We start from the raw sequence: 63,279 nt of genomic DNA, 5'->3' as shown, positions 1-63,279 counted from the left end.
CAAAGTAGTCTGGCAAAGGTACAGGACAGCAGGCATGCTTAAGGTCAGGCAGAGGTCAGTAATCCAGAGTAGTGGGGCAAAGGTAGAGGACAGCACGCAGGGTCAGGACGGGCAGACAGGCAAAACCGGGAAAACAGGAACAATCGAGAGGACAGAAGCAGAGGGAAAAACCGCTGGTAGGCTTGACGAAACAAGATGAACTGGCAACAGACAAACAGAGAACACAGGTATAAATACACATGGGATAATGGGGAAGATTGGTGACACCTGGAGGGGGTGGAGACAATCACAAAAACAGGTGAAACCGATCAGGCGTGACAGACACAAACTGAAGAAAAAAAAGCACCCTAAGGAAAAGCAAAGCAAAAAATATGTGTTTTGACTGACTTGCCTAGTTAAATAAAGGTAAAAATTGCCTGTGAATAAAATTTGCAGCTAGATTCTCACTCTGTTCATTGACTCAAACAATACCTCAGTGTTATTTTGATTTAGCTGGAGGAAGTTGTGAGCCATCCAAGTATTACATTTATTTATTCTTTATTTAACTAGGCAAGTCAGTTAAGAAGAAATTATTATTTGCAATGACGGCCTAGGAACAGTGGGTTAACTGCCTTGTTCAGGGGAAGAACGACAGATTTTTACCTTGTCAGCTCAGGGATTCGATCTAGCAACCTTTCGGTTACTAGCCGAACACTCTTATCATTAGGCTACCTGCCACCCCTCAACAATACAGTCTAATAATTTATCTGTGGAGCTAAATCCTCCAAAATCTATACAGTATGTAAAGTATGCTAGCTAGCTGGTTAGTTATAAATAGCTTTTTAAATATCATTTTCAAAATATATTTATTTACTTGAAAATGTTCTCCCACTGCTTCCATTTTCTTGGTCCTTCGAAAAATGAAATATTGCGCAATTTTCCCTATGCTTCAGGGGATAGCAAAATGCAGTGAGCCATGTGGGTGATTGGAGGATACAGGGCAACAAAGTTCCACCAGACTGACGCTGGTCTTCCAACATGGTGCCTGGTGTGGTTGCTAGTCTATTTGTGATGCAACTGCGACCCCTCTATAACTATGCTATACACTCAGATGTGTGAGATTATGGGCATTTTGCCTTAGTCTTTTTGCTGTCTAAGGAAATGTATTGGTTTTCAAATAAATGATTTCTTTCAACTATTTTTCTTCACTTTTTTCATTATTTTGTAAATAATATCTGGATTCAGTGTGCTCATGACTAGCACTGTAAAATTAATGGCACCTATTTTTGTACCTGATCCTCCGACTCTAGCTGAACTGTTACTGCTCCACACCAAGTAAAAAGGCTGCCGGGTCCTCTATCTTAACAACCTCTTCATCTAATCACCTGAATCTTCACAGAGCACTTGGCTGATTTTATACTAGCCACGCTGTATTCTGTGTTGTTGCTCCCATATTGATGCAGTAAGCTATTTGAGGAGCAGGTGTTAGGAGGAAGACATATTTGAAAGAGATTTGTGCTGACATACCTGGCCATCCATGCAAGGGAGAGCTGACTAGGACTGGCAATATACACCCATGCACGCACACACGCACACAGGAAAAGCAAGAGAGGGAAACAAACAGAGAGAGAGGGGGGGTGGGGGAGTGGAAAGAGAGAGGGGGTGGAGAGAGAGAAAGAGATGAGATGAGAAACAAAGCACACACACACTTACTTAGAAATCAGTTTATCAGCTGTGTACCCAATAGGAACCTACAAATGGAGTCCTCTCCTTGCCATTGTCCTGAGTAAATATCTACTCTCCTGGGACAAAGAATGGGATGTTTGCCCGTCCAGAAAAATGAGCAGTTTCAACAACAATAACACCCCCCGGTCATATTAGGGCCCAGGAACCAAAGTGTTTGCACTTCAAATGTTCTGCCCTACTGCTTTAATCTGTTTCTCATTTCGACTTCAATTCTATCCAATCTGCAGCAAGTTAGGCTTTCATCAGTGGAAGACGTGACTCCCCACTGGGCGAAAACTGGTTGAATCAACATTGTTATACGTCATTTCAAACCCCAGAAAATCAATGTAATGACGTTGAATCAATGTGGAAAACTGATTGAATTTGCAAAAAGTCATCAACATAAGGGAATTTCATCTTTTAACCAAAATGACATGGTGACAATTTTTTGTTGATTTCACGTTGTTAGTTGTCAACTCAACCAAATGTAAAAACTGATGTCTGTGCCCAGTGGGTCAGTTCTGCTCCCCTCTCTTTACTGTACTGAGAGACTCTCTGTAGTAGTCTTAGGTGGGTCCTCCTTTTGAGACTTATCCCTTCAAAGTGTTATCTAGCTCAGAGTTTTGGTCCTACATGAGTTTACATACAAAGATGGTCTATCATTTATTTTACACGCATAACATAATACCATAGTGCTTGTTTCATATAACATCTGTCTAACAATATTTGCTCAAATTGAATTATTGCTAGTACAATCTGGAACAGTTATAATATCCAGATGTTTACACTTTATTACCCTGCATTTTTGATGTGATATTTTTGTGATATTATTTTATCTCAACTGCACATGGCAGGATCAATCATTTTCCCTGACTGCAGTTATCATAATGTGGGGATGAAAAAGCCACAGTCATGTTTCATTTCCCTCCTGTCACACAGTGAGTGACTCAGATGCTATACAGAGTTGAGGCCATCCATTGATTTATCTGGAAAACTCTGCAGTCATTGGGTGGCAGTGGTGTGGGTATGGGAGTGTGTGTGTTTCAGGTGGGAGCAGGGTTGCTGCCCGCACACACATAGAAACACACACACACACAATCAGTGAGGTTCTCCCATGACTTTCTGTCACAGCAGCCCTGCCTGTCACCATGGCAACCCCCAAAGCTAATGTCGTCTGACTGGAGAATAGACATAGGGCCCGAGGAGACATTTGCTTTGACATACACGGATGCATGCACACACATACACGCACGCACGCACGCACACACACACACACGCAAAGACACACACACGGAAAGACACATGCGCATGCACGCACACGCGCACGCACGCACGCACGCACACGTGCAAACCAAGAGAGACGCACACAGAAACACACTAACGTTCACATATTCCTAAAGGAGCACACTGTTTCTGAATAAAAACAGCCACTACTTGCACTTGTAACAGTGCTGGCTTTAATCCAGACAAAGTCTATTAAAATGTTCTGTAGTGAAATTGTGCTCTGGGCTCCAAAAACTCCAAAAACAAAAACAAAAAACTCCAAAAAGTATATTGTAGCGACCCTAACCCAACACCTAGTGACCTCACAAAGATCTCTTGGTGTAATTTCTAAGGTGTTGGATTAACAGTCACTGGACCTGGGTTTGAGTCCCGGCAGGGGCTATACCCCAAATTTGTTACACTATTAAAACATGTCGCTAGAATAACACACTTCATTCAAATTCACCGCCAAAATATGGAACCTGGTTTCTAAAAACAAAAAAAACGACGCAATAGGACCCTGGCCATTTCTGAGGACATAGCTGGAGATTTCCAGTCCTGTCTATTGTCAATCATAGCTTCGGCATACAGAGACAGTATGGAAGAAAAGAGACATAGCCAGATGCTACACCACATCACTGGTACTACATGTACACTGAGTGTAGAAAACATTAAGAACACTTTCCTAATATTGAGTTGCACCCTCCCCTTTTGCCGTCAGAACAGCCTCAATTCGTCGGGGCATGGACTCTACAAGGTGTTGAAAGTGTTCCATAGGGATGCTGTCCCGTGTTGACTCCAATGCTTCCCACAGTTGCGTCAAGTTGGCTGGATATCCTTTGGGTGGTGGACTGTTTAGCATGAAAAACAGAGCAGCATTGCAGTTCTTGACACAAACCTGGCACCTACTACCATACCCCATTCAAAGGCACTTAAATATTTTGTCTTGCCCATTCACCCTCTGAATGGCATACATACACAATCCATGTCTCAACTGTTTTCAAGCTTCCTCTTTTTTAAACCTGTCTCCTCCCCTTCATCTACCCTGATTGAAGTGGATTTAACAGGTTACATCAATAAGGGATCATAGCTTTCAGCTAGATTCACCTGGTCAGTCTATGTCATGGAAAGAGCATGTTTTGTACACTCAGTGTATATCCCCAGAACACCATGTACTTCACTCGCCCCCCCCCTACTCTGCTGAAGTGTTTGTTTGAGGTTTCAGAATGAAAGCAACCTATTTCAGTAAGAGATTTTTATTTTAGAATGAATGTTTATCAAGAAAAACAAAGGATATGGGAGAGTGCTGTTTCATCTTCCAATGTCTAATGCTGTTGGGCAAATACTGCAGTTTTGAGAGCCATGGGCTATAGCTGTGCAGCTATAAATATTTTCCCTTGGTGACATTTTGCATTTGAAGGGAACATAAACAGGTTTGTATTGATCTGGACAGATAGAGAGAGGGAGAGACTATTGATTTTTGCTTGGGACAACGCTCTCTTCTTCACTGGTTAGCCGTCAGTATCCAATGTGCTTCTGGTCAAATTAATAAATAGAATAATGAGTTTAAAAAATAGGAAATTAATAAATCTAAAAGGATAAGAAATAAACAGATCTGGGAATGATCAGGAATAAACAGCCTTGGACAGCATAAAACACATTTTGTTGTTTAAGTGTTTAAGTGAAACTGAAGAAAATGGACACGTTGATGAATTGAATTCCTTCCCAGCTGTAACAGGGCGTGGAAATGATGCAGTGCGGGACATGGAGGTTTCAGAGCCAATCAAATGGAGAGGAGAGATAAATAATGTCCACACATCCTGAGGAGGGAGTCTTAACTGAGAAAGGAAATATCAGGGCATGTTCAATCATGAAGGCCATTGTATGCAAAAGCATGTATTCTCTGAAAAACCTCTGTGTGTTTGTTTGTTTGTGTGTGTGTGTGCACGTGCGTTTGCATGCGTGTGTGTGCGTGAGTGGATGTAAGCGTGCATGTTTCAAAAGTGAGTCACGCTGAGCTATCACTATAAAATGAGCTCATAAAGGAGACATTTCGATCTCTGGTCACGTTACTTTCACATCATGTAAATGATTCCCCACTGGGTGAAGATGTGTTCCTTAATAAACAGAATTATTGTCTAAACTACTACGAGCATCACAATTTTCTTGTTTTTGAACATTAAAGTTAACTGCATGATTGATTAATTTCTAATCTAATTTTTGATTGGAGTCGTCCTTGATGTCTCCGGTGTGGGAGTTTATCCTTTGAAATGTAATGAGGCCCCTGGACGAAAAAGAAAGTGTGTTTTGTTTCTTGATGATGAAATAACCGCACAAATCCCTCCTGTTGGCCTGGCTCCAAACTGAATTATCAGATTTTCTGAGGCATAGGGTTGAATTTATGGGGCAAACTGTGATTTCACCAAAGTTTTCACCAAAAACTTTTAAATGAATGATGTATACTGTACATTGATTCTTGAAGAATATAACTTATAAATGCCTCATGAACAACTCCCTCATAAAATATAAGTGTGTATAACTCCGTTGTTTGTAAACAATGTAACTGTAAACAAACACAGTATAGCTTAAAAGAAATAGTTAAAACTATCAGGCCAATTGCAACCATTATGGGCATAACGTATTACAGCAAGTTCATCTCTTGTTAAGCTGTCAATACGGGCTATGACCAGCCACACAGCTGATGTCAGTTGCAACCATTAGGCCTATTGGCCACCATATTACCATTCCCACCAAAGCCTAGAAAGTGTTCATTTAAAACCTGCTAATTGAGCAGACTAAGAACAGATGTACAGTATCTATTTGATAGTCATTCTGTAAAACTAAAATAAAGTATTTCCTCGTTTACCACTAAAATCTACTGTGGCAATTTACCCTACACTTTGTATTAATTGAAAACTCATGTTGTTTAGCCTATAAATACTGTAGGTCTAATACATTTAATTCAAATTGCACAAAAATTGTATTCTATGTTGACATCAAACATTTTATGATTATTACAAGCATACAAGTATTTACATTAATTTATTACAGGCCTTTGATGATTTTCGATGTTCCTAACGTTCGTTATTTAATTGGTAGCGGAAATAGAGAACCTAGACGCAGAACCTAGAATCAGTTGTCTGGTATCAGAAGCCATAACAATGAGAGATCAGTTCATCTACTCGTAAATTGTTATGTGTTTTTCATTGGAATCAAGACTATTTTAGCAAGCAGGTGCATGTCATTTCCCATTACTATTGTTTTATGAAAACCAGCGCTAATACACTGCAGTTCAAGTTGTTTGTTGCAATTTGCCAATCATCTTGATGCTGATCAAATGGTTAATGGATACATGTACAGTATGTATATGCAACATAGATTAAATACTCAAATATTAGATTCAAGTTTAGCAAAATCACACCATTTCTCCAGTTAGTATTAATTGGGACAATCAGTATTCAAAAGAGTATTTGGGCACCCACTCTTGCTCTGATGCAAATTATCCATTAATAGTCACCAAAGTTTCGGAAGCTGCCTTCCTCGGGGTGTCATTACCAACCCATAAGAAATGCATTAACATTAGGAAATTAAAAACAAGACATTTCAAATTCATATGTTTAGAATTCCAAAGCTGATTTGCATTCTCTCTCAAGGTGAGCATGTAGGCCTGAGTACCATTGCCATGGCAGCAGATGGGTCATTACCATACATCAGTAGCTCACCTTCACCACACATCCCTGATGACCTTACACTGCCTTTAACACCTTTACATACCTTTCACACTCATACACACAGCGAATGTTTACTCACACCGAATAACACAATCAGTGTGTCGATGCGTTTCTGAGTGTAAGTGTGTCTCTATCTGTGTCTCTATCTGTGTGTGTGTGTGTGTGTGTGTGTGTGTGTGTGTGTGTGTGTGTGTGTGTGTGTGTGTGTGTGTGTGTGTGTGTGTGTGTGTGTGTGTGTGTGTGTGTGTGTGTGTGTTTGTGCGTGTGTGTGGTGTGCGGACGCATACACATACAGTGCATTCGGGAGGTTTTCAGACCCCTTGACTTTTTCCACATTTTGTTACGTTTCAGCCTTATTCTAAAATGGATTCAATTGTTTTTTCCCCTCATCAATCTACACACAATACCCCATAATGACAAAGCAAAAACGGGTTTTTAGAAAATGTTGCTAATTTATTATAATAAAAACGGAAATATTACATGTATGTAAGTATTTAGACCCTTTACTCAGTACTTTGTTGAAGCACCTTTGGCAGCAATTACAGCCTCGAGTCTTCTTGGGTATAACTCTACAAGCTTCGGGTTCCATTTATAAAAAAAATATTTTAAAAATTGAATAAGGCTGTAAAGTAACAAAATGTGAAAAAGTCCAAGTGTCTTAATACTTTCTGAATGCACTGTTGGTGCATGCATGTGTGAGTGCATGCATGTGTGAGTGCATGCATGTGTGGGTGCATGCTTGCATGTGACAGAGAGCGAGAGACAAGACTATGCAACCACATTTCGAATTAGCCTCATTGTAAGGGTATACTGGAAAAATTGGTTTTCGTTTACCTTTCTCACGGTGTTAATAAAATATATGCAAATATGCAAATGTTTATGAAAGAGGCAAGGAAGTGGAAACAAATAATATTTACTATATTTTAAAGTGACCTAATCATTTTTCCACTGTGACACTTAAATATTTTGTGTAAAACACAGTTTGCTTACTTTTTTCTGGATTATAACGACCTTTGCTTGATTATGTAAATGCGGGTTTGACACTGCTACAAAGAGCTTCATTCGGGATAACAAATGAAATTAGGTAATATCATTAATACCACTACAGCAGGAGGAAGAGAATGTGCTCTTAAACATAATTAACTTCAATTTTCAGCCATTCAACATCCGCATCCCCAGAGAAATTCCTTCACCACAGATAAATACACAACTTGTCTGGTGTTCACGCTCCACACGGCCCCAAAAAAACAAATCTTTCTATTTCCGCTGTAAAATATCTTCTTGACAAATCTTCACATAATATTTCTTCTAGAGGTATTTACTACTCTATAACCTAATATCAAGTCGTTAGGTTGTTTCTAATAAATTTGTCATACCCAGCCAGATGATGAGGTTTTGCCTCATCAACTGCAAAATCAATGACACGCTTTCTCCTTCCTCCATCTGTTTCCAAGCATATCAAATTGATATTATCTTCCACCAACATTTTATCAGAATGTTTTCAGTGGTGCTTTTCATAATACCTAATCCTATGAAACAAGGTAACTCCCATAACCCTGGCAGACTTACTCCGCGGTCCTGTTTACTAAGGATCTAAACACATCCAAAATATACAGGAGTCTTTCCAACACACAGCAGCAGTATCCTAGCCTCACTGTGATATTGTTGTATGTTTGGGTACTTGGAAACATAGAATTTCCACTCAGCCAAACTACAACAAGTTTAATATAACCTACAGTAAGCTTAGAACATTTGTTTTAGTCATATTAGTGATAATTTGATCACTGATTTGAGAAGATTCAACAAGTACAGTACAAACATTGGGATGAAAGGGATTTATTGACACATTTTCTATATCAAAATACAAGAAAAGTCTTTGAAATAATAAAAACTTTGCTCCGCAGATCATGAGGATCTCAACTTCCACATATTTCCTTTGTAATTCTCAGAAAAAAAGCAAAACAGTTGATCAATAAAGAGGCCTACATCATCCAGAGATTCAGAAACAGTAGAAGTCAACGTCCTGCAAGAGAGAACAAATGTAACAATGATCAAAACTACAACAATAAGTAATACTTCAGGATCTGTTGATTACCTGTGAGAATGTAGCTACTGAGCGAGAATGAATGGAGACAAACAACATGTTGTGGTAGCTATAGTGTTGAATGCGTGGAGGTTGAGGTAATACTCACGGCCGTAGGGATCGCCACAGTATCAGTATCCTTCTTAAACTTGGTAGTCTCCTTCACCAGGTTGCTGGGGAAGTAGCCGAGGATGCCCATCTGGTCCACATAACGCTCACTGTAAACCTGCCAGAGAGAGGAACATGGTGCTAGATAGATGTGCTCAAGTGTTTCACCATGACAGAAACATTCATATCTAGGGGGCATGTTTAGAAAGAGCAGAATAGATGCATTTTTGCGATCGAGTCATATATCTGTGAGTTTCTGCCCAAATCTCACACATTCCACAACTCGAAATGATTGAACAATGTGACAGGCACAGCAAAATGCACCTCAAAAGTTATGAACCTCACGACCAACAAGATGGAGCATAGAATCACCTGATTTGATTGGTACATTGATCACATGGAATAATTTCCCTACGGTCTTTACATTTCAACATGAATTGACAAAAACGGTTTGGATGAACCATTTTATAAAAACATATTGTGAACAGTGATGAAAATGTTTCTGTAACTCTGGAAACAAACCCGTCATCACAGAACATACACTTCCAGACCAGAAGACTCCAGTGCCCTCCTCTGGTGTGAGTTTGGAGTACACATAGATCATCTGGTCCTTCCTGATGTTGATGAATCTGCAGTCAGGAGCGGTGAAGTCATCCAGAGCCACGGCCATAGAGAGAGCATCTGAGAGGGAACAACAACACAATCAACATGAAAGCAAATTACAGAGAGTATATAAAATAAGAAAAAACATTGACTGTGCACTCTTTTTGTCAATTCACATATAAAGCCAGTATTGACTGGATTGATTGATGGGTGCATGGTATTGTCACACCCCTCAAAAAATGCAGAATGTCTGAATAGAGAACTCAAATCCATACTCTCCAAAAATGGTCTTCAGATCGGTAAGGTGCATAAAATCTACTGTACTCACATGAGCATTCCTCATCTGCACAGATTTTGCTGTTTGCCAGTTTGTCCATAAGAACAGCATTGGTGGTGGTCTGGCACAGAAATCCCAAAGAGAGGAGCAGGAGAGCGAAATGCAGTGGATGGTTCATCCTGAAGACGGTGAGAAAGTGAATGTACTGTATGTGTGTGAGTGAGTGCGAAATAACTCACTACTGTAAACTTCCACACACTTCTTCTCCTATGTCTGGATGGGCAGAACCCTTTCATCACAGGAATTCAGACCAATCAGAGTTGACTGGCTCCACATTCCACATTCCTAAAAGAAAAAGAAAAAAAGTGGCTGCAAGTTTTATGGGAAAAACAAAAGCCCTGCAGTGAGCTCTTATCAAAAACAGACATGGATATTTGTATGTGTTTGGCAACATGCAGCTGCCATAAACAGGTATATCTTTAGTGCTTTATAGAACATTTGAGATTTGAGTATGATTCAACCACATCCACTTGATTTCTCCAGAGTTCCATAAGAAACAGATAATATCTGTGAATTCTCCTTCTCCGCATTCTGTTCCTCCTCTAAATCCGGGGGTGTTAAATAACACCTAATCTGAGATGCACCTAATCTGAGATGCAGTGCTTTAGACCGCTGCGCCACTAGGGAGCCCCCTAGTGGCGCAGCAGTCTAAGGCACTGTATCTCAGTGCTAGAGGCATCACTACAGACCCTGGTTTGATTCCAGGCTGGGTGTCCCATAGGGTGGTGCACAATGGGCCCAGCATTGTTAGGGTTTGGCCGGTGTAGGCTGTCATTATAAATAAGACTTTGTTCTTAACTTACTTGCCTGGTTAAATCAAAAATGTAATTCAGGACATTACTGCGTTTAGGGAATATATTCTTTCTGCCCTTCATTTCCACTAGTTCCATTCAGGCTAACAGGTTTGTTGTTTTGCAGACTACACCTCGGTGATATCCTAGCAGGAGCCTACAAAAGATGGGCCCTGTCTTCAGGTTTTACCTATATGGCAGCTGGAAATGGTGTCAGTAAAACTGGATTGATCATGCGTTCTAAAAACTGGTAAATTCTTAAATACCAGCATACAACTGGGGAAAATGAACTTGAACGCACCTTTAACGAGTAATTACTAGTGGGAAACTTGTCCATCATCTCTGAACTCTGATGTCACATACTAAGGAAATTACCTTGATTACCAGTTAAATGCAACAACAAAACATTATTTATAAAGACAATCTATTCATGTGGATTATTACCTCTTAATTTGTTAATGAGCATAATAGCTGTACTTTTAGTTTATGGTTGACGCAGCTTGTTTGCCGTTAGCCAATCGTAGATCTCTATGAGTTTAAAGCACGTGAATGCACACAACTTGTTAACAATATTGTTTTCAGAGCCTCTCACTTGTTTTGAGCAAAAGCACTAGGTTCAATCTATATAGTCGAAGATCTGCGTTATAGTGCGATTGAAATGTAAAGGTTATTTCCATTAGAGCCAACATATGCAGCGTTTACCGTGATTGCAGTCTCTGCCAATGCAGGAACATCGCCTTTCAAATTCAATCACGCTATTGCGTGGATCTTCCGCGATACGGATTGAATCTAGGCCTAAATTTTATCTGCAGTTATGTCACAGATGTGACTTATTGTCACAACTTCCGGCGAAGTTGGTGCCTCTCCTTGTTCGGGCGGCATTCGGCGGTCGTCGTCACCGGCTTTCTAGCTGCCACCGATCTACGTTTCACTTCCATTTGTTTTGTCTTGATTGTACTGTCATGACGTTGGCCTGGGGGGTAGGTTTATGACAGGCATAAATATCCCCCCCCCCTTTTTTCCTCTCTCTACCCTACTGAGGTTACATTTGCAAAACCCTTGGCTAACATAGAGATTCTGGGAACATCAGAAGGTGGGGGGAAATTAACTAAATTCTGGTAATCCGAACAATTGAACATATGCGGTGGTACTTAATGAATATGATGTCAGTTTAGTTGTCATCTGAGACATTCTCATCAATGATAAGATGACATAAACTCTACAGTGGAAAGTCTACACATCAGAGTTATGGGATTCACATGGAATTGTTGTTCAATTGAAATGTCTGAATATGAAATTATTTGTGATGGGATGAAATGTGATTTTAGCTTCTAAAATGTGAGATTTGGGTTTTCATAAGATAGGGCTCTGCTCAATCAGTGGCCCGCTCCTGTGAAGGGACATGGGCTATAAAACTTTTATAGGACGACGGTCCTATGTCAGAATGGTTCAGATAATAACTACAGAACGAAGCCAACATCAGCGTGAGCTTTGGTTGCGAATGGTATGAACTTTGAACTCTTATTCACTACAGAAGTGATACCTCCTAGCCGTTGAGTTAGCAACAGCAGATGCAAACGAGGGTTAGGAAGGAACAGACATAGTATTCTGTCTATCACACAACGACGTTACTACAACGTATCCAATTGACCACCAGAGACATTCTTCAAAGGACTCGGTTGGGCAACACGGCCTTCCATCTACCACCAACCTACCGAAGCGCAGCTCAGAGTAAATATTTATTAGAGGTCTGCGCGAGGAGGTGCAGATGGAACTGGCCTGTCGTGACAATAACCTCACCCTGGACTCACTCATTGCGTTGGCCATCCATCTGGATAACCTTCAACCGGGAGCATCGGCATTCTCATCGCTTCTCTCTCTCCGGCGAGCACTCGGGATCAGAGCCTCTTCTCCTCTTCTTTTCCGGTTCAAAGTCTCGACTGTCAGCCATTAGGATCTGGAACCATCATACACATCACTCAACCATTCACCCTCACGATGGAGTCCAATCACCAGGAGAACATCCCCTTCATCACCAGTGCACCAGTTCACAAAATCATCCTCGGCCTCACTTGTCTCCAACGCCATGGACCTACCATCTCATGGTCGAGGATGAGAATCAGACTGGTCACCTGAAGGACCTGCTTTCCTGTCCCCTGTGGTTCCACGTCAGTTGAGAGTCCTGTGGTTGCCCTTCAGCCCAACATCCCAGGGGAATACCAGGACCTAAGGGAGGTATTCTCCAAGACCCGCGTTACCTGTCTCCCTTCTCATCGCCCCTGGGACTGTGTCATCGACCTGTTTTCCGGTGCTACACCTTATCGCAGATGCATCTACCCTCTGTCTGTGGCTGAGACCCAGGCCATGGAGGATTATATTCAAGAGGCCCTCCAATAGGGTTTAATCCGCACATCCATGTCCCTGCGCCGGCTGGTTTCTTCTTCATGGCCAAGAAGGAGGGAGGATTATGCCCTTGTATCAATTATCGAGGACTCAATGACATCACCACAAAGTATCAGTACCCTCTTGTGCCACCGAGCAGCACAAGTTCTTCACCAAACTAGACCTGAGGAGTGCCTACAATCTCATCTGCATCCAGGAGGGGAATGAGTGGAAGACGGCGTTCAGCCAAAGGTTATGTCCTTTGGCTTAGCCAATGCTCCGTCAGTTTTTCAGGAATTAATCAACAAGGTGTTCAGGGACATGCACGGACATCAGGTGATTGTATACATCGATTACATCCTGATCTTCTCGACCTACCTGGATGATCACATCACCCCCGTTCGAGCAGTCCTGGAATGCCTCTTGGCCAATCACCTGTTTGTCAAGGCGGAGAAGTGCCAATTCCATCAGAGGGCTGTATGCTTCTTGGGTTACCAAATCAGCCCACAGGGAATGAAGATACAGGACAAGAAGGTAGATGCGATGAGGTCATGGCCAGTCCCAACCACCATCAATGGGTTACAAGGGTTTTTGGGGTTTGACAACTTCACCCGCCTCTTCATCGGGAACTTCAGTGCCGTCGCCGCCACACTCACCTCCCTCCTCAAGGGTGGGCCTCGTAGGTTGGTGTGGTCTCCAGCAGCCGACGAGGCCTTTTGTATCCTCCCACCTCCGCAGAGAGGAATTACGACATCTGCGATTGGGAGCTCCTGGTGGTGAAGTTGGCATTGGAGGAGTGGAGACACTGGCTGGAGGGTGCTAAGGAACCATTTGTCATCCTCACTGACCATCGGAACCTAGAGTACATACGGACAGCAAGGAGACTGAATCCGTGCCAAGCCAGGTGGGCACTTCTCTTCACCAAATTCGACTTCATGCTGACCTATCGCCCAGGTTCTAAGAACATCAAGGCCGTTGCCCTGCCCCGTATCTATGATTCGGGAGAGGTTCATGTCCATAGGGAACCCATAATCCCATCCTCCTGAGTCATAGGTCCAGTGGTTTGGGACGTAGATGTGGACATCCGCCAGGCTCTAGAGAGGGAGCTCACACCCAGGAATTGTCCTCACGAGCGCATCTAGGTTCCGACAGGGATAAGGGATTGGCTGCTGACCTGGGCACACACATCTACGTTCCGACAGGGATAAGGGATCGGCTGCTGACCTGGGCACACACATCTACGTTCCGACAGGGATAAGGGATTGGCTGCTGACCTGGGCACACACATCTACGTTCCGACAGGGATAAGGGATTGGCTGCTGACCTGGGCACACACATCTACGTTCCGACAGGGATAAGGGATTGGCTACTGACCTGGGCACACACAGCTGTCGTCAATGGACATCCAGGTATTTCTCGCACCATCCACTCCATCGCTGAGAAGTACAGGTGGCCCACCTTGGTGCAGGATGTCACTCGGTATGTCAACTCCTTTTCCATATGTGCTCAAACCAAGTCCCCCCGGAATGCTCCATCAGGGAAGCTCCTGCCGCTTCCCGTGCCTCAGCAACCTTGGTCACATCTATCCATTGACTTTGTAACCGATCTTCCTCCCCTCTGATGGTTTCACCACCATTCTGGTGGTAGTGGATAGATTTTCCAAGTCATGTCGCTTAATCCCTCTTCCTGGTCTCCTCATTAGCTCAGGTCGCTGAGGCACTCTTCCAGCAGGTCATCCGGCATTATGGCCTTCCGGATGACATTATTTCTGACCGAAGCCCCCCAATTCACATTACGAGTATGGAGGGCCTTCATGGAGAAGCTCGGGGTCACGGTCAGCCTCACTTCTGGATATCGGCCTCAGTCCATCGGGCAGGTGGAGAGGATGAACCAGGAGCTGGGTAGGTTCCTGAGAAGTCATTGTCAGGACCGGCAGGGTGAGTGGGCACGATTCCTTCCCTGGGCAGAGTACGCCCAGAACTCCCTACGTCACTCCTCCACTGGGTTGACCCCCTTCGAATGTGTTTTGGGTTTCCAGCCGGCCCTGGCCCCATGGACCCCGTGCCAGACCGCGGCTCCTGCGGTAGATGAGTGGTTCCGGCACATGGAGGGGGTGTGATGCGAAGCACACGTGAGACTCCAGCATGCCGTCCATTGTCAGAAGGAACAGGCAGACTGCCACCACAGGCAGACTGCCACCTGTGTTCCATCGTGGGGACCACATTTGGCTGTCTACCAGGAACCTCCCACTCTGTCTGCCCTGCATGAATCTGAGCCCCCAGTTTGTGGGGCCGTTCAACGTTCTCCGGAGGGTCAATAAGGAGACATACAGGTTACAAATACCCAGTCACTATTGTATCATACCCTCTTTTCATGTGTCCCTTTTCGGGCCGGTGGTCCCTCGTCCCCTAGTTGATAGTGTCCCCTTCAACACACCTCCACCCCCCTTGGACGTGGAGGGGGGCCCGGCGTACGCTGTCAGATCCCTACTGGACATTTTTTTAAAGCATTTTTAAGCATTCTAGTACAGTTAAATAGTTAACACACACACATGGACGCAGCGGTCTAAGGCAGCGGGGTGCATGGACACTGCATCTCAGTGCAAGAGGCGTCATTACAGTCCCTGGTTCGAATCCAGGCTTTATCACATCCAGCCGTGATTGGGAGTCCCATAGGACGGCGCACAATTGGACCAGAGTCGTCCAGGGTGTGGTCGGGGTAGGCCGTCATTGTAAATAAGAATTTGTTCTTATCTGACTTGCCTAGTTAAATAAAGGTTACACACACACACTGACCAAAAGTTATTTTGTTGGATTTACATGTGTCCCCATTACCTGTAAAACATCATCAAAACCTATTTATTTCACTTACTTGCTGTGCTGTTTCGTTGTTCATTTGTTCAGTGTTTCATTCTCAACCAGGATCTATATGGAACGCAATTTGGGTCTCTGCATGTAAAAAAAGCATGTGTCAAATAACACTATTTGACGTGTCAAATAAGCTTTTTGACCAATCAGGACCTGAATATGACTGCATGTTACATAATAATTTTATGCGATCATTCGTTTTTTAAGTAGTTATTATACATTGATTACGCTATCACTCGTATTTCATATGTCACAATGATTCATCGATACGTATGCTATGATGCTGTTAAAGTTGTCTCGCGCACCTACAGTGCTGGTCATAAAGAAAAGCTAGATAGGTTTTTTTTAAACATTTTATTTAACCTTTATTTACATAGGAAAGTCAGTTAAGAAAAAATTCTTATTTACAATGACGTCCTACCCCGGCCAAACGCGGACGACCCTGGGCCAATTGTGCACCGCCCTATGGGACTCACAATCACGGCCGGATGTGATGCAGCCTAGCTCATGGATGCAAACAATGTTCTTCCCCAAAATAGAAAAATGACATAATCTGTTTCAGTAGCTATAGTTAGCTAGCTAACTAAATTGCTAGGTGTGATCATCTAAAATAACCCTAATTTATAAGACACTTCTAATTTGATTAATGGTGGTCAGGCCCCATCTATGTGAAGCTAGCCACAATAAGGAACAGCCACATAGTGGACTTCGTGGTTAGCCTTCAAAATAAAATGATGTCGTTGACAGTGATGCAAACGCATGCAAATAGTAGAATTATGCCACAATTAAAAAGATCATGCTAAACGAGGTTGGAATGTTGTTATATATAATCATTTGTTAATTTTGCTAAAATCTGCTGAAATCACACTGGATCTATTGTAGCGACCCACACAGACAGCTGTGTGTTATGTGTTAGGCTATTAGTGGGTTGTGTTGTACTTACCAGTGTTTGCGGGGTCCGACATGCCAATCAACCTGCTATCTGCCAATCACGGGAATGCCTGCAATGTTCTGATGCCGTGCTTCCTGGTGGTTGGTGGAGTTGAGTTGGGCAGGAGGATGGCGCATTGAAAGGTTTAGCCTTTGTTCTCTCTCTTATGTCTGGTCTTCACAAGAGAAGGTCACAGTTGGCCTGTGGGTTATCTTTCATTTATTTGGCGTGGGCTACGGCCAAACAGTAGCCTGTGTAAAGTTGGGTTAATAAACCGTCAATTCGTAAACTCAATCCTCTGTCTGGACAATTGTTCCTTTATGATCTAGTCAGGTCATTACAGTATTATACTTTAGAATAGCATTGGTGGCATACTTATTTCACTGTACAGCCCTACCTATGTTTGTGGATCAATGACATGGGGTATCAGTCTACTCAGTGACACCCAGAGAACATTAGCATTGTAGCTCTTATTGTGGGACACATTTATTGTCAACCTATGTGTATTGAACATTCCTGAGGAAAAACAATACTGAGTGGATGTTTTGGAGTCTGATAACTCTGAGGAGGGCATTGGGAAAAAATATCTTGGGTATTGAGTAGACTGTTACCCCATTTAATTGATCCCCAATCCTTAGGTAAATCTGTACAGTGCAATATGAATGTCAATACACACAATAGGCTGACTGGGGAGGTGATGTCCCGCAATAAGGGCTAAAACTAATATTTAAAGTAAACTCTTCACAGTTGTGTTCTGTGGGTGTCACCGAGTAGACTGATACCCCATTTCCTTGGTTCACATCCCAACCTTGTTAACATTATCTAGTCTAAATATGGCATGATTCCACGAACTGTAACCTTTTGCATCACTTTCAAATAGGTACTTTTATTTTGAAGGCAAACCACAAATTCCACTATTGTGCCTAATCCTTATTGTGGCTAGCTTCACAATACTGTCAGGTCGAGCCTCACTAGCCAGGTGAAGCAAGCTGGCTGCTTATAACGTCAGCTTTGGGCAACAGGGTTAAGTAGCTGGCTAGCTATTTATTTTCATGAACTGAAGTTCAATTTCAATGGGCGAACAACAAGTGGCTACCTAAGCTAATATTTACTCACAAGGATTCCTAAATCATTGCTAAGAATAGTGAAAATGACTGAAGTTTCTTCTGGTCATTGTTTTCAGGCTGGTTGTATTGGTGATAGCTAGGTACCAAGCAAAAGCTAGCTAGCTACCCAAGAAGTTGCGTTTGAACAAATCATGCTTTATTACCAACGCGGTATTGTAAACACATCGTTCGTGGCCGGTGTTTGCAGACTTTTTGTACAGCTTTTGACAGTGCTACTGATAGTAGTGGTGGCGCTTGGCTTGCACGTGCAAATTCAGAACACACAACCTTCTAGAATGGACATGCCAAATTAAAAGCGTATTTAATGTGTAAAATAGTGTTATTGTCAAATAGCGTTATTTGACGTCTACCTTTTTTGACACGCAAAGACCCACATGACATTCCATAGTATTGTAACGACCCTGGGTTTTCTGCTGCTCGAGCATGCTTTTGCGGCACAGTCGATAGCGCGCTGGATTTTACGTGGAGTCATTATGTCATGTACCTACACTATATAGGTGTGCACGTCAGCTTTGACATTGTTTTCTCACATCGGCGTTAAATTTAGACAATGGCCAATACAGATGTTGGACTTTTTAGCTAATATTGGCCGATTCCGTTATGTTCACGGATATATCCTGCATCCCTAGGAAACAGCCTGAGTCAACTATCTTAATATATTCACCATATTTGTTGTAGTCAAAGATGATCTATTATATTGCTCAGCTCAGTCATGACTAGCAAACTTTGCAGGTGTTTATCATTAATAAACAACGCCATGCTAGTGGGTGGTACCATTAAAATAAAACCCAACCCTGAAATGAAACGTAGCCTAAAAATAATGTACACATAATTTCATACGAAAAGACACGTCATTGGCACGAATTTGTCACTTCAAGCCCAAATATATCAGTACAATAGCGGCGTGCAACACGGCATCTCGGAACACACAAATTGTTGGTCCTTTTGCAGTAGACAAACACTCCAGGTTCCACTTCTATCAGCTAAAAACAAGAAGAAGCGGCTCCGATGGGCATGCGATCACCAACACAGGACAATTGCGGAGTGGAAAAACATTGCCTGGTGCTACGAATCCTGGTTCCTGTTGCATCATGCTGATGTACTTCTGCAGCTCTCTGTTTATTATTTATGCACTGTCACTTTACCCCTACCTGCATGTACATATTGCCTCAATTACCTCAACAAACCCGTACCCCGGTACATTGACTTGGTGCCACTTGTATATAGCCTTGTTGTTGTGCTAATATTTTTCCTTTAGTTGAGTTAGCAAACATGTCTTACCATCGTTTAAGAACAAATTCTTATTTACAATGACAGCCTACCCCAGATGACACAGGGCCAATTGTTCACCACCCTATGGGACTCACAACCACAACCAGATGAGATACAGGCTGGATTTGAACCAGGGACACCTCTGGCACGGAGATGCAGTGCCTTAGATCGCTGCGCCACTTTTGAGCCCTTAACAAACTTTGTATTGTTGGTTATGGGCTCAAAAATCATTAATAAACAACGCCATTCACGGTAAGATCTATGTGACAAATATTTGTATTTTATTTTAGATGGGTGTACCTTGTAAACTGGACACTGAGTGCATATTTACCGTTTGTATGGGGGTTGGATACAAGGCTTATTTCAAAATTACAAAGGAAAATTTAGAAACAATGTCAACACTGTCATGTTGCACTGAACCTTGCTGTTGGAAAACCAAATCGTGTGCAACTTTTGGCTGTCACAGATGCACCTCCCCAAAAGCCAATATAATTGTTTGTGTATGACCACATGGTGGTACTATTGAACAGTATACATGTTCATACAAGTTGATCCCAGTAGTAACAATGTAACCTCATAAAGTTTAGGCCTATTGGTTAGGTTAAAATACATATCTTAACTTGTATTAACTCAACATTTCTAACAAATGGTATTGCTACACAATCAGTTGGAAAGTTATTTAAAAGATTACTTAATCTTCAAATAAAGGTCATATGAATACACCTCTAAGTAGCTAATTTTGGCCGTGTCAAAACCGTGATGTAGCCTACCATGGGTAAATTGTGATTGACTGAATGATCTAAAAATAATATTGAGTCATTATTTGTGATGCAAGTTGATTTGTAGATCAATCGTTCGGAAGTCACTTGCACTGTGGGCTGCAATGTCGAACAAGCCCAAATATTTTGTATTGATGAAATGTACTGACGTAGCAAGCTACTTTAAATATTAATAATATAGGTCTGACGTAGATCCGCTGTCAACTCAAAACGAGTCAATGACGCGGAGTTGTTATTGTCCACTTTGTAGTGGGGGCATGAACCCTAACCAGCTGGCAGTTGAGTTGTTCTCGCTTTTTTTAAAAACATTTTTTGAAACTCCCCCATTAAAAATACGCTTGAATGTCTCGGTTTTAGGACGTTTTCTATTTAAAATCGTACATAGCTAGCGTACACACGGTTCCGAAGTAATGGATTCGCGGGTATCAGAGCTTTTTGGTTCAGGTTCCGGGCAGAAGTCTGGTTGCCAAGGAGTTGGATCTAACGTTAGTTCGGGGAATGGCTTCGGAGTGAGTTCTAAAAAGTGTTTGAAGAATGCCAAAAAAGCTAAGAGTCGGTCATCCCGAAACTCCAAACCAAGCAATAACCCCCCATATCTTCCCCCGGCTAATCTACCCCCAGAGGTAAGCAGATATGCTTCCGTAGCCTGCAATTGGGTGGTACAGTAGCTAGCTAACGTTAGCTAGCTGACTAACGAGAAATGGCTTGCAAGATTATTACCCGCCAATTCTTTTCTAAAAACTCTTACAATTTGTTTGTGCATACCATACTTGTATGCATGCATATTGTCCAAAAACATGTTTGTAACCATCTTCTGTTGGAAGTTCTTGTGAACTGACTGCCCGTTTGAAGCAAGTGTCTGCAAGCAGAAAGTAATTTTTACACTATTTGCTAGCTTCCTGGCTTCAGATGCAGTGACACGTAGCAGGTAGCTATATCTAGCTAGTTATGTTAGCTGACTGTACAAAATACATTGTAGCAGCGTTGGTTGTTTATTGAACTGAATAGTTGCAGTAAAACTACTATAGCCAAGTTAGCCAGATCGTTCCGTTTTAATCATTTGTATAATTGTGTCCAATGGTTTGTTGACTAACGTTACTAGCTAGCTAGCCCAAAGAAATCTGGAACAGCTGTGTTTGTAAATAGCAAAGGGACGGCGTGCCTCGCCTGCTGCGTGTAGAGGACTGAAGCAAAGGCAGACGCCACTGAAATCCTCTGCAGAGCTGATTAATTGCTTTCTCCCCCAGATAGATTTCGATAGAATAGAGCCTCCTCACATAAAAATTATCTATAGTTTATTACTTAGTCTTTTAGCTTTCTTTCCCATGGACTTGAACTTGGGCTGCTGATTGTGTGTATATATGCATCTCTCTCTCTCACTCACTCACTCACTCACTGAGAGCAAAAAAATAAACTTCCCTTTTCAGGACCCTGTCTTTCAAATACAATTAGTCAAAATCCATAACTTAACAGATCTTTATTGTAAAGGGTTTAAACACGGTTTCCCATGCATGTTCATTGAACCATAAACAATTAATGAACATACACCTGTGGAACGGTCTTGAAGACACTAACAGCTTACAAATGGTAGGCAATTGAGGTCACAGTTATGAAAACTTATGATGCTGAAGAGGCCTTTCTACTGCCTCTGAAAAACACCAAAAGAAAAATGCCCAGGGTCCATGCTCATCTGCGTGAACGTGCCTTAGGCATGCTGCAAGGAGGCATGAGGATTAAATTGTAATGTGAGAAGCCTAAGACAGCGCTACAGGGAGATGGGAAGGACAGCTGATCGTCCTCGCAATGGCAGTCGACGTGTAACAACACCTGCACACGATCGGTACATCCGAACATCACACCTGCGGGACAGGTACATGATGGCAACAACTGCCTGAGTTGCACCAGGAATGCACAATCCCTCCATCAGTGCTCAGACTGTCCGTAATAGGCTGAGAGAGGCTGGACTGAGAGCTTGTTGGCCTATTGTAAGGCAGGTCCTCACCAGACATCACCGGCAACAACGTCGCCTATGGGCACGAACCCACCGTCGCTGGACCAGACAGGACTGGCAAAAAGTGCTCTTCACTGACGGGTCGCGTTTTTGTCTCTACAGGGGTGATGTTCGGATTCGCTTTTATCGTCAAAGGAATGAGCGTTACACTGAGGCCTGTACTCTGGAGCGGGATCGATTTGGAGGTGGGCGGTCACAGCATCATTGGACATAGCTTTGCAGGCAATCTCAACGCTGTGCGTTACAGGGAAGACATCCTCCTCCCTCATGTGGTACCCTTCCTGCAGGCTCATCCTGACATGACCCTCCAGCATGACAATGCCACCAGCCATATTGCTTGTTATTATGTGTGTGATTTCCTGCAAGACAGGAATGTCAGTGGTCTGTCATGGCCATTTAGAATCCCCATTATGTAGGGCAGTGGTCACCAACCTTTTCTGAGTCAAGATCACTTTCTGAGTAAAAATGCAAGCTGATATCTACCATTCAGATTTTTTATTTATTTATTAACATGACTTAAATGTAAGCCTATACAATATTACCCTATTAAAACATTACTGTAACAATGAGGCTTGTGCAGTAGGCTATCAGCCCAATACATTGTCACTGCATATTGGCTTTGCTTGACTTGTCCTGCCAATGCATTGTTTGAACCATTTTTTTAAACATAATATATTTCCAGATTTGAGGTAGGTTATATGATCGCACCAGTAATAGAACAGTTGTTGTATTACTTGTGAGGTATAGCTGAGTGAGCATACATTTCAATATTTTTGTTTTTATTTTACTGGACTGATGGTCAGTCTCAGTGGAGGGAGAGAGTAGCAGACTGAGGGTCCACCTCCCTTTCCTCTGCTGACACTGACCAAAAAGCGACAGCCTTCCAGTTGATTGAAACTCGAGACTCACCGGATTATTTCTACCTCGTGCACAAATTCATGTTACTCTTATGGGCAGAGAAAGTGAAATATTCCTTGATATTAAGACAAACTGCTAATAATAACAACGCAAACCCATCAATACACTTTCCTACTCATTCAGTACAGCTGCAGTGCTGGTTATAGCTCAAGTGGATGTAGGAAGAACACACATTTTATGGTTGAATAAAAAGTGACAGTGCTGATTAAGAACAAACATGAACTCGCTCATACATTATTATTTTTTTAACAGCAGCTCTTTGCTGTATTCTTTGAGTCTCTCACTATTAATTTTTTCACCGTATCAACTTTCCTATAGCTTTCTTTTACGCCTACTCAGTTACTGCCGACACTAATCTGAGCCAGCCAGCGGTAGGCCTATTGTGCGCTTGATTTGTACCTTCAGACACATGAGATGGTACAAAATGGGAACACTTCGCTTACCCAGCCTCAGGGCAGCTGAATCGGGTTTACTTACCGCCAAAAGCGCGAGTAGCACTTTATTGTTGGGTTTTTTACAGAAATATTTTGACGATTGACTAGGAATTCCTTGGAGATGACCAGCCGATCGTGATCGACCGTTTGGTGACCAATGATATTGGGCTTATTGTTTTTCCATTGACTATGCTATTGGCTGCCTGTATGTGGTCTTTAGTTCACAGAATAATCAGGAAATCTCTACTCAAAGAGCAATTTAAGCCAACATTGCATCACTTTACAGTTCTATTTGCATGTAGACTCTTTTATGGCTAGTTGAAACAATGTAGCAGCTTTAAAGTTCTTCCAACTACCCACTCCATTCATTTACTGTTGGATACTGCTCTTTCAGTCAGATTGGAGTTCTTTGTGCCTTTTTAGAGAACAGTAGGCACCATTTGTCTCAGTTCTCTTCTGTCCAACATAACAATGCTGTCCTTTCCTCTCTTTCAGGCTGAAGAGGGGAATATAGAGTACAAGGTAAGCTGAAATACAATGTTATACATGTCATGACACTCACCTTTGTTCACTCATTACTGGAGAATAGCAGTTGTCAGCTGATGGAAGGCCTTCCAGGTTCCAATAATCTTACCTCCATCATTGGTTGTCTATATTTCAGCTTTACTTTACAAGTGAATAGCCTAGCCCTAGTTTATCACTACATGTGAAGAAGCTGGATGTGGAGGTCCTGGTCTGTGGTTGAGGCTGGTTGGACATACTACCAAATTCTCTAAAATGACGTTGGAGGTGGCTTATGGTAGAGAAATGAACATGCAACAGCTCTGGTGGACATTCCTGCAGTCAGCGTACCAATTGGACTCTCCCTTAACTTGAGACATCTGTTGCATTTTGTTTTGTGACAAAATTGCACACTTTAGAGTGGTGTTTTATTGTCCCCAGCATAAGGTGCACCTGTGTAATTATCATGCTGTTTAATCTGCTTATTGATATCTCACACCTGTCAGGTGGATGGATTATCTTGGCAAAGGAGACATGCTCACTAACAGGGGTGGAAACAAATTTGTGCACAATATTTGAGAGAAATAAGGTTTTTGTGTGTATGGAAAAATACTGGGATGTTTTTATCTCAGCTCATGAAACGAGGGACCAACACTTTTTACATGCTATTTTTTTCCCTGACTGTCTAGTTTTTATTTTGGTGATTGTTAATTCTACGTACTTTATATCTGAATACTTTACACAAATGTTACACTGAAAATGTTTTACCATCCCAAAAATATAGGGCAAACTGCAAATGAATACATGTTTTGGGGTGTTTTCCATGCTCAATAAAGTACAATGTGCCCTCAAATATTTGAGTCACTTGGGTGTGAAAAATATTTAGCTGACACTTTTTAAGGGCGGGCCTTTTACCGTGGTAACGGTGTGATTTGTCTGTCTGATAGGTGAGATTCTCTGACATCCCTTTGCTAGTAGCAGTTGATCAAACAAACGTTGGATAACAATCTAGTGTGTGTGTGAACAAAATTGTGTAAAAAGCCAAGAAACTAAGGACAAAGTCAAACTTCAGTAGACTTCCGGCTAAATTCGACCAACTTCTATGCTGGTTCTAAAAATGAATCTTTCAGCACTTCACTCAGTGCACGCAATGCCCCAGGCACTGTTACGGGATATGGGACTCTACATAGTTGTTTGCATAGAAATAAGAAATCATTCTGATTTATATGGTTCTTTGTGATTAGCTACCCACTATGAAACAAAACGCAGAAATACAGTTGAAGTCGGAAGTTTACATACACCTTAGCCAAATACATTTCAACTCAGTGTTTCACAATTCCTGACATTTAATCAGAGTAAAAATTCCCTGTCTTAGGTCAGTTAGGATCACCACTTTGTTTTAAGAATGTGATTTTTATTTCAGCTTTTATTTCTTTCATCACATTCCCAGTGGGTCAGAAGTTTACATACACTCAATTAGTATTTGGTAGCATTGCCTTTAAATTGTTTAACATGGGTCAAACATTTTGGGTAGCCTTTCACAAGCTTCCCACAATAAGTTGGGTGAATTTTGGCCCATTCCTCCTCAAAGCTGGTGTAACCGAGTCCGGTTTGTAGGCCTCCTTGCTCGCACACAATTTTTCAGTTCTGCCCACACATTTTCTATAGGAATAAGGTTTGGGCTTTGTCATGGCCACTCCAATACCTTGACTTTGTTGTCCTTAAGCCATTTTGTACAACTTTGTAAGTATGCTTGGGATCCATTTGGAAGACCCATTTGTGACCAAGCTTTAACTTCCTGACTGATGTCTTGAGATGTTGCTTCAATATATCCCCATAATTTCCTACCTCATGATGCCATCTATTTTGTGAAGTGCACCAGTCCCTCCTGCAGCAAAGCACCCCCACAACATGATGCTGCCCCCCCCTCACTCCGTGCTTCACGGTTGGGATGGTGTTCTTTGGCTTGCAATCCTCCCCCTTTTTCCTCAAAAAATAACGATGGTCATTATGGCCAAACAGTTCTATTTTTGTTTCATCAGACCAGAGGACATTTCTCCAAAAAGTATGATCTTTGCCCCCATGTGCAGTTGCAAACCGTGGTCTGGCTTTTTATGGCATTTTTGGAGCAGTGTCTTCCTTGCTGAGCTCCCTTTCAGGTTATGTCGATATAGGACTTGTTTTACTGTGGATATAGATACTTTTGTACCAGTTTCCTCCAGCATCTTCACACGGTCCTTTGCTGTTGTTCTGGGATTGATTTGCACTTTTCGTACCAAAGTACGTTTATCTCTAGGAGACAGAACGCGTCTCCTTCCTGAGCGGTATGACTGCTGCATGGTCCCATGGTGTTTATACTTGCGTACTATTGTTTGTACAGATGAACGTGGTACCTTCAGGCGTTTGGAAATTGATCCCAAGGATGAACCACACAATTTATTTCTGAGGTCCAGGCTGATTTTCTTTTGATTTTCCCATGATGTCAAGCAAAGAGGCACTGAGTTTGAAGGTAGGCCTTGAAATACATCCGCAGATACACCTCTAATTGACTCAAATCATGTCAATTAGCCTATCAGAAGCTTCTAAAGCCATGACATTTTCTGGAATTTTCCAACTTAGTGTATGTAAACTTCTGACCCACTGGAATTGTGATACAGTGAAATCTGTCTTATCAATTGTTGGAAAAATGACTTGTCATGCACAAAGGAGATGTCCTAACCGACTTGCCAAAACTATAGTTTGTTATCAATAAATTTGTGGAGTGGTTGAAAAACGAGTTTGAATGATTCCAACCTAAGTGTATGTAAACTTCTGACTTCAACTGTACTTTTCGCTATGGCAGCAATTTCTTTTGGTATAAACCACAACTTGCTCATACATTACACCTTGCGAACTGAAAAGGTAGAGGTGTATATGCAAGTAAAATGAAATTCACTCACAGAAGATGAAGAAGCATTGCTCTCCCCCTGCATGTAAAGAAATTTGACTTCAACCAACCACAACGCAGACAAATCACACTACACACAGGTATCGGAATTCGAGACAAAGCAGTTTTTCTCGGTCATCGCTCGCTTTGTGAGTGACAAGCGCCTATTTAAAAAAAAAAATATATATATATTATTTTGTTTTATTTCACCGTTATTTAACCAGGTAAGCTAGTTGAGAACACATTCTCATTTACAACTGCGACCTGGCCAAGATAAAGCAAAGCAGTGTGACAGAAACAACACAGAGTTGCACATGGAATGAACAACAATAACACAATAGAAAAAAAAGAAAGTCTATATACAGTGTGTGCAAATGGCATGAGGTAAGGCAATAAATAGGCCATAGTAGCAAAGTAATTACAATTGAGCAGATTTTCACTGGAGTGATAGATGAGTAGATGATGATGGTGAGTAAGTAGTGATACTGGTGTGCAAAAGAGCAGCAAAGTAAATAAAAACAATATGGGGATGAGGTAGGTAGATTGGGTGGGCTATTTACAGATGGACTATGTACAGCTGCGGCGATCGGTTAGCTGCTCAGATAGCTGATGTTTAAAGTCAATAGATGAGCCTGTCATTGGCTGTTTAGCCGACAGCCGGCGCTCGTGGAAAAGACTGGATGTAGCTTTGTTTCACTCTTCTGTTCTGTATGTAAAGGTGTATTATGACCAAAGAGCAGTGAATAGTCTGGCTGCAACCCGAACATGTTCATGTCCTACCACAGTGGATTAGCACTGTCATTTTTAGGGCCTGGGGCAGCTGCTGCCTCCAAACAAATGTACAAAGACATCCTACTTACAGTATTAGTTATTTTCACCACCTGCAAACTAGAAACATTAATTGGCCTGAACAGAGGCGTTAGCCATACCATTCCTTCAGCTCTTTAGTCTCAGCTTCCTCTCCCCCTCTACAGCTGAAGCTGATCGACCCCACGCAATACCGCTTTGAACACCTGGCCACACAGATGAAATGGCGACTACAGGAGGGGCGGGGTGAGGCTGTCTATCAGATTGGTGTCGATGACAACGGCATGCTGGTGGGCCTATCAGAGGAAGACCTGAGGTCATCGCTAAAGACCCTAGGCAGGATGGCAGAGAAGTACGATCCACACACCAACTGTTTAGATTTTAAATTTATTTTAAATTTATTTAACTAGGCAAGTCAGTTAAGAACAAATTATAATTTACAATAACTGCCTACACTGGCCAAACCCGGATGACGCTGGGCCAATCGTGCGCCGCCCTATGGGACTCCCAATCACGGCCATTTGTGATAGTAGGGATTCGAACCTGGTTGTCTGTAGTGACGCCTCAAGCACTGAGATGCAGTGTCTTAGACCGTATACTCTTCTCGTATACTCCATTTTTTAAAAGATGTGATGAAATTGCTTGTGCAATTCTTGTACCAGAAGTATTTCTGGGCCGATGTTGTACGTGCAATTGACTCTTTTCATATACTTTTGACTTGAAGGGTTGGGGCTGACATCACCATTCTCAGAGAGAGAGAGGTGGACCATGATGCTGATATCCCTCGTAAGATAGCTGAGGTTCTCATAAGGAAGGTGCCAGACGACCAGCAGGTTAGTGACCTCATGAGAAGCTCATAAGCCGTTAAGTGTGTTTACATTGGCTGTAGACAGCGAGACTCACTACTTGTCGTACTACTACTACTACTACAACATTTGCTGATAAGTTTGCTATGTGTGACTAGGTCAACATTCATACTATGTTATATGTGTGTTTTTGTATTTAGTTCCTGGACCTACGGGTGGCTGTGCTGGGTAACGTGGACTCAGGAAAGTCCACCCTGCTAGGTGTGCTGACACAGGGTGAGCTGGATAACGGGCGAGGCCGGGCCAGACTCAACCTCTTCAGACACCTCCACGAGATCCAGACAGGACGCACCTCCAGCATCAGCTTTGAGATTCTCGGCTTCAACAGCAAAGGAGAGGTGAGGGAAAGGACTGGCCACGTCCCAAACTATCAAAAGGCTTTTTCATGACCACTAATAGATGAAAGGACTAGATGGGTTGGCTTGTGATTTTTTTTTTTTACCTTTGTCCTCTTGTGTCCCTTAGGTGGTGAACTACAGTGAGTCGCGGACAGCAGAGGAGATATGTGAGAGTGCCTCTAAGATGATCACGTTCATTGACTTGGCCGGCCACCACAAGTACCTGAAGACAACCATTTTTGGCCTGACCAGCTACTGCCCAGACTTTGCCATGCTGGTGGTCAGTGCAAACACGGGCATCGGTGAGTCTGACTGCTACACTTGACCCAGACTCTGTCGTTGTTTGTTTGGTTTTACGTCAGGGGTCGGCAACTGGCTGCCCGCAGGCCAAGACCAGCCACCTGTGATTGTAATGTTTTGTTCCCCCAAAGTTTTTAGCAAAGAATTGTCAACCCACGGCTAATTCTAGTTGCCTACCCCTGGTTTACATGAATGCTGTGCCTCTGTGCTTGTCCAAGGCAGGCGATGCCTCCTAAAGGTCAGTTATTTGCGTTTATCGTTGAAGGAATGAGCGTTACACTGAGGCCTGTACTCTGGAGCGGGATCGATTTTGGAGGTGGGCGGTCACAGCATCATCGGACTGAGCTTTGCAGGCAATCTCAATGCTACCTCCTCCCTCATGTGGTACCCTTCCTGCAGGTTCATTCTGACATCACCCTCCAGCATGACATTGCCATGAGCCATACTACTCATTCTGTGTGTGATTTCCTGCAAGACAGGAATGTCAGTGTTCTGCCATGGCCATTGAGCACGTCTGGGACCTGTTGGATCGGAGGGTGAGGGCTAAGGCAATCCCCCCCATAAATGTCAGATGTTAAATAAATGCAGTTGACAGTGCGAGGACATTTCTTTTTTTGCTGAGTTTATTTAGGCGCAGGAGCTCCACAATACTTTTGAGCTCATATTCTATAAGAGGAACAGGAACTCAAGCAGTAGAACATTTGAGGTGCCGGTACCAAGCTCCGACGAGCTCCTGCCCAAGTCGAGCACTGCTTCTTATCCCTTGCGCAAATATCCTACAGCTGTGTCTGTCCTGTGCTCACTGGCTCAGGAAACTGAGGTCCCAGAATATTTATACAATGTTGCAAGTTTGCTAGTGCAAGCTTTGGGCTGGCCCAAGTTAATAGTTGATACAATGTTTCAAGTTTGGTGACACATGGCCTGTCTGAAACAAGGTGATTCATAGGAAATGTATTTTTAATCAGGATATTTTCTAACTACAGGCTAGAATGTTTTTATTTGTTCGCTTTGTCGGCTATTTTTTACATATTGGCAACGGCAATCAATTACTTTTTAGGTTTGTACCATTTTCATTTAGATTTGGATAGAATTTTGATTAACCACATATGAATGATTTTGAGAGATGAAGATTTTATTATAAATTAAACGAAACTGTTTAACAAAAATGTGCATTTGAAAACAACTGTCAATCATCTCAGTAGAAATTGTCAAATAAATTGGCATTCAACATGAAAGGTTGCAGACTCCTCGTGTAGCCTATTACCGGCAACTTCAGGAGAGTAATGGCAGAAATTGCGAAAGCCAACAGGAGTGGGAGGAAAATAGTTCAGTCTGGTTGTTGTTTTTTCTGGTTATCTAGATCTCTGGCGCCCTCTTGATGCTTCAAACCATTTAAAGCATCAGACGAGTTCAGTACACGTAGTTGATTTTATTAAAGCGCATACTGTGTGTTTTATATATGGAAAAATACACGTTTAAAAATGTTGAGCCATCGATTGTTCGTGTAGAACAGACTTTCGGTCGACCAAGATTTTCTTTAGTAGGGGACAGCCCTAAGCAGGAGTATTGCACAATCTGACTCCAATCTACTCCAGTCCAACCTTCTCTCTCTCCTGTAGCTGGCAGGCTAGCTAAGTTCCAAGCTGGGCAGTACGGCTGTACAAACACACTGCAAAAAAACAAAAACGCACTGCTATCTGGGCTTATGTAACCGACTACCCCTGCCGCCCCTCCCCCAGTCAAAATCAAATCAAGTCCCAGACTAACCGGCATTCCTCTGAGCCCCCTAACAGATGCTGGTCTGTAGATCACCAAAGGACAGACACCTGTTGAGTTAGTAAGCAGACACTTGGGATGTCAGTGCTGACGCAACAGGAAAGGTTCCGATTCTTGAAGTTCACCACTGTCCCAAGGCTTTCAAAGGCATTCTGCTCTTGTTTCCTTTCCGTTCCTTTGTACTAATACTTGGAGGTGCTGGATAGGTGTCCTTAATATCGCTTTCACCTTTCAAGTCCTCCCAGATCAGTGGTCATGACTGAGGAAGAGGAGACAGTCTAAAATAGTTTTATCGGGACATAGCTGAAATGTGAGCGAAGGAAGGAAAGGAAACGGACACACAGGCGGCACCCTTGCTTAGCCTTTTTTTTAATTATTTTTTTTAGATTATCTTTCAGTGGTTACTGAATAGTTCATTACCTTTTCCTTTAACTTTATCCATTTTTTTTCTGTCATTTGTCAGGATTAGCTAAAAAATTGTTGTCAGAAGTGGGATTCGAACCCACGCATCCAGGGGAGACTGCGACCTGAACACAGTGACTTAGACCGCTTGGCCATCCTGATATGTTTAGCTTAATGTGCAACTGTCATATCTAACAGTCACGTCCTACCAAGACTCCCTCTCTCTGGGTTTCTAACTCTATAGATAAGCAGTGGTATCTGCTTGTCTGCCAACACCATACTTTACTGCCTGGATATCAGAGTGAGCTTGAGTGCCTCAAGGGAAATGTAGGCAGCCTGCCAAGTTAAAGCCTCTAGCCCTGTTTCAGCTTTTGGCTGTTACTCCTACATTTACAATAGGTATTTAATATGACACTATTGATTTGCACTCTTAGTTGCCAGGAACAACCAAAATGTTGTCAGAAGTGGGATTTGAATCCAAGCCGCCAGGGGAGACTGCATCCTGAACGCAGCGCCTTAGACCGCTCGGCCAACCTGACATGTTTATCTTTCCTCCTAACTCACCTACATGTCTAACAGTCAGGTGCCATTGGCTGGTTCTGGGATCTAAAATGATTTGAATACCTTAGGGCAAAGATCTATTATATTGACAAAATAAACAGAGTGACCGCTCTAACAATAGAAATACATGTCCTCAATGATTTGAAGGCAGGCGAGATCAGGTGGGACCATTCTAGCCAATGAGAGGCCAGATACGCTTGTGAACAACCAGCACAACTTAGTAGTTTTTCTCAAAGTTGCCAGAATGCCAGGTGCATCCACTTATGTCATTACTTTTGTAATAGCCTAAACATTATGAAAAGTCAATTAGATTAAATAAGCCTCACGTAACTTGACCCTCTCTCATAGACCAATAAAGGGCTTATATCATGCAGACAGATTTTGGGCAAGAGTAAATCCTCTCGCATCACCTCTTCCTCTCTACTTAAAGCTACAATAGGCAGAAATCGCTCTGCCATTTCCTGGTTGCTAAAATTCGACTGGTTCGCCCTAATTTCAGTTTATTTGACAGAGAATCATAGTACTATCTAAAATGCTGTGAAATCTATTCAATAAACAAACATATTGTATTTTCTTCTGTTTGAAGCTGGGGTAAAAAGAGCAAAAACAAAACTTACCCCTTTGCTTTCAATGAGTGACAGATCTTAGAACTCTCATTTCTACGTGAATTAGTTCAGGTCACCCATAAAGCTACCTACTGCTCCTTTAAGTGTTCTTTTGACAACAGTATTAATTTGATCACTGTACTTGCAGACGTGTTCATAACTTTCCAGACATCATGGCTGCTTCTGGGTTCCAGGATTATTGAATACCTTTAGTCTGTGTTGTTGTAACAACATTATTCATTTGTTCACCTATTAGTTGTGAGGGTTAACCAAAATGTTAATGTCAGAAGTGGGATTTGATTTGCGACCTGAACGCAGTGACTTACTCGGCCATGCTGACATGCGTCATCCTGCCTCTATTTCTCCCAGAACAGTGACAGGTGGAAACTTTTCAGCTGCAGCTGGTGAATACGGGCTCTCTTCCGTTACGGAGTTAAAATGCATGAGATTTGCTTTTGTTGCAGACAGTTTGTATGATTTCTTCTGAATTACTTAATTGGGAAATTATTTTGTTAGGTTACAGATTATTCTAAAATTGATTAAATCGTCCCCCCCTCAATCTACACACAATACTCCATAATGGCAAAGCATAAATACAGGTCTTTAGACATTTTTGCTAATGTATAAAAAGATGGATATCAAATTAATATAAGTATTCAGACCCTTTATTCAGTACTTTGTTGAGGTACCTTTGGCAGCGATTACAGCCTGGAGTCTTCTTGGGTATGACGCTACAAGCTTGGCACACCTGTATTGGGGAGTTTCTCCCATTTTCTTCTCTGCATATCATCTCATGCTCTGTCAGGTTAGATGGGGAGCGTCGCTGCACAGCTATTTTCAAGTCCAGGCTCTGGCTGGGCCACACAAGGACATTCAAAGACTTGTCCCGGAAGCCACTCCTGCGTTGTCTTGGATGTGTGCTTAGGGTCATTATCCTGTTGAAGGTGAACCTTTGCCCAAGTTTGAGGTCCTGAGCGGTCTGGAGCAGGTTTTCATCAAGGATCTCTCTGTACTTTGCTCTGTTCAGCCTCGATCTTGACTCGTCTCCCAGTTCCTGCCGCTGAAAAACATTCCCACAGCATGATGCTGCCACCACCATGCTGCTGCCACCACGCTGCTGCCACTATGCTTCACCGTAGGGATGGTGCCAGGTTTCCTCCAGACTTGATGCTTGGCATTCAGGCCAAAGAGTTCAATCTTGGTTTCATCAGATGAGAGAATCTTGTTTCTCATGGTCTGAGAGTTATTGGGTGCCTTTTGGCAAACTCCAAGCAGGCTGTCATGTGCCTTTTACTGATGAGTGGCTTCTGTCTGGCCACTCTACCATAAAGGCCTGATTGGTGGAGTGTTGCAGAGATGGTTGTCCTTCTGGAAGTTTCTCCATCTCCGCAGATGAACTCTGGAGCTCTGTCAGAGTGACCATCGGGTTCTTGGTCACCTCCCTGACCAAGACCCTTCTACCCCGATTGCTCAGTTTGGCCGGGCGGCCACATCTTGGAAGAGTCTTGGTGGTTCCAAAGTTCTTCCATTTAAAAATGGAGGCCACTGTGTTCTTGGGGACCTTCAATGCTGCAGACATTTTTTGGTACTGTTCCCCAGATCTGTGCCTCGACACAATCCTGTCTCGGTGCTCTATGGACAATTCCTTCAGCCTCATGGCTTGGTTTTTGCTCTGACATGCACTGTTGGACATTTATATAGACAGGTGTGTGCCTTTCCAAATCATGTCCAATCAATTGATTTGACCCCAGTTTTGGAAACATGTCGAGGATGATCAATGGAAACAGGATGCACCTGAGCTCAATTTCGAGTCTCATAGCAAAGAGTCTGAATACTTATGTAAATAAGGTATTTTTTTATTTTATCCGACATTTTGAAAAACTTGTTTTTGCTTTGTCATTATCGGGCATTGTGTGTGTGGATTGATGAGAGAAAATGGTATCCAGTTTAGAATAAGGCTGTAACTTAACAAAATGTGGAAAACGATTACTTGTGGCCCGATTACTTTCCGAAGGTACTGGTTGGTCAAAATAGTCCACCTAACAGATCAAAACATTGATCGATTTATCCATGGAAATATCGTAAGTCTAATGTACCAAATTCCTGAGCTGTCTTTATACTCTAATTTGACATTTGCATAACTAGCAACCAGACACAGGCATGTTTGTTTGGAAAGTGACCTTCAGCAATGTGTTTACTTGTCTGTTATGGTATGTGCACAGGTTACACAACCTGCCATACCACCTCCCTCTCTGTTTCACTGGCCCAGCCAGGTAGTGATTCTGAAGTCAGACTAATGTCATGGGGGATATGGGTCAGGTATGAGGACCATCCATGGGACACACAGACACACGCCTTGCAACGTCAGAGCACAGACTTTAATTATAAAACTGAGAAATGGATCTGTGTAAGGAATAGGCCTTGTCTGGTGTGTTCTCTGTGACCCGCCAAAAGACCATGGAGAAGCTGGCCCATATTGGCTATGGGCCCAGATATAGAAATCTATCAATAGTGAAGCATTAATGTTGGATAAGAAGGGGACCGGCCTGCTAAGTCGGGGACAAAAAGGCAACTGAGCAGCTTCTACCCCTTAAGCCATAAATATACTGAACAAAAATATAATGCAACATGCAATAATTTCAAACGTTTTACTAAGTTACAGTTCATATAAGGAAATCAGTCAATTTAAATTAGGGCCTAATCTATGGATTTCACATGACTGGAAATATAGATATGTATCTGAAGGTCACAGGTACCTTTTAGGGGGAGCATGGGTCAGAAAATAAGTCAGTATCTGGTGTGACCACCATTTGCCTCATGCCGTGTGACACATATCCTTTCGCATAGAGTTGATCAGGCTGTTGATTGTGGCCCGTGTAATGTTGTCCCACTCATCTTAACTCGGTTAACAATGTTGGCATCAGCAAACCACAAAACCGCGGTTGTGAGGACAGTTGGACATACTGCCAAATTCCCTAAAACGATGTTGGAGACAGCTTAAGGTAGAGAAGTGAACATTCAATTCTCGGTGTGACACAACTGCACATTTTAGTGGCCTTTTATTGTCCTCAGCACAAGGTGCACCTATGTAATAATGATCATACTGTTTAGTCAGCTTCTTGATATGCCATACCTGTCTGGTGGATGATTATATTGGCAAAGGAGAAATGCTCACTAACAGGGATTTTAAACAAATGTGTGCATAAAATTTAAGATAAGCTTTTTGTGCGTATGGAACATTTCTGAGATGTTTTTTTTCAGCTCATGAATCTTGGGACCAACACTTTGCATGTTTCATTTGTAGTTTTTTCAGTGTAGCCCGAGTAGCTATTTGGTTAACTATCTACATTGACCTTTTAAAAAAAAAATGTTTTTTAACACACTTTTTGTCTACCCACACACTCACAAATCAAATTTAGTTGGTCACATACACATAGTTAGCAGATGTTAATACCAGTCAAAAGTTTGGACACATCTACTCATACAAGGGTTTTCTTTATTTTTACTATTTTCTACATAATAGTGAAGACATCAAAACTATGGAATTACACACATGGAATCATGTAGTAACCAGAAAAGTGTTGAACTAATCTAAATATATTTATTTATATTTGAGATTCTTCAAAATATCCACCCTTTGCCTTGATGACAGCTTTGCACACTCTTGGCGTTCTCCCAACCAGCTTCACCTCTCCCTTAAGTAAGCATTTCACTGTTAGTCTACACCTGTTGTTTACGAAGCATGTGACAATTAAAGTTTGATTTGACAGTGACACACATACTTTGACATGGATCAGCTGATCGGCGAAGCTGCAGGCTTTTCAAGGCATGCCTCTTGCTAGTACATGCACACACAGATAGTTTCCACTCTGTGAGGGGGGGTGTTTACAGAGCTCTGTTGAGGCATCATGTTGAGCCAAGACATGCCTCTTGATGGGGCCCATAAAAGCAGAGGAATAAGTTGGCTCATTATGACACCATGTAGCCTTGCCCCCTAACACACGTACAGTGTAAGTTATGTTTGCCAGCATGCAAATACAATCTGTCTCAGCTGAGAGGGTAGGTTTATTTCGGTCCTGCCAGACTGTTGTGGGTCAGTGCGCTTGACCTTTCTGTGGCCTATATCCAGACCCAGCCATACATCTCTCACATTTCACCCACCGGGGGTGCTTTGCTACTAGTGTCAGCGCAATGACATGCTAGCTGTTCCCATAGACTTCCAGTCATTGAGCTAACGACTATCCATTTAAGAGCTTGTCACTGTAGAAATATATAAATATTGACATTTTTTGTAGTGGTGGCAAGAATTTAGCAGTGGTTGGCCACTGTTGCTAAATGAATATAAGGGAGACACTGGCTAAAGATACAGACATATTGTTGATATACAGAAATTGTTATTTTTTTATGAGCATAACCATAGTTGTATTGTTTACTTGTCAGCAGCAGTGTTTTTCTACACACACTACAGGAAGCTTGAGGTGATGTTTTAGTGTCACACAGTAGGCTACACCCACTCTGAAGTTCTCACTCTCTCTCTCCCTCACGCTCTGTAGCTTCTCTCTCTCTCTCTCTCTCTCGTACATGCTCGATCTTGCTTTCCTCTTCTCTTCCTCTTTTTTTTTGTGTCCTTATGCTTTCTCTGAAAATAGGGCCTACAATCTCCTCTCCTTATCTTGTTTTGTAGTTCTTATTTAAACTATACTGAACAAAAATAAAATGCAACATGTGAAGTTTTGGTCCCATGTTTAAAGAACTGAAATAAAAGATCCCCTATGCACAAACATTTCTCACAAATGTTGTTTACATCCCTGTTAATGAGCATAGATTTTTTTTTGCCAAGATAATCTATCCACCTGACAGGTGTGGCATATCAAGAAGCTGATTAAACAGCATGATCATTACACAGGTGCACCTTGTGCTGGGGACAAAGGGCCACTCTAAAATGTGCAATTTTTTCACAACACAATGCTACAGATGTCTCAAGTTTTGAGGGAGGATGCAATTGCCAGAATTTAATGTTCATTTGTCAATCGTAAGCCACCTCCAACGTCGTTTTAGAGAATTTGACTGTACAGCCAACCGGCCTTACAATCGCTAACCACGTGTATGGTGTCGTTTGGACAAGTGGTTTGCTAAAATCAATGTTGTGAATGGTGGGGTTATGGTATGGGCAGGCATAAGCTATGAACAACGAACACAATTGCATTTTATCAATGGCAATTTGAATGCACAGAGAACAAAATGAGATCCTGAGGCCCATTTGTAGTGCCATTTATCCGCCACCATCACTTCATGTTTTAGCATGATAATGCATGGCCCCATGTCGCAAGGATCTGTACACTATTCCTGGAAGCTAAAATGTTCAAGTTATTCCATGGCCTGCATACTCACCAGACATCATTGAACCCATTGAACTTGTTTGGGATGCTCTGGATCGACGTGTATGATAACTTGTTCTAATATCCATCAACTTCGCACAGACATTGAAGAGGAGTGGGAACAACATTCCACAGGCCACAATCAGCAGCCTGATCAAACTCAATGCGAAGGAGATGTGTCGCGCTGCACACTACAAACTGACAGGTTTTCTGATCCACAGTCCTACTTTTTTATTTATTTTTATTTTTAAACATTTTATAAGTATTTGTGACCATCTGTATTCACAGTCAAGTCATATCCATAGATTAGGACCTAATCAATCTACTTAACTTGACTGATTTCTTTATATCAACTAACTCAGTAAAATCTTTTGAAATGGTTACGTTTTATATTTTTGTTCAGTGTATAGTGATAAGAAGCGTACGACTGTGTACAAACAGTCTGGCTCCAGACAGCTAATTACATTTGCAGTGTGTGTTTTTAAATGGGTTCCTATGTGATGTGATTGTGATGGAATCAGACTGTGATGATTTGAGTCCACGTGTAGTAGCGTGTGACGGAATTCTCCAGTCTCTCAACTCTCTCACGTTCCTTCTCAAAGCCACACCCAGCAGAAAAACATGCACAGTGACCTCATCAACTTTGAGGTAGCCAACATATGGCTAGGGTCAAAGCTATTGTGAAATAGGTATACAACTTTAGGCTATATCCCAATCAGATGGCCGGGGATCTCAAATGGTTGAGTGTCAAAGTGTGATTATGTCACGGGGCTCTCGGTTTTCTTGTATTATCTGCTCTCACCTTTGCACACTTCTTTCCATGACATAACAGTCATAACCTATGTCATGGCTTGTTTACCTGTTGTTATTAACCTGGCCTCGTCCCAGTCTCTTTCTATGGGGTTTAAACTCTAGATAAGCAGTCTCATCTGCTGGCACCCCAACACTGTACTTAACTACATGGATATCAATAAGCTTCGGAATGCATGCTTTTTGAATCCGTGATGGAAGCCAAAAGCTGCACCATACATAACACTCTTTAATCATATAGTATGTTAAGAGATCTGTGTTGACACATCAATGAAATGTATGGACATGACTCGTATTAACCTGCGCCCTCCCTCTCTTTGCCCCATCCAGCCGGTACAACACGGGAGCACCTGGGTCTGGCCATGGCTCTGAAGGTGCCCATCTTCATTGTGGTCAGTAAGGTGGACCTGTGTAAGCGCGAAACGGTGGAGCGCACGGTCCGGCAGCTAGAGCGCATCCTCAAACAGCCCGGCTGCAACAAGGTGCCTCTGGTGGTGTCCACTGCTGACGATGCCGTCACGGCCGCACAGCAGTTCGCTCAGTCACCCAGGTACACACTAGGAGCTCTGATGCAATAATTTAATAACCAATGTTTCGACAGACAAGCTGTCTTCATCAGGGTATAATGACACACACTGCAGGTCACTAGCTTATATACTTTGAAAGGACACACAGGTGTCTGTAATCATGGCTGGGTGTGGCTTGATTATAGATATAAATATTACAGATATAAATTACAGATATACAGATATAAATTATACAGATATTACAGATAAACAGATATACATATTACAGATAAACATATTAGATATACAGATATAAATATTACAGATATACATATTACAGATAAACATATTAGATATACAGATATAAATATTACAGATATACATATTACAGATAAACATATTAGATATACAGATATAAATATTACAGATATACATATTACAGATAAACATATTAGATATACAGATATAAATATTACAGATATACATATTACAGATAAACATATTAGATATACAGATGTAAATATTACAGATATACATATTACAGATATACAGATATAAATTATACAGATATTACAGATAAACAGATATACATATTACAGATATACATATTAGATATACAGATGTAAATATTACAGATGTACAGATATAAATATTACAGATATAAATATTACAGATAAACAGATATAAATATTACAGATAAACCGATATACATTATACAGATATAAATATTACAGATATAAATATTACAGATAAACAGATATAAATATTACAGATAAACCGATATACATTATACAGATATAAATATTACAGATATAAATATTACAGATAAACCGATATACATTATACAGATATAAATATTACAGATATAAATATTACAGATAAACATATAAATATTACAGATATAAATATTACAGATAAACAGATATAAATATTACAGATATAAATATTACAGATAAACCGATATACATTATACAGATATAAATATTACAGATATAAATATTACAGATAAACCGATATACATTATACAGATATAAATATTACAGATATAAATATTACAGATAAACATATAAATATTACAGATATAAATATTACAGATAAACAGATATACATTATACAGATATAAATATTACAGATATAAATATTACAGATAAACAGATATACATTATACAGATATAAATATTACAGATAAACAGATATAAATATTACAGATAAACCGATATACATTATACAGATATAAATATTACAGATATAAATATTACAGATAAACCGATATACATTATACAGATATAAATATTACAGATATAAATATTACAGATAAACATATAAATATTACAGATATAAATATTACAGATAAACAGATATAAATATTACAGATAAACCGATATACATTATACAGATATAAATATTACAGATATAAATATTACAGATAAACCGATATACATTATACAGATATAAATATTACAGATATAAATATTACAGATAAACATATAAATATTACAGATATAAATATTACAGATAAACAGATATACATTATACAGATATAAATATTACAGATATAAATATTACAGATATAAATATTACAGATATAAATATTACAGATAAACAGATATACATTATACAGATATAAATATTACAGATATAAATATTACAGATAAACCGATATACATTATACAGATATAAATATTACAGATATAAATATTACAGATAAACATATAAATATTACAGATATAAATATTACAGATAAACAGATATACATTATACAGATATAAATATTACAGATATAAATATTACAGATAAACATATAAATATTACAGATATAAATATTACAGATAAACAGATATACATTATACAGATATAAATATTACAGATATAAATATTACAGATAAACATATAAATATTACAGATAAACAGATATACATTATACAGATATAAATATTACAGATATAAATATTACAGATATAAATATTACAGATATAAATATTACAGATAAACAGATATACATTATACAGATATAAATATTACAGATATAAATTGGACATATAAAAAACATGGATGGAAAACATTCGATCAAAAATACAATTTGGCTACAAACATTGTGATGTTGCTATCCATTGTAAATCACAAGAATGGCTTTAGATCAAGTCTACGTTGAGACCGAAGGTAGCAAGCATCTTTAAATGAAAGATCCAGGCGGCCTCTCATTTTAACAATAAATTGTCACGGTCAATCCTACACACACACACACACACACACTTGCAGTGTCATGATCAATGTACATGATGTGTACTTAATGTACTGTACGTACACATTGTATTGGTCATTTGATGTTGGTCATGGTGTGCGTTGTCATAGCCCTGGTCATGTGACTGACTGGTGGTGTGTTTCCTGTGCAGCATCACTCCCATCTTCACTGTATCCAGTGTGTCTGGGGAAAGTCTGAATCTGCTCAAGGTCTTCTTCAACATCATCCCACCACTCAGCAACAGCAAAGAGCAGGAGGAGCTCATGCAACAGCTCACTGAGTTCCAGGTAACACGCACATACAAACACACACACACACAGTAAATGAATAGCATACATGTAAATGTGTGTTTTGACAGTGTGTGCTTTCCCTGTAGGTGGATGAGATCTACACAGTGCCTGATGTGGGGACAGTGGTGGGAGGAACTCTATACAGGTCAGTGCACTGATATAGGAGCATCAGTGTCTTGTCCTCTCCTCTCTGCCATGTTCCTTTTTCTTATCTAGTTCTTGTAGAGTAGCATCTGTCTGACCTTCCCTCTTTGTCTTATTACATTTCTCTGTGTCTCTCTCATGTTGTAGTGGTGGTATGTCTAACTGTCCATCCATTGGTATCTGTCAAACTCTCCTCCCTCTCTCTCTCTCTCTCTCCAGTGGTATCAGTCAAACTCTCTTCACCCTATCTCTCTCCCTCTTCAGTGGTATCTGTCAAACTCTCCTCCCCCTCTCTCTCTCTCTCTCTCTCCAGTGGTATCTGTCAAACTCTCCTCCCCCTCTCTCTCTCTCTCTCTCTCCAGTGGTATCTGTCAAACTCTCCCCCCCCCCCCCCCCCCTCTCTCTCTCTCTCTCTGGTGGTATCTGTCAAACTCTTCTCTCTCTCCCCCCCACCCCGTTGGTATCTGTCAAACTCTCATCCATCTCTTTCCATCCATCCAGTGGTATCTGTCAAACTCTCATCCATCTCTTTCCATCCATCCAGTGGTATCTGTCAAACTCTCATCCATCTCTTTCCATCCATCCAGTGGTATCTGTCGTGAGGGGGAGCAGCTGGTTGTAGGTCCTACAGACTCCGGTCAGTTCCTCAAGTTGACAGTGTGCAGCATCCAGAGGAACCGCTCAGCATGCAGGGTACTGAGGGCCGGCCAGGCCGCCACGCTCGCACTGGACACTTTCGACCGCTCGCTGTTACGCAAGGTGAGACGCTCAAACTGTGTGTACTTGTATGTCACCCAAGCTTCTGAAACTGAGTTGTACGTCTCTGTCCATCGGGGTTTATGCAGTATTGTTTGCCTTCAATTTCTAATATCAACATATTTTCCATTGTTCCGTTTCATTGTGTTTTATGACTGTGTGTTCCCTCCCAGGGTATGGTGATGGTGAGTCCAGAGATGAACCCCACTATCTGTTGGCTGTTTGAGGCGGAGATCGTGCTGCTATTCCACGCCAAGACCTTTCACAAGGGCTTCCAGGTCACTGTGCACGTGGGCAACATCAGACAGACTGCTACTGTGAAGGCTGTGCACGGCAAGGTCAGTCCTCCACCGTACCACAATCCTCTCTGTCTGGGTAAACCCTGCAGTCAGACAGAACATTTTATGAAGCAGTGTTGCACGGTATACCGAAACTTCTGTACTTTTTCGATACTAGAACATGAAAAAATGTTTGGTACTATATTTGTTTATACTTTAGGTACTTCACGGATCAAGCATGTCTATCCCTTATTATAGCGCGAATCTTGCCTGCTCCCCCTTACTCATTGCTAGCCTGCTATTCTACACAAGTCTTCTTCTATGAAACCAATACAAGTCTTCCATGAAACTACTAATCCATCTCTCTGTGTACCACAGGAGGAGCTGAGGACAGGTGAGAAGGCAGTGGTGTGTTTTAAGTTCATTAAGCACCCAGAGTACCTGAAGGTGGGGGCCAAGCTGCTGTTCAGAGAGGGAGCAACCAAAGGCATCGGCCAGGTCACCAAGCTGCAGCCTGTCTCCCAGTCACAGCCCTCACAGAGTGAGGAGGAGGACGAGGCCTAGAACCCAGAACCGCCCAGTGGAACAGGAGAACCACAGCCGTCCCAGCTAGATCCCAGGATCTAGAACATCGGAGGAGAGGGTTCCGTCTCTTTCTCCTGTCGTCTTCAGCCTACCTGCTTCTTCCAAAGCCCCTCTCCTGTCATCTCAGCAAAGAACTGACTTTTCCCTGAACTTCTGTCTTTTACTTTGTTTTTCCAAAGCCTTGTTGTCACCAAACCTTTTCTCAAGCCTTTTCAAGAACTGCTATTTCGATTGTTTCCTTGTGCTTTTCTAGATAATGAGGGGAGTATATTTTTTCTCCTGTGTCACCTGTTCACCTAGCAACAGTCACCACGGTGAGGTTGAGGTGTAAGGAAGACCTGGTTACAAAAGGCACAGAGATCTATCCAATAGTAACTATGGAAATGAGTGTAAAGCAGCAGTCACCTTAAACACAGTTGATTCACACCTCTGGGTGAAGTGCTTACACACACTCGCCTCTCACTCAAACATACATTTGTGTACTGAAACACAAGTACACAGGTGTGTCCACACACACTGATGCCGGTATTTATCACCTGAAAAGGCACTGAGTTCTGTTACCAGATGTCTGGCATGTTTACAAACTAAAAATACAGACAGAGGAGTGATGGCAAATCGATGTGAGTTTTCTTCTATTGCAGCTACAGAACTAGGATGTTAGAATTGTTATACCTCCTCTGTCAACTTCATAATCCCACATCATCTGGTTTGTATGACCTGCACCGTGCCTGGCTGAAAGTGACAAGTCCTCTTATACCATGTTTGAATATGTTGTGATGTATGGGTGAAACTTGACCTTGTGATAAACTGGCCAAGATGGCCAATGATCTCACTGACATTCATCCCCAGTAAAGTTCTCCTTCCTCTGGCACAGTTTGAGAATTATGTTTGTAACTCGCAGCAATGCCTCTCGATAGCCCGACTAACCAATGAATGGTGTTGCTACCTACTTTTCAAGTGCTTTAGTCACTCAGGTCAGTATAGTTCATACAGTATAGACACCATTCCACTCTCTCACAGAACTACTCCAATGATTTGAGATTTTATTGATCATTTTGAGTGTCTTTGAGGAATAGTCAGCCATTTCTCCCAAAGAGTGACTACTTTGTGTGTTTTGATTTTGCTTATTGTTTAAAAAGCGGCCACTTTGTGCTGCTACGTTTAAACTGCCCTGTTCGGCAATCGTGTCCGAGGTTGTCTTTTTCTGTCTTCTCCCTTACGTTACTGTTGTCTCTGATTATGAAGGGGTAAAACACAGTGCCTAGTGGAACTACTTTTGGAGTACCCTTCCATGACCCCCCCCCCAGGGTTTTACAACTTTTTAGGTAAATCAACTTGATTTGGTGCTACTCCTTGAAACAACTCCTTGAAACAACTTTTGATATCTAAATGATGAATTAGGGAAAGGTGTTCATTGCTGAATTTGTTTGTTCAAGTCTGCTGTTGACCATATAAAGTGTCAAGTTATTGCTAGTTAGAAAGAATGACGCAGAGAAATCACTCGCTCATTTATGCCTCGTTCACATGCTTCAGAACTCTGGAATGTCCAACTTGTTAGCAAGTTGGACATTTCTGAATTTCCTATTTCCAACCCGCACGTGAACGTGGCATTAACTATTTAAGAGGGGCAACTAAATGTGCTCTTTTTGTTGCACATATGGTATTATGTGTGAACTCATAGAGGGGAAAATGACTATTTGAACCAAAATATGAAAAGAGTTGATCAGATGTTGTCAATGAATTTTTGCATCTAAGTAATGTTTCTGTTTTTTTTATAGATTTGTAGTGGTTTCTAAATTCACTCAATTTTAATTCACCTGTTGTTCAGACTGTTTTAGTCCAGCACCAACAAGTGTCACGTGTTCTCTACCACAGATGCAAGGATTGTTTTTCTTTAAAAAAAAAAATGTTTGGAGGGTGAAGTACCACATATTTATGTACAGATCCAGTTTGTATATTATGGTACCCATAAATAACAAGTTGTTACATTTATTTTTGTGTCTTATTTTTGTCTGAGTTTTTAAAAATAGATTCTACACCTCAATGGTGTAGTTGGGCTGTTAACCTGAAGGGTGCCCTGGTGAAAAGCTGTAATAAATGGCTCCATGAAGTTCTCTCTCCTCCCCTTTGTTAGCCTCCTCCCTTTCTATTACTCAGCTGATGCAAGACACAAGAAACAGACTGAAAGACCACTGTGTTATGAAAGGGATGATCACCTGATTACTCACGACTGGTGCAATGCCACTCATCATAGAGGCAACCAGGACTGAACTGAGGTCAAAGACCTGTTGTGACCTGTCTGATGTCAACAGTTAAAACAAGACATTAAGATTAAACCTCAGTATTAAGACCCCATTGAAATTGTCATTCTAGTGTATGGGAATAGTTCAACTGAAAGAAAGTTGTTTTATTCGGACACTTCCTATTGTATCATATCCCGCTGTTTAACATCTTGTTCTGCCCGTTGCAAGGCGGTTGATGTATGAGGCTAAGGGTACGGGCTGCTGGTTTCTCTCGAGTCTTCCTGAAAGATGGAGAACATGCCAGTATGGGGGCTGGCTGATGAACTGACAACAGAAGAAGAGTGACAAGATGTACTAGATACAGTTGAGGTTGGGGTTTCATTCTCAGACACACACCTCTCTACTACAGAGAAAGACAGGAAAAGAGGAAGGTGGGAGAAAGGTTCCACTGTCCCTATCATTTTCTTCATCTCCCTCCTCTTCCTCCCTTTCTCTGTAGCTCTTCAGAAGAAGGACTGGATGGCGCTGGATCCCTTGGAGGTGGAGTCCTTTGAACCAGAGCGTGACTAAGTGGGGGCCTGGTTGGAATTGACATCACTGGACAGGAAGCCTGGCGATTCCCCCGGCCCCGGCAGAGGGTGCGTCATTCAATTTACTGGCTGAAATGTGGAGCAGGGTGAGGGGAGGAGTCCTGGATAGAAAGATAAGGAAAGAGAGTGACACATATACAAACGACAGTGGTGGAAAAAGTACCCAATTGTCATGCTTGAGTAAAAGTATAGATACCTTAATAAAAGGTTAATAAAGTGAAAGTCAGCCAGTAAAATACTACTTGAGTAAAAGTCTAAAAGTATTTGGTTTTAAATATACTTAAGTATCAAAATAAATGTAATTTCTAAAATACACTTAAGTATCAAAAGTTAAAGTATAAATCACTGCGTGGCCAAGCACGCCTCCAACTCAAACATAAAGTTTGCAGACGACACAACAGTATTCGGCTTGATTACCAACAACGATGAGACAGCCTACAGGAAACAGCAGAGGGAGCACCCCCTTATCCACATCAACGGGACAGCAGTGGAGAAGGTGGAAAGTTTTAAGGTCCTGCATACACATCACGGATACACTGAAATTGTCCACTCACAAGACAGTGTGGTGAAGAAGGCGCAACAGCTCCCCTTCAACCCCAGGAGGCTGAAGAAATTTGGCTTGTCACCTTAAACCCTCACAAACATTTACAGATGCACCATTATAACCTCTTTGGGCTAGGGGGCAGTATTTTCACGTCCAGTTGAAAAGTGTGCCCAAAGTAAACTGCCTGCAACTCAGGCCCAGAAGCTAGGATATGCATATTATTAGTAGATTTGGATAGAAAACACTCAGAAGTTTCTAAAACTGTTTAAATAATGTCTGTATGAAAGAACTGATTTGGCAGGCGAAATCCCGAGCACAATTAATCCAGGGAAACATGTTTTTTGAGCTCAATGTGTTTTCCATTAGTTTTCTATGGTAATCCCTTTTTAATAGAAATATGCTTGCAGTTCCTATGGCTTCCACTAGATTTCAATAGTCTTTAGAAATTGGTTGATGTTTTCCCTTTGAGAAATGAAGTATTTCTTTCCTTTCCATGTGTCACACAAAGAGACTCAAGTCTTTTGGAGCGCACGACCTGGAATGCGTTTCACTTTGTTTTCATCCGGTATTGAACACAGTTTATCCCGTCTTAAATTGTATCGATTATTTACGTTTTAGGATACATAAGTTTGGATTAGGAACGTTATTTGAAATATTTGCACCAAGTTTACAGGTAACTTATAAGATAATTTGTAGGAATGTTGGGCGAGTTGGAACCGGTGTATTTCTGAATCAAACGCACCAAATAAATTGACATTTTGGGATATAATGAAGGAATTTATTGAACAAAAGGACCATTTGTGATGTTTATGGGACATTTTGGAGTGCCAACAGAAGATCTTCAAACGTGAGGCATGAATTATATCGTTATTTCAACAAAGTTGCAAAGAAAAAGCCATATCTTAGACTGGCCAATAAAAATTAAGATTAAGATGGGCAAAAGAACACAGCCACTGCACAGAGTAACTCTGCCTAGAAGGCCAGCATCCCGGAGTCGCCTCTTCACATTTGACGTTGAGACTGGTATTTTGCTGGTACTATTTAATGAAGCTGCCAGTTGAGGACTTGTGAGGCATGTTTCCAGTTTGCGCTGTTCTGTGTGGGGTGGAGTACCACATATTTATGTATAGATCCAGTTTGTATATTATGGTACACATAAAAAGTTACATTAACTTTTGTCTGTGTTTTCTATAGATTCTACACCTCAATGGTGTAGTTAGGCTGTTAACCTGAAGGGTGTCCTGGTGAAAAGCTATAATAAATGGGTCCATGAAGTTCTCACTCCTCCCCTTTGTTAGCCTCCTCCCTTTCTATTATTCAGCTGATGCAAGACACTGGAAACTGTGAGTCAGACTGAAACACCCCTTTTATGAAAGGGAGATCACTTGATTCCTCACGTAGAGAGAATGTACACAAAAGCATGTAACACCCAGAAATGGTGCAATGCAACTCATCATAGAGGCAACCACGACTGGACTGAGGTCAAAGATAACAAAACAGACATTAAGATTGAACCTCAGTATTAAGATCTTATTGAAATTGTCATTCCAGTGTTACATTGTTAAATGATATTGTTAAATCCACATAATTATATTGTTAAATTCACAAAATGAAAGTAGTTATAGTCTGTTAGTTCCCAGATCATTGTCATACGTTTAGGGCCTCTTTGTAGCTCTCACACCAGCCTAACTCTGCCATGACCTGGAAGTAAACCCAACATGAGGTTTCCACTTATCTTTTGTTTGAAACTATTAGGAAAATAATCTGATATGGAATAGTTTAAAAAATACCACTTCAGTACGAGCACGTGTTCAACCGCTGTGGAGATAGTCACACTACAGCCCAGTTTCTGCAAAATAGGCCTCTGTTTCTACTGATTACACTGACTCATTAGTTTATTCACAAGGTGGGCCAAATGTCTGTTGGCTGACCTTTAATGTTATCACAGCAAAAGCCCAATAGCACATGGGGGCATTTTGCATGTTGGCCTTCTCTTAGATTTGCATTGGTAAAACTAAGCAAACAATTTCCTTGAACACAAATACTGTATCTAAGCTGAATGCGCATTAAACTAAGTGCCTTAACTTTGCATGCGCTCGTCATGTGTGATGCTACCATCTAGTGGCAAAAACACATTTCACATGGTTGATAAAAAAGGCCCACAACACAAGCACTATTTTCAATGTTTAATGGAAACACGATCACAGAAATATACAAGCTTCTCCAGACAGCATATGCCTTGAAAGAGGACCTCCAGGAAAGTATGGCTTTACCAATATCTGTAGAACTATCATAAAATATGTTCATTTTCTATAGGTAAAAATATTTATTCTGTACAATTGCTATTACAATAAAGCAGCATCTCACCATACAATCGCATTAATTGTTTTGGCAGTGAGTTTTGGCAGTGAATATTGTTGGTCAGTTTAAATAGCATCAGCAAAAGTAACCAGTCCAGCACAGTAGATTCTCTACCTCCTTTCATGGTCCGTCTCTTCTTTTCCTCCACGTTGTCCTCAGTTCCTCTTGAAGAAGGAGTCCAGCGTACCAGTACTACCACCTTGGGAGCGGGGCCGTTTAGGCTGGGGTGTTGACTGGCCCCTAGCCCGCGTCTTCCCCCGGGACAACTGAAGGGTGCCTGCCCTGAGAGGGGGGCAGAAGGCAGTTGAAACAGAGGAAAAAGAGGAGGAATGAAGAGAGGTGTTGGTGGTTGTGCTTGTAGAGGAGAAAGAGTTCTGTAGGTCCAAGGCAAAGTGGTAGTCATTATGTTCAGGCATCTCCCAGGCCAGCACGTCCTGGCCACAGCACTCACAGGTCAGCAGGTCCTCTTTGGCCACACTGGCCAGGCACTGAGGCGGGTCAGAAGGGGGATAGTAGGGCAAGTCTGACCCCACAGACTGTTTTTCCTCTGATAGAGTACAAGTTCCCTCCCCAGACCCCAGAGATTGGTCCTCTGCTTGGTTTGAACTAGTGAGTTGAGTATGTTTAGTGTGTTGTCCTTTTACGTTCGCAGTCTGATCGTCACATATTTCAGCTCCCGGAGCTGTGTAACTTCCTGCTATTTCATACCCAACTGTGTCTGTTAAAAGTTGGACACTCCCTATTGTATCATATCCTACTGTGGAACATCTTGTTCTGCCTGTTGCGAGATTGTCGCTGTGTGAGGCTGCGGTTACGGGCTGCTGGTTTCTCCCAAGTGTCTTCCTCTGAAAGAAGGAAGTGATGCCAGTATGGGGGCTGGCTGAAGAACTGACAACAGAAGAAGAGTGACAAGATGTACTAGAGACAGTTGAGGTTGTTGTTTTTTTCTCAGACACACTCCTCTCTACTACAGAAAAAGACACAGGAAAAGAGGAAGGCGGGACAAAGGTTCCATAGCCCCTATCATTCTCTTCTTCCTCTCCCTCTTCCTCCTTCCTCTGTTTCTCTGCAGATCTTTGGAAGAAGGACTGGATGGCGCCGGATCTCTTGGGGGTGGAGTCCTTTGAACCAGAGCAAGATTGAGTGGAGGCCTGGGTGGAAGTGACATCACTGGACAGGAAGCTGGCGATTCCTCCGGCCCCGGCAGAGGGTGAATCACTAAATTTACTAGCCGAAATGTGGAGCAGGGTGAGGGGAGGAGTCCTGGACAGAAAGATACAGAAAGAGAAAGTGAGACGCATACATTCGAAAACAGACAGCCATGGGAAATCAACGTCTCCGAAGATTAAGATTTCAGGGTGGCTATATATGTAGTGTTCCAAACAATGGTGTTATATTTGCCATGCTGTCTAGAGTTGGTTGCATATATATATATATGTCACGGCAGACTTAATTTGTGCAACTTGCCATGCTGCCTGATGGTTCCCTGCTGTGTTGAGACTCTTGAGGATTGCGAAGCTGTCCGAGGAGATCTTGGTGGCGTCGTAGCGTGCCAACGAGCAGCACCGAGAGAAACTGCTGTGCCTTTTATCACACAACTGCCTTACACCGACAGTCAACTGCTTAGCCACACGACCATTCTACACAGAGGGAGAGAGAATGAGTGACAGGCATGCAGGTGGGGAGGTACAATTGAAGTCGGAAGTTTACATACAGGTTTGGAGTCATTAAAACTCGTTTTTCAACCACTCCACAATTGTATTGTTAACAAACTATAGTTTTGAAAAGTCAGTTAGGATATCTACTTTGTGCATGCCAAGTCATTTTTCCAACAATTGGTAACAGACTTTTTTCACTTATAATTCACTGCATCACTATTCCAGTGGGTCAGAAGTTTACATACACTAAGTTGACTGTGCCTTTAAACAACTTGGAAAATTACAGAAAGTCATGTCATGGCTTTAGAAGCTTCTGATAGGCTAATTGACATCATTTGAGTCAATTGGAGATGTACCTGTGGATGTATTACAAGGCCTACCTTCAAACTCAGTGCCTCTTTGCTTGACATCATGGGAAAATCTAAAGAAATCAGCCAAGACCTCAGGTAAACAATTGTAGACCTCCACAAGTCTGGTTCATCATTGGGAGCAATTTCCAAACATCTGAAGGTACCACGTTCATCTGTACTAACAATAGTATGCAAGTATAAACACCATGGGACCACACAGCCATCATATCGCTCAGGAAGGAGACACGTTCTGTCCCCTATTGATGAACGTACTTTGGGGTGAAAAGTGCAAATCAATCCCTGAACAACAGCAAAGGACCTTGTGAAGATGCTGAAGGAAACAGGTACAAAAGTATCTATATCCACAGTAAAACGAGTCCTATATCGACATAACCTGAAAGGCCGCTCAGCAAGGAAGAAGCCATTGCTCCAAAACTACAATACAAAAGCCAGACTACGGTTTGCAACTGCACATGGGGACAAAGGTCATACTTTTTAGAGAAATGTCCTCTAGTCTGATGAGACAAAAATAGTACTGTTTGGCCATAATAACCATCATTATGTTTGGAGGAAAAAGGGGGAGGCTTGCAAGCCGAAAAACACCATCCCAAACGTGAAGCACGGGGGTGGAAGCAAACATCTTGCGGGGGTGCTTTGCTGCAGGAGGGACTGGTGCACTTCACAAAATAGATGGCTTCATGAGGTAGGAAAATTATGTGGATATATTGAAGCAACATCTCAAGACATCAGTCAGAAAGTTAAAGCTTGGTCGCAAATGGGTCTTCCAAATGTACAATGACCCCAAGCATACTTCCAAAGTTGTGGCAAAATGGCTTAAGGACAACAAAGTCAAGGTATTGGAGTGGCCATCACAAAGCCCTGACCTCAATCCTGTAGAAAATCTGTGTGCAGAACTGAAAAAGCATGCATGAGCAAGGAGGCCAACAAAACTGACTCAGCTACATCAGCTCTGTCAGGAGGAATCGGCCAAAATTCACCCAACTTATTGTGGGAAGCTTGTGGAAGGCTACCCAAAACATTTGACCCAAGTTAAACAATTTGAAGGCAATGATACCAAATACTAATTGAGTGTATGTAAACTTCTGACCCACTGGGAATGTGATGAAATAAATAAAAGCTGAAATAAATCACTACTATTATTCTGAAATTTCACATTCTTAAAATAAAAGTGGTGATCCTAACTGACCTAAGACAGGGAATTTTTACTAGGACTAAATGCCAGGAATTGTGAAAAACTGAGTTTAAATATATTTGGCTAAGGTGTATGTAAACTTCCAACTTCAACTGTAGATTATCCTTCCGTCCCTCAGTCTCATGAGGGTGTGACCAGACGGGGAGGGATGAGACAAACAGAAGATGGTGAGATGAAGTCCCTCACCAGCTCTCTGTCCTTGGTCAGTCTCTCCTCCAGCTCCAGAGCCAGCTGATAGAGCCAGTGCTGCACCTGCAGAGATAAGACAAGAGTATTTTATTCAGACATCAATAGACATAGAAGAGAACAGAGCTCAACAGGAATCAACACGGGAGACTGGCCATAATCTACTGAGATGCACCAGAGGCAGACAGAAGAACAGATGGAGAGGGGGCATGAATATAGCCAAGTACCTGCTCTCTGGTAGTGAGAGATGTCTTCCCAGGGAAGTTCTTGCTGCAGCCGATGGATTTAGGGAGTTGTCTGGGCTTCACTGCCTCAAAGTCAATCCCCCGACACATGTCATACAGCCACTGGCTGAAGAGAGCAATATTTATTTATATCAATATGGGAACTACAGTGCCCTGGGAAAGTATTCAGACCCCTTGACTTTTTACACAGTGTTACATTACAGCCTTATTCTAAAATTGATTTTTTTTTTAAACATCCTCAGCAATCTACACACAATACCCCATAATGACAAAGCGAAAACAGGTTTTTAGAATAAAAAGACATCTAATTTATGTAAGTATTCAGACCCTTTGCTATGAAATTGGAACCCTTTGCTTAGGTGCATCCTGTTTCCATTGATCATCCTTGAGATGTTTCTACAACTTGATTGGAGTCCACCTGTGGTAAATTCAATTGATTGGACATGATTTGGAAAGGTACACACTTGTCTATATAAAGGTCCCACAGTTGACAGTGCATGTTAGAGCAAAAACCAAGCCATGAGGCCAAAGGAATTGTCTGTAGAGCTCCAAGACAGGATTATGCCGAGGCACAGATCTAGGGAAGGGTACCAAAACATTTCTGCAACATTGAAGGTCCCCAAGAACACAGTGGCCTCCATCATTCTTAAATGGAAGAAGTTTGGAACCACAAAGACTCTTCCTAAAGCTGGCCACCCAGCCAAACTGAGCAATCGGAAAAGGGGCTTGGTCAGGGAGGTGACCAAGAACCTGATGGTCACTGACAGAGCTCTAGAGTTATTCTGTGGAGATGGGAGAACCTTCCAGAAGGACAAACATCTCTGCAACACTCCATCAAATCAGGCCGTTATGGTAGAGTGGCCAGATGGAAGCCACTCCTCAGTAAAAGGCACAATAACAGCCTGCTTGGAGTTTGCCAAAAGGCACCTAAAGACTCTCAGACCATTAGAAACAACATTCTCTGGTCTGATGAAACCAAGATTGAACTCTTTAGCCTGAATGCCAAGCATCACATCTGGAGGAAACATGTATAGCAAAGGGTCTGAATACATCCCTACGGTGAAGCATGGTAGTGGCAGCATCATGCGGTGGGGATGTTTTTCAGCGACAGGGACTGGGAGATGAGTCAGGATTGAGGCAAAGATGAACAGAGCAAAGTACAGAGATATCCTTGATGAAAACCTGCTCCAGAGTGCTCAGGTCCTCAGACTTGGGCGAAGGTTCACCTTCCAACAAGACAACAACCCTAAGCTACAACCCCAAGACAACGCAAGAGTGGCTTTGGGACAAGTCACTGAATGTCCTTGATTGGCCCAGCCAGAGCCCGGACTTGAACCTGATTGAACATCTCTGGAGAGACCTGAAAATACCTGGAGGGCAGGTAGCGGAAACTACCTGCCCTCCAGGACACCTACATCAGCCGATGTCACACTAAGGCCAAAAAGATCATCAAGGACAACAACCACCCGCGCCACTGCCTGTTCACCCCGCTATCATGCAGAAGGCGAGTTCAGTACAGATGCATCAAAGCTGGGACCGAGAGAGACTGAAAAACAGCTTCTATCTCAAGGCCATTAGACTGTTAAACAGCCATCACTAACATTGAGTGGCTGCTGCCGACATACAGACTCAAATCTCTGGCCACTTTAATAATTAATAATCTTGCCTATGCCGCACAGCCATTGCTCATCCATATATTTATATGTACATATTCTTATTCATCTCTTTACACTTGTGTGTATAAGGTAGTAGTTGTGAAATTGTTAGATTACTTGTTAGATATTACTGCACTGTCGGAACTAGAAGCACAAGCATTTTGCTACACTCACATAAACATCTGAGAACCATGTTCACGTGACCAATAAAATGTGATTTGATTCAACAAAGCACAGAGTAAAGGGTCAGAATACTTATGTAAATATAATATTTCAGGTTTTTTTTTTTAAATGAGCAAAAATGTCTAACACTGTTTTTGCTTTGTCATTATGGGGTATTGTGTGTATATTGATGAAAAAATATTTAATACATTTTAGAATAAGGCTGTATCATAACAAAATGTTGAAAAGTCAAGGGGTCTGAATACTTTCCGAAGGCACTGTACATTAGCCACCACTGGCACCAAATAGTATAACATTGTTTAAGAGGATAGTTACTTTTACAACACCAGATTCCAATATTACAATTTTAGCTAATAACTTTAAATTATCCACAGTATTACATAAGTGTGGTTCATTGAGGAAGAGTGGTTTATATACTTCATGACATGAAGGAAGTGTGTGTTGTTTACCCAGTCTTGTCTCCAAAGTGCTGTCCCAGCTGGGCCTGAGAGAAGCGGGTTAGATCCCCCATGTTCTCTACCTCCAGGGTCTCTGTGATGGACGCCCCCAGCTTACCCCCCAGGTTTCGGCTGGAGAGAGGAACAACAGGACCGGATCAGTCTATGTCTGAGTCTGTAAAGTTGATTCTGTATTCATCTGCATAGTCTGATGGTCCTGTAGTCCAGGAAAGACCGTGTTGCATGTATATTGACGGATGTGTGTAATTGTGTCAATTCTCTTAATTTTCTCTCAGTTACAGCACACGGTTAGTTTTAACTAGCAGTACACTCACATTTTGCCAATGGGAAGTGAGTTGAAGAGCTCTGGAACAGAGCCTAATGGCAGGAGTGTCTGGCGGTTGGGTTTGTTCAGACCACAGGCTAGTTTAGCCAGCACCTGAGGAGACATGATAAATAAACAGACTGGCCTAGAACTGACAGCTGAAAGGACTGGCCAAGTTTCCACCATGTTGCTACGACCAGTTGTGTTCTGCCAGGATTCAGTGATCATGACAGAAAGGACACAAGTAAAGAAAGCTAGTAGAACTTTTGACAGAAAGAGGTAGAACACACTGGTTGTGTTGAGAGGGGGAAGAGAGTACTGACCTTGTTGTGGGATATCCCTGCCGAGCAGCGGTAGCCTGTGTGCTGCTCCACTGCAGCCCTCATCTCCTCGACGATCACAGCCCCCAGAGCCAACTGCAGCTCTGCACAGCCAGAGCCGCCTGACACAGAGGACAGCCACTGCTGCAGGCCACTGGACCTTCGCTCTTCTGGGGAAAAACATGGAGAGGAGCACCATGTTAACATACTGTTTTACCCACTTCATATGTCTATACTTTATGCTAGTCAAGGCCTATCCTATATAACTACTGCTGTACACCCCCTTTCTATTCATATACTGCCCATAATGTCTATATACACCATCATATACACTGAGTGCACAAAATATTAAGAACACCTTCCTAATATTGAGTGTCACTCCCTTTTGTCCTCAGAACATCCTCAATTGGTCAGGGCATGGACTCGACAAGGAGTCGAAAGCAGGAATGCTGGCCCATGTTGACTCCAAGGCTGGGTGTCCTTTGGGTGGAGGACCATTCTTGATACACACGGGAAACTGTTCAGCATGAAAAACCCAGCAGGGTTGCAGTTCTTGACACAAACCGGTGCGCCTGGCCTATACTGCCATACCCCGCTCAAAGGCACTTAACAATTCCGTGTTGCCAATTAATTCGCTGAAATGGCAAACATACACAATCCATGTCTCAAGGCTTAAAACTCCTTTATAAACTTGTCTCCTCCGCTTCACCTACACTGATTGAAGTGGATTTAACAGGTGACCTCGCCTGCACACACTCCGACTCCTTTTAGAAGTAAGAGTTATTTTGTACCTCCAGCCAACCGCAATCACTCTATTGAAACATACTGCAGACTCGTTGAAAAAAGATGTTGGGAATCTCTTTGAGAACAAGTACATATCTTTCCATAATTTACGTAAGGATGAAAAACAAGCGTTGCTTGACTTAGTCTGGTACGTCAGTCCTTACCCACCCTGCTGATAAGGGTGGGTCGGTAGTAATCATGGATAGGACAGTTTATGTAAATGAGTGTCAGACAACTGCTTGACAACACCTTATCCAAGAAACTCAGAAGTGACCCCACTTCCCAATGTCAGAATACCATCTTTACTGTCCTAGATGGGTATTTAAGTTCTGGTCTAATCACCAAAAAATAACAACTTTTTGGCTATTCAACTCCCTAAAATTGCCACTTTCTATACTTTGCCGAAATTACACAATAATGTTACAAAACCTACTGGGTGCCCTATTGTAGCTTTTTTTTTATCAGACCACTCACAGAACAGCTCCCCTCCTTTGTAAAGGACACCAGCAGTATGATCTCTATCATTGAATCTCTTGATCCTCTCCCTGAGAATACTTTGTAAATGACTTCTGATGTCGAGTCGTTATACACGAATATTCCACACGAGGGCGGTATTGAAGCTATGGAACATTTTCTTCTGCAACGTGACCCTAATGAACCTTCCAGTGCATGCATTATAACATTGGGTGAAATAGTACACACACAACAACTATTTCATGTTTCTAAAGGATTTCTTTATCCAGATGAAGGATACTGCTATGGGATCCCCTATGGCTCCTAACTATGCTAATTTGTACATGGGTTACATGGAGAAACAGTCAATTCTCAATCCTCTCAAATGTTTCCTTGCCTAACATTATTATTTGGAAACGGTACATTGATGATATTTTTGTTCAATGGAGGGGTGATGCAAAACAGCTCCAGGCTTTTCTTAACTCTTGTTCTGAGCACCTGAGATTTACTATGCAATCTGAAACACGTCAAATCAGTTTCCTTGATCTTTTGATTTTGTGTGAGGATAATGTAATATACACAGATTTTTACAGGAAGCCTACTGATCGTAACAGTTTGTTGAGGGCTGATAGCTGTCACCCGCTTCCCTTGAAAAATAAATTTGCCCTACAGCCAATTCTGTCGAATCAAAATAATCATATGCCTGAGATAAAATTCAAGCAAAGGGGGTACAAAAATGGTCAGATTTATACTGCCATTGAGACAATCCAATCCAAAACAAATCAAGACATGATCTCTTTCAAGGACAGTCTAGCAAAAATAATCATTATTGCGTTCTTACTACGCACTATTCAAATTGCACATTAGAATTGGCACATTCTAAGATCTGATGATAGTATCGGTAATGTGTTTTCGGACCCTCCCTTGGTAGTATTCTCACGGGGCAGAAATCTTAGAGATCAATGGGTAAACTCTGATTTACCACCCCAAAATTGCCCCGCACAACATCCATTTGCACCTCTACTGGATGGAAACTACAAGTGTAATGGCTGCGGTCAATGCAACAGCATGTACAAATGTAGATCCTTCAAACTTGGAAACAGATCCCAATTAAAAGGTGTTATTACATGCTCCACTAATCTTATAACTTGTCCTTGTGGTAAACAAATTATGTGGGTAAAATGCAAATTAAAAGTATGAATCCCGGAGCATCGCAGAACCATTTGGTGCAAAAACTCGACGTACCCAGTTGCGGCCAACTTTTTGGAAGCGAACCACTATTTCGTCCCTTCATTATATCGGCATCGAAAACGGTCACCCTCCCTAGGAGAGGGGGTAACCTTGATAATTTATTGTTAAATGAGAGGCTGCCTGAATCTGTCATTTAAAGACCCTTGTATGTAGCCAAATTATATCTATGATCATATGTTTCCCATCTATGCTTTTTATATGTTGTATTTATATCTGCAAATTAATCAATGAAATCAAGCCACACCCAGCCATTATTACAGAGACCTGTGTGTCGTTTGAAACTATATTTAAGCAGTAAGGCCCGAGGGGGTGTGGTGTATGGCCAATATAACAAGGCTAAGGGCTGTTCTAATGCACAACGCAACGTGGAATGCCTGAATACAGCCCTTAGCCGTGATATATTGGCCATATAACACAAACCCCCGAGGTGCCTTATTGCTATTATAAACTGGTTACAAATGTAATTAGAACAGTAAAAAGAATATGGTCTCATATACCACAGCTTTCAGCCAATCAGCATTCAGTGCTGATTGTATTGTTGGGCATTCAGTGCTGATTGTATTGTTGGGCATTCAGTGATGATTGTATTGTTGGGTATTCCTGCACTGTTGGATTTAGGAACATCTGCTAAATATGTGTACGCAACCGATAAAATGTAATTGACATGTTTTATTTGAAAGTCTGCACTGACATGGTCTTTGATTAGAAAACCCAGGGATGTGGACAGATACAGGATATCAAGATACCACATATATAAAATGAGAACACAGCACTAAAAGAGATAGGCCTAAATATTTTTCTGAAATGCTAAAACTCAACACTCATTGAGAGTTCTTGGGGTAAACTAACCCAATGACGACCGCGGTTTAAAACCCACCTTTATCAGTTGTGGTGTCCTGTGCTGCCTCTTCCTGGTCAAGAGGAGCCCGTGGGTAGCCCTGGACGTGGCTGGTCTTCAGGAGCTGAGGGTCTACCTGCTGGTCAGTCATGCTTTTCAATCTCTGCTCTATTGCAGCAGTCAGGTCCATGTAGGCCTCGTCAATACTGGCCCTCTCGAGCACAGCGAAGCGTGACATCACCTCAAACACCTGTACACTCGCCTCCCGGTAACTACACAGGGGGTGACAGTTAGCTGGTTAGCACTGCAGGCTTTCCGAAGGGGTTCCTGGGGATTCACTTAGTCACCGAAGTCATTTAAAATATTGTATAATAGACACTTACTGGGTGAGGTCTGCCTTCCCATGTGACTCTCTGACCCTTGCAACCTGGAGATCTGGGCACAGTTTCTTGGCATCGTCTGCCCACATGTTCCTGGTGACACCATGGGCCCTGGCCTCATAGCTCACAGCTATGATACTGGGTAAAGATAAAGTGTGAGAACATGACTTGACTATGATATTCTGAACAGTCCATGCAACAAAAAACTGTAATGTATGGGAGAGACAAACGTTTTGCAGAGCTGAGAACCAGGCGACGTAGGTATGCATCACAAATCAGGACCAGCCTGAACTAATGTTTAACTCCACTGACACTCTCCATTACATTATAATGGACACTGAAGTTAAACCTTAGCCAGCCTGACCCATACAACTAAGAAACATGGGGTAAGGGCGAAACACCTACGAGTCACTCCCACTGTCCCATTGCCCCTAGGTCTACATGTTTTTATTCTGGATTGACGTGAGTATGCTAACTACGCCGCTCTCAATCCCATTGACCTTGGGAAGGAGACTCTGTGTCGGTGACTCACCCGCCTCCCTTCCATGTCTTGTACTGTGCGACCACACACGGTGTGTTTTTCAGCGCTGGGTTCAGCCTCTGTTCCACTTGCACGTAGAAACAGTCCATATCCACCAACGCCACAACCCTCTTCTTCCCATAATCCATTCCAGAAGAGATGCGGAACGACTGGACAGCACTGGAAGTTAAAAACGAATTGTTATGGAGAATGCATGTTAGCTAGCTAGATAAAGCAACAGACGTACATTACATATAAGTTAGTTAGTTAGCCTATCTAATAGCTATCTAGATTGCTAAATGTCAAATATGTAGCTTGAAACACACAACGTTAAGATATTACTGTAGCTAAATAGCGAAGGAAACAAATTAGATAACGTTACATTACATTAATGCTACATAATGTAACTATGCCGCGCCCCGAATAATCTTCTTCGGTGGGGTTTAATGGCGGTTGGCATCCAATATTATTGGTGCATTACCGCCACCAACTGGACTGGAGCATGAATCCATTATACTTTGTGATACAAAAATGGAAAAGGGGAAAGGAAAAAAGTACCCTGCCAACTAACCCTACACTCATTAAAACCCACGACCCCATTCCACTATTTTGACCCGATCCTACACCAGGATGACAGTCTGGGAGAGTGGGACACTATCATTCAACACACCCTGTAACTCTTCTGCTGTAAAATCTTGTCATCCCACGTACTGTACTTCTCTGCAGCTGCCACCACAACACCTATTTTCTGTGACTTACGTTCCATTCCTGCAGTAAAGTTGATAACCATGGTAATAAAACACTAAAAAGCCAACCTTACTGAAGCACTTTTAATTTGTAGGCCTATCACTCTGTACTGACAAAAGTCTACTACTCACCAAGAGCCTCTTAGGATCCCTCACCCTTGACCCATCTTCCTCTACTTTCTTCATTGCCTCAGAATACAACACTTTCTGTAAAACTCTGACCCTGGCAACCTCAACCTGTCTCTCTCGCACCAGCCACTTCTGATCCCCAGCAACATAGGCACCCCTACAGTTAACACATACCACTTATTTCACCGATACTACACATTCCTTTGTCCCTTGCCCTCCTGCACACTTCTCACATCTAGGAATCTCCCTCCTACATACTGCTGCAACCTGTCCATAAGCTTGGCACCTAAAACACCGTAATGGATTCGGCACAAAAGCTCTTACGGGATAACTGATATATATATATATATTAAAATGACTTTGTCGTGTAATGACTCAGCATTAAAACTAAAAAAGACAGACAGTGACTCTTCTGTTCTACCACCTTCGCCACCGGGTCTGTGTCGCACCATACAGACACCAGGAATCTTCAACTTCAGTTGATCCACCACCAACCTTACCACTACCCCAGTAAACACTCCTTTCAAAGGTGTTCTATTCTTGACAGCAAAGCAAATAACAGGTCTTGTCCCCATTTATGTGATGCGGAGCGACCACTCCCTCTGGGAGGAAGAAACACAAAAAAATCTTCACAAGTCCACTTCAGGTTACTTTCAACGATTCAACAGTACCCACCTGGGTCAGCCAAAAAGAAGGGGTCCACTTTCTCCCAAAACGTCTCTCCTACTGGACCAGTCATCTTCATCATGAGCTCCAAGATCTTCACTACTCCTGCAACCTCAGGTAATTCATCCTTATTCTCTTCCAATTCACCTCCAGTGCTACTGGAGTACAGCTAATTCTGTTTGTACTTGACCCCAATCTTCCTTGACGCACCGCCTCTCTTGTTGTTGATGTCTGCATCAGATTCAAACTCGTAACCTACTTCCTTCCATCTCTCCAAGCCTGGAAATATACAGTGCCTTGCGAAAGTATTCGGCCCCCTTGAACTTTGCGACCTTTTGACACATTTCAGGCTTCAAACATAAAGATATAAAACTGTGTTTTTTTGTGAAGAATCAACAACAAGTGGGACACAATCATGAAGTGGAACGACATTTATTGGATATTGCAAACTTTTTTAACAAATCAAAAACGGAAAAATTGGGCGTGCAAAATTATTCAGCCCCCTTAAGTTAATACTTTGTAGCGCCACCTTTTGCTGCAATTACAGCTGTAAGTCGCTTGGGGTATGTCTCTATCAGTTTTGCGCATCGAGAGACTGAATTTTTTTCCCATTCCTCCTTGCAAAACAGCTCGAGCTCAGTGAGGTTGGATGGAGAGCATTTGTGAACAGCAGTTTTCAGTTCTTTCCACAGATTCTCGATTGGATTCAGGTCTGGACTTTGACTTGGCCATTCTAACACCTGGATATGTTTATTTTTGAACCATTCCATTGTAGATTTTGCTTTATGTTTTGGATCATTGTCTTGTTGGAAGACAAATCTCCGTCCCAGTCTCAGGTCTTTTGCAGACTCCATCAGGTTTTCTTCCAGAATGGTCCTGTATTTGGCTCCATCCATCTTCCCATCAATTTTAACCATCTTCCCTGTCCCTGCTGAAGAAAAGCAGGCCTAACCCATGATGCTGCCACCACCATGTTTGACAGTGGGGATGGTGTGTTCAGGGTGATGAGCTGTGTTGCTTTTACGCCAAACATAACGTTTTGCATTGTTGCCAAAAAGTTCAATTTTGGTTTCATCTGACCAGAGCACCTTCTTCCACATGTTTGGTGTGTCTCCCAGGTGACTTGTGGCAAACGTTAAACGACACTTTTAATGGATATCTTTAAGAAATGGCTTTCTTCTTGCCACTCTTCCATAAAGGCCAGATTTGTGCAATATACGACTGATTGTTGTCCTATGGACAGAGTCTCCCACCTCAGCTGTAGATCTCTGCAGTTCATCCAGAGTGATCATGGGCCTCTTGGCTGCATCTCTGATCAGTCTTCTCCTTGTATGAGCTGAAAGTTTAGAGGGACGGCCAGGTCTTGGTAGATTTGCAGTGGTCTGATACTCCTTCCATTTCAATATTATCGCTTGCACAGTGCTCCTTGGGATGTTTAAAGCTTGGGAAATCTTTTTGTATCCAAATCCGGCTTTAAACTTCTTCACAACAGTATCTCGGACCTGCCTGGTGTGTTCCTTGTTCTTCATGATGCTCTCTGCACTTTTAACAGACCTCTGAGACTATCACAGTGCAGGTGCATTTATACGGAGACTTGATTACACACAGGTGGGTTGTATTTATCATCATTAGTCATTTAGGTCAACATTGGATCATTCAGAGATCCTCACTGAACTTCTGGAGAGAGTTTACTGCACTGAAAGTAAAGGGGCTGAATAATTTTGCAGGCCCAATTTTTCATTTTTTGATTTGTTAAAAAAGTTTGAAATATCCAATAAATGTCGTTCCACT

General features: G+C 41.9%; 3 protein-coding genes across 4 annotated transcripts; 1 reads left to right on the top strand and 2 right to left on the bottom strand.

Annotated features, from left to right (window-relative positions):
• Window positions 1-8,518: 8,518 nt before the first annotated feature.
• On the bottom strand, window positions 8,519-10,056 carry LOC109888793 (otoraplin). Its single transcript, XM_020479966.2, has 4 exons — window positions 9,821-10,056; window positions 9,431-9,570; window positions 8,891-9,007; window positions 8,519-8,721 (listed from the first exon to the last, which is right to left on the bottom strand). The coding sequence occupies exons 1-4, from the start codon at window positions 9,945-9,947 to the stop codon at window positions 8,698-8,700; spliced, it is 408 nt and encodes a 135-aa protein (XP_020335555.1). The 5' UTR covers window positions 9,948-10,056; the 3' UTR covers window positions 8,519-8,697.
• A 10,136-nt stretch (window positions 10,057-20,192) lies between these two features.
• Window positions 20,193-45,522, top strand: gtpbp2a (GTP binding protein 2a). The gene is made up of 12 exons (XM_020481789.2): window positions 20,193-20,601; window positions 23,837-23,863; window positions 27,743-27,927; window positions 28,300-28,408; window positions 28,582-28,779; window positions 28,907-29,081; window positions 38,942-39,161; window positions 41,511-41,646; window positions 41,736-41,794; window positions 42,381-42,552; window positions 42,723-42,887; window positions 43,206-45,522. Exons 1-12 carry the CDS (start codon window positions 20,389-20,391, stop codon window positions 43,389-43,391), a joined length of 1,845 nt encoding a protein of 614 aa, XP_020337378.1. The 5' UTR covers window positions 20,193-20,388; the 3' UTR covers window positions 43,392-45,522.
• A 3,439-nt stretch (window positions 45,523-48,961) lies between these two features.
• Window positions 48,962-60,436, bottom strand: polh (polymerase (DNA directed), eta). Of its 2 annotated transcripts, XM_020481787.2 has the most exons (11): window positions 60,335-60,436; window positions 59,960-60,127; window positions 59,431-59,565; window positions 59,087-59,319; window positions 55,726-55,892; window positions 55,413-55,516; window positions 55,090-55,209; window positions 52,785-52,908; window positions 52,558-52,623; window positions 50,618-50,790; window positions 48,962-50,413 (listed from the first exon to the last, which is right to left on the bottom strand). In XM_020481787.2, the coding sequence occupies exons 2-11, from the start codon at window positions 60,094-60,096 to the stop codon at window positions 49,306-49,308; spliced, it is 2,367 nt and encodes a 788-aa protein (XP_020337376.1). In that variant the 5' UTR covers window positions 60,097-60,127; window positions 60,335-60,436; the 3' UTR covers window positions 48,962-49,305. The 2 variants fall into 2 exon arrangements, with proteins under 2 accessions (XP_020337376.1, XP_020337377.1); XM_020481788.2 differs by having other exon boundaries at window positions 59,960-60,385.
• Window positions 60,437-63,279: the final 2,843 nt, after the last annotated feature.

Source organism: Oncorhynchus kisutch, linkage group LG4 (genome assembly GCF_002021735.2).
Source record: "Oncorhynchus kisutch isolate 150728-3 linkage group LG4, Okis_V2, whole genome shotgun sequence".
In the NCBI taxonomy this organism is placed as follows: Eukaryota; Metazoa; Chordata; class Actinopteri; order Salmoniformes; family Salmonidae; genus Oncorhynchus; species Oncorhynchus kisutch.
The sequence above is the reverse complement of the archived record's forward strand: the minus strand, read 5'-3'. Positions and strand labels throughout refer to the sequence as shown.

What these genes read in the sequence shown, in the direction of transcription:
- LOC109888793 (XM_020479966.2), bottom strand. Translation starts at nt 9,947, where the DNA reads ATGAACCATCCACTGCATTTCGCTCTCCTGCTCCTCTCTTTGGGATTT. An exon ending in GAGTCTTCTGGTCTGGAAGT is followed by an intron (nt 9,008 to 9,430) that starts GTATGTTCTGTG and finishes TCTCTCTGGCAG; the next exon opens with GTTTACAGTGAGCGTTATGT. An exon ending in CTGTGGCGATCCCTACGGCC is followed by an intron (nt 8,722 to 8,890) that starts GTGAGTATTACC and finishes TCTCTCTTGCAG; the next exon opens with GACGTTGACTTCTACTGTTT.
- gtpbp2a (XM_020481789.2), top strand. Translation starts at nt 20,389, where the DNA reads ATGGATTCGCGGGTATCAGAGCTTTTTGGTTCAGGTTCCGGGCAGAAG. An exon ending in CAGTTCGCTCAGTCACCCAG is followed by an intron (nt 39,162 to 41,510) that starts GTACACACTAGG and finishes TTTCCTGTGCAG; the next exon opens with CATCACTCCCATCTTCACTG. An exon ending in GTGGGAGGAACTCTATACAG is followed by an intron (nt 41,795 to 42,380) that starts GTCAGTGCACTG and finishes CCATCCATCCAG; the next exon opens with TGGTATCTGTCGTGAGGGGG.
- polh (XM_020481787.2), bottom strand. Translation starts at nt 60,096, where the DNA reads ATGGATTATGGGAAGAAGAGGGTTGTGGCGTTGGTGGATATGGACTGT. An exon ending in CAGGGATATCCCACAACAAG is followed by an intron (nt 55,517 to 55,725) that starts GTCAGTACTCTC and finishes ATGTCTCCTCAG; the next exon opens with GTGCTGGCTAAACTAGCCTG. An exon ending in CTCTCACTACCAGAGAGCAG is followed by an intron (nt 52,624 to 52,784) that starts GTACTTGGCTAT and finishes TTATCTCTGCAG; the next exon opens with GTGCAGCACTGGCTCTATCA.